Below are 72,089 nucleotides of genomic sequence, written 5' to 3'. Positions count from 1 at the left end.
AACTGTACTGTTACAAAGCAAGCGCTTCACTATAGGTTTAAATGTGGGCAAAGCCCAAAAGACAAACAACGGCGATCAAATTAGCATAAGGGTAGCCATGCGTGACACGTTCAGCGAACTCCAAAGTACTATCTACCAACTGGAGAGAAAATACTAAGAAGTTTTGGTCTTCTGTTAAGTCAGTAAATGCATCGAAACTGTCTGCCTAGACACTCTGTGACGTTAATTATATCGAAGAGGAGGACGAAATATGCTCCTTTTCCTAAAAGTATTTCACTGACGAACCACCGTACTAACGTAAGATTGACACATATTGAATTACAATTGACAACGAGATGGGATTCGTCTGATCTCGCTAAATAGCGAGAATGACCCTGGACCTGGTGGGATGCCTACAAGCCCTATATGATCCCTTTCTAGCAGAAGTGTACCATGGGCATCAGATACTTGCTGCTGAGTGTGTGGTCTTTCATTGTTATGCCGTGGAAGTATTCTTCGAATACTTAACACGATTGCAGGAAACTGTTTCGCACGCATGGACAGTTACGTTACATACCGCCATGTTGCATCCTGCAATTCGAGACCCTCTTGCGGCAGACGTTTGCAAATATGTAGACACGAAGAATGAAGGTGTAGAATGATAATAACACATGATTCCATTTCTAGCAGGAGAGTAGCGTAAGTCGCTGGAGTAGTGAAACGTTCCTACTCATTCAAAACAAGAGCTTTCGTAGAAGGGCAGTCGAACAAAGCCACAAAACTATAACATATATCACTGGTGTCAGTATCTTTCGGGATAATGTCGCGTATAACGATATTTCCGGTAACCGGAATCTGTTCCGCAGGAATCAATAGGGATTCAATAAATAACGACTGTGCAAAGCCCTGATCGTTGTGTTCGTCCACGAGACCGGCTGAGTACTAAATACAGGAGCCCAGGTTAATGCCGTGATCTGTCAGAGATCTGTACAGTTCCACAGTGCTGCCCAAGTAACCTGATACGAGCGGAAGGAACACCAAATCAGCTCATCGGACTGGAGTTCCCAGAAAACAGAACGCTGATTGTCAGCATTAACGAAGAGAGATCTTCAGACGTAGAAGTAACCTCGTTTAATCCAAGGATTTGTGATAAGACTGATACTTTTCACATTATCTGACAGTGACTTGGTGAATAACGTCGGAAATTTCAAGATTTGTTTCGTATATGGCGCTATATGTGGAGCAGTCTCAAGGCCAGAAAGTATTTTCTTAGCTAACTGTGGGAAGACCTGTAGGGGCTCGACGCTTGGTGCAGAGATATGTAGTTGGCTCTCAAAATAAACAAATGTATTCTGCTGAAATAGGCAGAAACAGCCGTTATTGCATGATTGCATGATTACGGAACAATCACTGAGGTCAGTGGCCTCCATTAAATATCTAGGCCTATGCGTATGGAACGATTCAAGGTGGAACGACAACATAAAACTAATGGCAGACAAGGCAAATTACAGGCTGTGATTCATTGGAAGAATCCTCAGGAACTATAGCTCATCCTCAAAGGAGTTAGATCAATACTTGGATACTGCTCGTCACTACCCGCTCCGTATGAGAGACGACTGATGAATAAAGAGAGGAAATCGATAGCAGGTTCGTTCATTTATTCGCAGGTTCGCAAAGTGATGGTAAAAGGGTCACGGAGATGCTCAGTGGTTCCAGTGGCAGACGCTTCGAGAAAGGAGTTGTGCCTCGTAGTGTGGTGTACTGTTGTGGGGTACTGTTAAAATTCTAAGCATTCATTCCTGGAAGAACCAACCAATATATTGCTTTGTCCTAAGTGTAACTCGTGGAAAGACAACGAAGGTAAAATCACAGTGGTTCCAGCTCACCCGGATGCTTACCAATAATCGTTCTTCCTGTGGTCCATTCGCGTCTGAAATTGGAGAGGAGGAAATGACGAGGGTACACAAAATACCCCCCACCACACATCATAAGAGCTGCAGAGTGCAGAACAAGATGAAGGAGGCATGTTGAAAAGTAGTGCCCCGTTTAAATAAAACAACGTTATTAACATTCTACATCGTTATTCTTCATGTTTACTTACTGTATTTATTCCCCTAAATGGTCACCGGGGCGACGAACGCATTTGTCCCAACGAGAGACCAGCTTGTTGACTTATTGATACCGTTCATATTCAAATGGCTCTGAGCACTATGGGACTTAACATCTGAGGTCATCACCCTTGTTGTTGTTGTGGTCTTCAGTCCTGAGACTGGTTTGATGCAGCTCTCCATGCTACTCTATCCTGTGCAAGCTTCTTCATCTCCCAGTACCTACTGCAACCTACATCCTTCTGAATCTGCTTAGTATATGCATCTCTTGGTCTCCCCCTATGATTTTTACCCTCCACGCTGCCTTCAAATACTAAATTGGTGATCCCTTGATGCCTCAGAACATGTCCTACCAACCGATCCCTTCTTCTGGTCAAGTTGTGCCACAAACGTCTCTTCTCCCCAATCCTATTCAATACTTCCTCATTAGTTATGTGATCTACCCATCTAATCTTCAGCACTCTTCTGTAGCACCACATTTCAAAAGCTTCTATTCTCTTCTTGTCCAAACTATCACCCTTACAATTACGTAAACGTAACTAACCTAAGGACACCACACACATCCACGCCCGAGGCAGGATTCGAACCTGTGACCGTAACAGCCGCGTGGATCCGGAATGAAGCGCCTAGAACCGCTCGGCCACACCGGCCGGCGTTGATACCGTCACCGAAGACTGACTGACTGGTGACGGAGCCACAACCTCATGTCTCCTTTCACCAATTCATTACTATCAAAGTGAAGTCTTCGAAGATGTTCTTTAAATGTTAATCGGATGGAGCCAAATCGGGGTTCATGATGGCTGATCTAGGAGATTGAATCCAAGGCTCTGGATTGTTGCAGTTGTCACAGTGCTCATGCGTGGTCTGGCACAATCATGCTGTGGACGAACTCGTCGAATTCCAAACTCGATTACAGCATGGTTTCCCACGTACCGACAATTACGTTACATACCGCCATGTTACACACTACAATTTGAAGCCTTCTAGTGGCAGGTGGTTGCAAATCTGTAGACATGAAGAATGAGGATGTGTTAATAATTTCTGTTTTGTTTATAAGTCTATAATTGTTTTCACATAAAAAAATTCGGAGCCATTCCTTTTCAACACTTCTCCGTAGTTGCAGTTGTCACTACTCTGACACTAAAACGGAGTTTCAATTCTTTTTAAAAGTACCGAGAAATTAACTGTTGTGAAAAACGAATACATGTAATGGTGCTGTCATTTTATTCAACTTCGCGTTGATGTGACTGTCGTGTCATCAGTACAGATTGTACTTTTATTTGCCGTTTATAAATCACTTTTACAAAATTGATCTCCATTGTGGATACACACTTTTCAGCCTAAATAACCTCCCTCGATTCATTGAATCAACTGTTACGCGTTTGACAGCCGGATCTTCCTACTCTAAAATGTTTTCAGTTTCTTACCAACTTGTTAGAGGGTGGAGCACCGGAAGAGCAAACTTGTCTTCGTGAATGTTGTCGCAGAACACTCCTAGTTTACTTAATACCAGTTCTTGAAAATTTTTAACGAGCGGAGAAGTTAGAACGTGTTTACAAGCATTGATCCAGTGCAGGTTTTTAAGTATCTCCGTGACACTAAGCCGTGATTCCAACAATCTGAGAACATTCTTGATGCTTTTCTTTCTATACGTTTGTCGCATTTGTACTGCGCCTCGAAGGCTTGGAACAAAATTGCAGCATTTGTACTATGAGAGTCTGCTACGCAAGCTCCTTCACAGACTGTTTCTAGTCTTAATGATTGACGGAAACCACCTCAGCTGTATTATTACAGATTAGCTGTGTTACGACTGGTTTCGTTCGTTGAACATCATCATTTTAATTGTCAATACGATTTTTTGTTATCGTTTTTATTTATTGCTCACGACCACTTTGTGTAACTACATTTACTGGTTTTGCTCTGTTATACGCAATTGCTTCACACTCGTATCCGTAATTAGTTACTCACTGTTTCACCTAATGCTGGCGCATCTTCGTATAAGGTTTGTTCTTTTATTGTACAGACACGGAGATAATGCAGCACTACTTACTTTTAGTTTGTTAGTAACATACAAGAACGACCCAGTTGTAATTTTTAACCCTTGTAGTGTACACCATAGAAATTGTAACAGTCCTCAATTATTTGTTGAAGAAACTGTATGAAAATAGAAATTTATGTAATAAAATTGTACTCATTTTATTTTACCTCTCCCGTTCTTTTCGAATCACTTTCAGTATGAATGTACGCAAAATTCGACAAATTAATTGAACATCAATGTTTCACAACTTCCTGTACTAGATCTCATTATATGATGAATTTATGTCGGTGCAAGCAAACTACGTATGTGCAGTGACGCATGCACATACTGACGCGGGAACTCCAGGGTGAGAGTGACCCCGGCGTACATTTCTAAGGTTAATTCTTTGCATGTTCCATGCCAATACGTTATTTGTTGTATTTATATTCTGCAGTCACGATCATTTTGTATGATCCAAATTACTGGCCCTGTTCTACACTGAAGCACCAAAGAAACTGGTATAGGCATGCGTATTCAAACACAGAGAACTAGAGACAGGCAGAACACGGCGCTGTGGTCGGCAACGACTATATAAGACAACAAGTGTATGGTGCAGTTGTTACATCGGTTACTAGACCAAGATTTAAATGAGTATGAACGTGGTGTTGTAGTCGGCGCATAAGTAGTGGGACACAGCATCTACGAGGTAGGGATGAAATGGAAATTTTCCCGTACGATTATTTCACGAGTGTACCGTTCTAATCTACCCCTTCCTTTCTTGTTGTTGCTACTGTCCACGATGGTGAAGTATTTTCTAAAGAATCGAGAGGAGTAAAATTTATAGTGAAATTTTTACTTTTCTCTCACAGTTGGGTAAAATTCTTCATGTCTAAGGGGCTGATTCTAAGCTGAAATTCTCTCATTTTAGTTTCTCATGGTTCAATTGATTTAAATAATTTTGAAGAATGTCTTTGCAGAATTTTTGATTCCACGATAATACATTGTCTCACATTTTACTATATCACACAGTCTTTTGAATTTAAACATCAACAAAGCAGAAATTACATTATTCGTCAGAAATACAAAAGTACGTCCGATCACATGAGAGGCGTGCTTACTACTCCTTCAATCTGCGGTAATAACAGTATTTCAAAGGTTTTATAATTCTTCTTCACAAATGAATTTCTGTTAGTTTAGATTTTTATTCCACAAGTTAATATAGAAATAATCGTAATAAACAGTACTAGATTGCGTGATTAATAATGGAAATTTTAAGCGTGCCAAATATTTTGTAATTTCAAAAATCTGTGAAGAAAACAATTTTAAATGGACATTTAGAGACAGTACATATTAATTGTAATAAAATTTATAAATTTTAGCTTGAAATATAACATATTGTGCATAAAATTATTTGAAATTTTTCAGAAGAAGAGCTGAGATAGCACTGACCTGCCCTAAATTTGAAAAATATTTCTCGTACCGACTACTATCGTTGAGGAAAAGTAATGGAAGATGAGGATGTCCCTTCATACCGTGAATATCAGGAATCCCGCAAAACATCAAATCTCCGACATCGCTGTGGCCGGAAAAAGATCCTGTAACAACGGAACCACCTAAGAGTCTAGAGAGAATCGTTAAAAGTGACAGAAGTGCAACCCTTTCGCGAATTGCTGCAGATTTCAATGCTGGGCCATCAAGAAGTGTCAGTCCGTCAACACCGACATTGGACTGTTGATGACTTGAAACATATTGCCTGGGCGGATGAGTCTCGTTTGAGATTATATCGTGCGGATGGACGTGTATGGGTATGGAGACAACCTCATGAAACCACGGACCCTGCGTGTCAGCAGAGACTGTTCAAGATGGTGTAGACTCTGTAATGGTGTGGGGCGTGTGCAGTTGAAGTAGTAACGGACCCTTGATACTTCTAGATACAATTCTGACAGGTGACACTTATGTAAGCATCGTGCCTGGTCACCTGCATTCATTCACGCTCATTGTTCATTCCGACGTACTTGCGCAATTCCAGCAGGACAATGCGACACCAAACACGTCCAGAATTGCTACAGAGTGGTTCCAAGAATACTCTTGTGAGTTTAAACAATTCCGCTAACCACGAAACTAAATGGCTCTGAGCACTATGGGACTTAATTTCTGAGGTCATCAGTCCCCTAGAACATAGAACTACTCAAACGTAACTAACCTAAGGACATCACACTCATCCATGCCCGAGGCAGGATTCGAACCTGCGACCGCAGCGGTCGCGCGGTTCGAAACGGAAGCGCCTAGAACCGCTCGGCCACTCCGGGTGGTTGACCACGAAACTCCCCAGACATTAATATAATAGATCAGATCTGGGATGCCTAGCAACGCTGCTGTTCAGAAGAGATTTATATCCCCTCGTACAGATTTATGGACATCCCTGCAGAACTCATGCTCTCAGCTCCCTCCAGGACTACTTCAGACATTAGTTAAGTGCACTTCTGCGTGCTCGCGGGGGCCCTACACGGTATTAGGCAGTTGTACTATTTTCTTTGGTTCTTCAGTGTATGTAATTATGCCATAATCGATTGTACACGTCATACGGGTCTGCTAGCAATACAGGATTCTGTAACCTCTGGCCTTTGTTCTATTCCACTGTAATTTCAGCTAGTATAACGCAGATTTGTTGCTTTATATCATTCATATTTTTAGAGACAATTCGTCTGCTGTAACTATGTTATACATGTGTTATTCTTTCTGTTAGATCGTAATTACTGTTCAAAATTATTTTACATAATTACTTCATAATTCTATCCTCTAAATATTTGTTGATCGTCATAAGTATCAAATGACGATGCAGTTCGATATAATCACTGCCACGTGTCCCCTGTCGTTATTCAGAGTTGTTCTGTACACCTTTCTTCGTATTTGTTTTTCCGTTGTTTGGTTTAACTTTGTAGTGTTTTTTTAATGCTGATTAGTTCTATACTTGTTCACAATGGTAGCAAGTTTAACAGAACTAGATTTTAATTGTCGATAGACAACCGGAATGATTCAGATAATTATTTTAGCATTCCACGTGTTCAGTGACAACACGTTTTGTAATCGCCTTTATTCATTTCTCCCGGTCAGTTTGTGTGAGCAAATATACGGATTTTACTATGTTATTTGCAGTTATCTCATAATTTGTGTAACTAATTACTCCCTATAACTACGGAGGATTCCGCATTCACAGCCACCTGACATAAAAGCTATCTGAGGGTCGTACCGCATCAAAATTTAAAAAAAGTTATATACTGGTGAAGCCAATATTCCACTAACGCTTACAGTTGCATCTTTCTAGGCATACTGGTAACCCAGAAGAAAGGTAATCGAAGCGCGACAGAAATATTGGTTTACATCACACTTTTAACTACCCACTATTTTATCCGTCTTTATGTAAGCTTTGGAATCTGTTTCCGTAATCTACAGGCATACAGTAAATTCAGCACAGATCGTTTTAGGTCTGTTAGCAATGCGCAACAACCACCCAGTTCAGTTATTTTCAGTTCTTTTGTACGTTTGATGACAAGACGTTGTTTGTTGTAGCTGCTTTTAATCTATAGGCACAATCACTGGTTATGAGCATAGTTGCGTGTTCTGCTGCATTACGTGCAATTACTTTACAGTTGATTGTGTAACAAGTGGTATGGCGTTATCAACAAAATGATCATACAGCTTTGTATAACCAAAGATGTATTTTATGTTCCACTGTGAATAATTTTGCTAATTTAACACACCTCCTTCGAAATTTTATTAACAGCGTAAGACAAACACCAGATAGGTGGCTTGAGCCATTTTACATTTTCAAAGACAATGTATCTCTTGTAACTACGTTATTAGTGACATGATCTTTCTGTAACACGAAAATTATGGTTCCTGACATATTTTAGAAAATCTCTTTCAGTTTTAATTACAGCTGTCAAATGATGATGTAACATAGTGTACGCACTTTCCCCAGTTCTGTTGTTATTGTGCTTATTTGTGTTATTAACATTTGTTAGATTCTATTTTTCAGTTGTTTGGAATAATTCTCCACTCTTCAATAACACTTATGCGCTTAATGTTTTGACATTGTTTGTAATGATTGTGATCCCCCAACTGACTATCGCACTCGACAGAAGGTAAATATTGTGTTTACAAGTCTACCTCTATTGTGGAGGCGCCTTGTCTGGTAGTTCGCTGCACGCAGCCTGCCATACTTCCGACAGGCGTTCGGCAGTATATTTATGATCAGCGTTTTTGGATTTGGTCTTTGATAATACATACCACAACCAGACCATTCGTGCCATGACTTAAGAACAACTAGCTGAGGATTTATTACAAGTGTGCTATCGCTGTGAGTTGCCTATTTTATCCATTAGCATGCTTAAGGTTTATCCGAGTTTCCTGTGTTGCTTATCTGCCGCGAACCCGATGGCGTTCAACAAACGAAACCAGTATTAACACAATAATGGTGTAATAATACTGCTGAAGTGGTTTCATGAAATTCATTCAAAATAATCGCGGAATCATTCTGACATTAAATGCATTATGTATGAAGATATTACCTGTCGGTGACATATGGAAATTGGTGTAACTCGATCCCGGATTTCCCCTTTTTTTTTAAAGCGGTCACCTTGACAACTTCGGCTACCTGTGAACCCTTCCAGGAAAACTGCAACATCGTCACCAGTGTCTGTTTCTTAAGTCACTTTTAATAACGAGGTATTTGTTATTAATCATTTACATTAGTGTCAAGTGTTGCATCCAACATGATCAAGATGGTTATAGTCTCCTAACAGTGATCCGAATACAGCCATTTGCCAACCCTACTCGATCATTTTCTTTGAATTTCTTACAAATTTTTAGAGCCAGGCATTTGTGTGAGTCAGTTGATTTCCAATCTATAGAACTACCAATGCCTATAACCAGCAGTGTTAAGTGAGGCTTGTGACTTTAGAACTATCTCATTTTCAAGCTAGCATCCTAGACCTTAATATTTCAGCATATCAAAGTGCATAACATGGAAAATGATTACCTGACATTGTCAGACACGTTGGAGGTGATCTCAGAATTTAAACACGGTTCTTCATCTTATTACAGAAGTTTATTATCTCAGATCGCATCAAAATAAGTTATCATTTCTAGTACAGCTGTACTGTACATAAAGTACAATTAGGAAAAATTCAAACTCTCTCAGAATTTAAACATGGTTCTTCTTCTTATTACAGAAGATTATTATCTCAGATCGCATCAAAATAAGTTATGGTTTCTAGTACAGCAGTACTGTACATAAAGGTACAATTAGGAAAAATTCAAACTCTAAGCCAACATAAAATGCATAGAGATTCGAAGTAAGCATACCTTACGGAGATGACATTCCATAGCCCCATCTGTCATGACAGAGTAAGGGAAAAACGATGCTAAGAGAGCCCAATAGTTAGGAATAAAATACGTAAGACGTTTATAAAATGATCTGTTGTGTCCTTCTTGATATTTGATAGGAAGCTGATATGACGTAATCAACAGAACAGTAAGTGTTTTGAGCACCACCAGATGGCAGCAATCGTTTACAGCATAAAATAATGTATTCGAAATACAATGCCAAGAACTTTATATTAGTTATTAATCTTTTCACATTCTTTATGTTTATATGTATATAAGTAAAAGCATTACATATCTAGTCTGCCAAATATACGCGTCAAAAATTACCACAAAAATATAATTACTCTATCTTATATCAGCGTTATGATCATTGTTACCAAATACATAAACAGGTCAACTGTTAACGTTCAATAATAAAGCCGTCTAACTATAATACATGCGAGCGTAGAGTCTCATATTATAACGTGTCTTCAAAGGTCGACTAAGGTGTGCTGAGTATCTTGAAGTCTAGGTAGTGGTCCTATGTATTCAGCCTATTATCCGGGTCTTGGTCTAGGTTAGTTACATATTGAAACACTATATAAAAGTCTCGGACCAGACTCCATCTTTAAAAATAAAAAGAGCGAGAAGGGCGGGCGGCAAGGTGGACCAATAAAATCACCCGAGAAGGCGTGTCGTTATTACCTACAAAAAACGCTGGTGAGCGTTTCTTAATCTCTTGCAGCACTTTCCACCGTAATATCACATATAACTATGTAAAATTATATAAAAACTATAAAATACATAAAAGTAATATATTTTTATGTATGTATGTATGTATATGAACTATAAAATATGAAACGTCCCCTTTGAACAATTATACAAGACTGTGCTTAAACTGACACACAATATTTTTAGCGCAACGCAGTCTGACTATCAAAAATCCCTACAAACGAATGGCCCTGACTAACATTAACCTATGCATTTCACAAATCGCTTACCTCACAAAAATCTTGGTTACTCGAACTACTGCAATACAGCAAACGCCACTACTGCCAGCTAAATAACAGATTCAAACTACGGAAGGCACTACCTACTAGTAGGCATAGTTAGCAAATGAAAGATTTTAATAGAGAGCAAACAACGTATTTACCTTAATAGTCATCAAAAGTCATAATATATACAGGAGTTCATGACATTCCTTTTTCCAAATATCAAAACTCCGCCATTTCTCTCCCCACGTCCACCACTGCTGGCGACTCACCTCCAACTGCGCAACGCTACGCGCTGTTCACGTCCAGCTGCCCAACACTACAATGGCAGACAACAATGCAAACTAGCCACAGACTGCACGCAGCACAGCCAGTGATTTTCATACAGAGAGCGCTACGTGGCGGCGGCGTTACCAATATAAGAACCTAAACAGCCTACATATAAGAACCTAAACAGCCTACTTACATAGCCCCCATGCTCCCCACAAAAAAATTTACAAATTGTTTTGGGCAGTGGCCAATAATGATTTGATAAAATTTTTCATAATTACAATAACAAAGAAATCAAAGGCACACACTTATTGATACAATGTTGGTCAAAAGCTAAAATTTTCTCACAGTCCATAAAGACAGTCCTGATCGTTCATCACAGTGAAATAGCAGTGTCTTTCTCAAAGTCTGAGCAGTAAAAGAAAATGCACACGGAAGTAGTGGATTTCCATGCAATCTTGAAGAAGTAGTGTTGTCCTTCCAACGGAAAGACAGTGCTGACTCTTGACATGGTGACAGGTAATGGGCCACAACAGAGCAAACCCACAGCAGAGTCAGTCGAAGTTTTGAAGAATATTGGTAGGTAGGTCATCACAGAGTAGACCCACTATAGTCCTGATAGAGATTACGGTATTGGTGGGCCACCAGAGGTGCAGACCCATTGCAGTCCTTGTAGAAGTAGTGGTACTGGTGAGTCAGCAAAGGTGTAGACTCACTGTAGTCCTTGTAGAAATAATGGTATTGGTGGGTCATCAAAGATGCAGACCCACTGTAGTCCTTGTAGAGATGGCCAGCAGCCATCTGCTGCGACTGTGCAGGTGCACAATCACCATCGAAGTGTCTTGCAGACAATATAGCAAGTCCATAACCACCATTGTGCACTCACAAAGTTTTTGGAATTGTTCTTAGAACCAGCAATGCTGTTATCCAGTCCCTTGCTGAATTATTAACACACGTGCAAACACTAACAGTCCCTACTTCTCACATATTGTCCATATACCATGACCAACAGAAATGTGTGCAGTGAAATGGAACTTACAAGTTAATAATATGATGAACTGGTGTCAATTACAAATTTATAACATAAGAATACAATTACAAAGGTACAAAATACATCATTAAAGAACATAACAATACAAATAACATTTGTAGTACAAGCTTTACAAAACAATCGAAATAAACATGCAGATCAGTGTTACAAAAATTATGACATAAGTACATACATAAAGATCAGAATAACTTTTGAAACATCAACTTCACATATGAACAACAAAACAGAACAGATAAATAATGTCTAAACATCTTTACAAAGTAAATAACATAGTACTAGAAAAATTCTACAAAATAACTCTCATCAGCTAAACACATAAAGACAGGAAAAACACAAATACACAAGTGTACACAAACACATAGCAGAATAACACAAGAGGAAAGGGCAGGATTTGTTTTCAGTGTAATATTTGGTACTGCAGTCCTCCTGAAAACTTCATTCCATAGATCTTTCGTCTTATTTCAACATTTGTTTTCACCAAAAAAATCCTATCCAAGCATCCTTTCTATATTTATATGTTCACATATTACTTACCTCATTATTTATTTTCCATTATCTTACCTCATCCTCTATTTCCAAGAAAATCCTACCTAAACCTGTTGTCCCTAAACCCTACTTTATTTGTTCATATCCTCTTTCAAAATACTTTTTTGGCCAAACCATTTTCTTATAGCATCTCAATGCATTTCTTCCAATTCATCACAACTTGTTCTCTTATATGGCCTACCCAATCTTAAGCTAACTTAAATCTACTGAGCTCAGATGCTAAACCAAGGGACGAGGCAATGCACCAGTACAAAACAATTAACACAGACAGCAATGACAAAATATTCAAATTGGCCAAGCAAGCAGCAATATTACAACTAATATTACGCAACAAGCAGCAAACAAGAAAAATAAATCAGTAGTAAAACTGGCTTAACAGAGTAACGTAAAGTGAAATTTAGTAGCACTATGCCTGGCAAACAACAGAAGCAAAAGCAATAAATTATATCTAAACATGACAACGCTCAAGCAGAAAAATATTACAGTAAAGACAACAATGCAGATAAGGGAAATGTATAATCACATCTTAATGTCTATGTAATTAAAGTGGTGCACCACAAGAAGTTATTCTACAAAAATAAATTACCAAGTAGTTGAAAAGAAAATTCCGTATGCAATTCCTGTGAAGGGAAATGTCTTTGTGCTCCCCCATTTTTGGGAAATGTATTACAAAATTAGTATTTTCTGGATCTGTAAACAGAAAATATTTATATTAGTACATCTACAAAATTCTATTTTAACCAATGCTGCAGTGCAGCTAGAAACTAGATATAAAAAAAAATGAAAATATGTACAAAGGAAGGCATGAAACATCATTCATTAGCCATATGGCATTTCATAAGGTAGTTAAAAATCTCTCAACTATAAAGACAGTAGTCATAATCAGGCGTATAGATATAAAATATTTCTCGTCATTTCATTAGGCATTTCAGTAAATCATAAATTAAGAGCTCCACAGTGTAATCATATGTTTTCAAGTTTGAGCGTGTCATATTTGGGATGCTTTCTACAAAGGAATGTCAATAGCGAGGAAAAGGGCCTCCCTTTTTTTTCTACCTGTGCCTCTGAAAACGCACACACTAATGGCTTTTTCTCCAGGCGTCTGACGCAGCTGGGTGCCCACGACGCATTACGTGCAGGTGATCACTTAACTTTCTTACGGAAAAATTTACGACAGCAGTTTCCGCTACAGTGACAGTCTCATATACAAAATTTCACGGGTCGAGAATTTGCGTTGCAAATGTGTAGAAACAAAATCTTATGAATATAACAGTGCCCAAAAAATTTTCGCCGGCATTGTGATACATTCACGCATTTACACACATTTCATAACTCTTAAAGAACGATTCTTGGTTTCCAACATCCTTTTTTACAAGTCAGAGTCCCTAACCACTATTCATTACTCCTTATCTTATTACACATATATATATTCGTCGACACGTCAATCTTGCGACGACACTTCAATATTTCATCATAATAAATACATAGCATAATCAAATTCCTCATATAGCATCAGCTTATTGATCATAAACATACCGCAACAGCATAATACACGTAGTCATCGTAATAATAACATCATAACACCTCAGTCAACTCTCAAAATCGCTGTAGCTTCCTCCAATAATTTCAAAACCTAAAAAAATTCTCTGCTCATGTCAAAAGTGTCATCTGCCTCAGACGTACTTTAAAAATCGTGATCCCATACCAAATATATCATTCAAAGCTCTCATAATATCACAATGGGTCCGAAAAATATGAACAGTTCATAAAGTACAGACAAAATACAATTTCCTAAGTGTGAAGTAATCCAGCTCTGTAATTGCGTAAACATGTGTCACTGACGTAGTAAAAAAGTTTGTATCTCTCAGTTAAATGATCAGATAGCTGTGTAATTATGTGTTAGAGAAATATGGTACCAATGTGTAAAGTTGTGTAAGTAAATACCATATTAGCTAGGGCTCCTTGTGCTTGCCAAACACATGATACACAAAGTAAGCGTGTACCCCCCTGAGGATTAATGTAATTATACCTTCAGGTGTTACAGATTACAACAATGGAATGAAATGTATTACGGAAAACCTTTGTATCATTATACTTCAAATATCTTTAAAAATAAAGGATTTAAGTACAAAGTTAATCACTCAAATACGTGTACTGTAGCGCTGAATGTACATCTTGCTGTAAGATAATCTCTGTGGAAATGTCATAGTTATCGTCCTCTGTAAGTAAAGTTCTGCTGAAGCCAATGTACTTACCTCGTGATACACCAAATTTCAAGTAAACCAAAATGTGGCATTAAAATCGCATTAGCAGTACTGGTAAATGTTCTAAGTATGTGAGCCTTATAGTCGTTACATAATCGTGCAACTAACAAGCAAGAATGTACAAATAACAACATTGTGTCATCTGTTCACTATAACAATGCATTCATAATTTCTGTTGAAATAAGTTCTCTTGGTTCTTCACTGGATATTTAACTTCAAACATTGTTGCATATTAACAGATTCTAAGTCTGACAAAGCCTACTAGCAATGTAAAGTGAAAAGTTATATGGCAAAGACAAAGTTAAAAAGATTATCTTTCAATAAACGGTTTTACATGTGAAGTGTGGTGCAATCCTTTACTCTTCATAGTACTCAGAGTTTGAACTTGAATGCAATTATCATGCGGTATACGTCGGTAAAGAATACTGGAATTTTTCTCAAGGTTAGCGTCTGTGTTATTTTTTCCTGAGCCAGCGGGCGCATGTGGCTGTCTGCGGTGCGAGTCATTGTCTGTCTCTTTGTTGGCGTGCGTCGTTATTAGGATTAGGAGACCTAACTTCTACAAATTCACCTTGCCGACAGGGCCCTGCCCTGTTTGAACCACGCCAATTTTGGTTAAATTCTGGTCTGTTGTTATGATTATATCGTCTGTCATTATGTCGGTAGATTCCATAATTTCTTTCTTGTTGGTCACGTGGTGGAGAATTTCTCCCTGAATCATAACTGCGCGCTGGACCGTTGTGTCTAAAGTTATTCTGTCTCCCGTAATAATAATTGTTTTGGTTCCCATATTGTCTGTTTCTCTGATTGTCTCTGTGATAGTCATTACTGCGGAGAGGTGATCTTTCCCTGTAATTATTACTACTCTGCCAATGGTTGTCATATGGGTGGTGTCTGTTTTGGTCAAGATTTGTGTTGTGTGAATAGCCTTGTCGCGTCCAGTTATTATTTCTGTCATCGCGGAATTGTGATGGATGTGACCTGTAATTGTTGTGCTCCTGTTTTCGTGTTCCATGATTGTCAGTGTCAATTTCCACTTCTTGTAAGAGCCCCTGAAAAGCTTCAATGTCGTCTTTGCAACGTCCTGACAAAATAATATGCCGTAAATGTTCAGATAATTTGATTAAGCAAATGCGGATGAGTTCTGAGGGGCTGTATGGGTTTGACAGGTACTGATTCTTGTGCAACATGTCTTCAAAATATTTCACAAGACTGGAAAATTAAGATTGTTCCAAATGTTTCATCATTATGATGCTGTGTTTTACTAGGTCTTGTGTAGCTTGAGACCAATATGCTGAGAGGAAGGCATGATAAAATTCTCCTTCACTGTGACAATCGTGAATGACCGATCACATTCTTACAGCTGGTTCATTCTCCAAGTAGCCACACATAAATTCTAACCAGTGCTCCAATGACCAGTTGGGAGGAAAACCATGAGAAAATTGATGAAGCCATGCTTGTGGATGAATGTCATCAGAATTCTTAAATGTTTTGAATTTACGTGTAGTAATGAACAGCTTATAGTCAAAATCATCATGTCGGCGAGTCGCATGTCGGTCATTGTTACGTCGTTTCGGCGGTTCCATCTCAAAATTCGGTGTACCTTGCCAATTTCTTTCATAATTTCCGAAGTGCCCTGTGTTATTATTTTGTGGCTGTTCAGTATTTCTACGTCCCTCTTCCCGTATTGGAGCGCAAGTGTCCTCTGAAATACGTAATTCTTGTATTACCTGTGTCAGCTGATCTTGTACTTCCCGGATTTCTCTTTGGTGTTGCGTATTAATTTGATTCAGATTTTGTTTCAGTTTCCTAATTTGTTCGCACTCTTCTGTGTCATTCAAGACTACCAGTTTTGTGTCATTCAGATTATCATCTAACTTCGTAGATAAATTATTTAGCTGATCCGAAAGTTCAACTTTCTCTGATAATGAACTAATTTCCTCCATGTGTCTTTGTGAACCAATTTTCAGAGTATCTACTGTGTCCTTTAACTTTTCTTGAGTTTTTGCAAGTTGCGTAACCGAATCGGTAGATCCAACTGAGTCAATTTTAGCTTGCAGGGTCTCATGATTTTGATGAACAATAGTTTGCAGTTCTTTTATGGCTGTTTCGTGATTCTGTAATGCATTTTCATGTCGCGAAAAAATAGGTTGAAAATGCTCACAAATTTGTGTTTTTACGTCATTACAGACTTTTTGACATTTCGATTCAATGTTACGTAACTCAGTAGTTAAATCTTCACGTGTTTGTTCAAGTGTGGTGTCTAACTTTTGAAGCTTTTCCTGTGTTTGTCTCTGATTTTGTTCCATTGTGTCTAACTTTTGAAGATTTTGTTCCATTGTGTCTAACTTTTGCTGTGTTTGTCTCTGATTTTGTTCCATTGTGTCTAACTTTTCATAAATTTTGTTCCATTGTGTCTAACTTTTGCTGTGTTTGTCTCTGATTTTGTTCCATTGTGTCTAACGTTTGAAGATTTTGTTCCATTGTGTCTAACTTTTGAAGATTTTGTTCCATTGTGTCTAACTATTGAAGCTTTTGCTGTGTGTGTCTCTGATTTTGTTCCATTGTGTCTAACTTTTGAAGCTTTTGTCCCATTTGTTGCATTAATTGCAATAACAATGCGCTGGTGTCTGAAACATGTTCCTCAGTGCTATTCGGCAATGCATTTGAACCGGCAATATTCGCAGTTTGAAAAGCAGAAAATGTGTCTTGACTTATTTGAGAAAAGGGTGAGGACGCAAAACCTGAATCTACAGTATTTGCAAGATTGTGTCCTGTCATTTCGGATTCCTGAGGTAAGCTGTTGCCGACCGATCGATCGATAATGCTTCCCTGTTCATTAATTGTTTCACTGTCTACACCATTGCTTGCAGCCCGCTCCATTTCCATATGTACAATTACCAAATTACTACTTTGAACATCAGTTAATTCATTACTCGGTGGCGATAACACACTGCTTTCGTCTTCACTGTCATTTCTCAGTTTACTTTGGAGCCTAGTATTACGTTTTTCACACGCCATTATTGTCACAATATTTCACACGATAACACAGAAAAACACAATTTGAAGAGCAACAATAAGAGAGCACATTAACATAGCACTGAAAATAATATCTCGTTAATTGCAAGCGCAGCTGCGAAGTACTTGGTGCAAATCTACATGCATGCCACAACTGTTTTACTGTACAACAATGAAATGCTGTAACTACAAAGGAGATTCTCTCTACAATTATGCGCTAGCAATAATCAAAATCTACACTAATTACACAAACTACAAGAAAAAATCAGAGGATTCCAGTGAGGTATCCTCGGCTATGGGTCGACATATGAAACGTCCCCTTTGAACAATTATACAAGACTGTGCTTAAACTGACACACAATATTTTTAGCGCAACGCAATCTGACTATTAATAATCCCTACAAAAGAATGGCCCTGACTAACATTAACCAATGCGTTTAACAAATCGCTTACCTCACAAAAATCTTGGTTACTCGAACTACTGCAATACTGCGAGCGCCACTACTGCCAGCTAAATAAAAGATTCAAACTACGGAAGGCACTAACTACTAGTAGGCATAGTTAGCAAATGAAAGATTTTAATAGAGAAAAACAATGTATTTACCTTAAAAGTCATCAAAAGTCATAATATATACAGCAGTTCATGACATTCATTTTTCCAAATTTCAAAACTCCGCCATTTCTCTCCCCACGTCCACCACTGCTGGCGGCTCACCTCCAACTGCGCAACGCTACGCGCTGTTCACGTCCAGCTGCCCGACACTACAATGGCAGACAACAATGCAAACTCGCCACAGACTGCACACAGCCAGCGATTTTTATACAGAGAGCGCTACGTGGCGCCGGCGTTACCAATATAAGAACCTAAACAGCCTACATATAAGAACCTAAACAGCCTGCTTACAACTATATATAAACTATCACTGCAGTACATAAAAACATTACAAAGTTTACAATTCCCAGATATCGAATAGCATTAATATCAATAAAAGTACCAACCTCACACAATATGCCAAGTAATAAAAGTTACAAGAGGTGTGCACTATTTGTACCTTAAACGACGTGGTAGCAATAAAGTAGCCACTGAATACAGCATAGCCTGCGGTCTAGGTTTTACATGTCAAAATAAGAACCTGTGGGAGTGAGTGTGTAGGTTCCACTATGGTTGTATGTAACAATTCTTAACGTAGGAACGATTACCACCAACGGCTTAACTTGATCTATCGTAGTCCACATTTGTATTATAACCACTAATATAGTAAAACTTAGAATTTTTTAGGAGGTATTACATTACAGAGGCATCTAGACTCCAAATGAGGGACGTCTTAAATTAATTCTCGGCCTTGCTGCATTATATCATGTTATATAATATTCAGCACAGTGGCTAAACTGAAGGTGCTAAAATGGTAAATGTCTATTAAAAAGTGTTTCCTTACAGAAAGAGTCTAATGTAAGAACATATGAATGATCTATTATCTCACATGTTGGTACTAAGGTAGCATACAAAGGTACTGTGAAATGTAGCCTGAAGTCTTGGCTGCACTTAGTGGTACACCGGGGAAGTGCAATACAAGCCCAATGTCTACCCTATGGTCCAATATAGAGAGTGTGTATCTGTAAGTAACGTATATTTGATGTATAAATTTTAACATGATTTAACGAAACACTAGTTGGGTGAGCATCCACGATTTACTAGGACAGTGTGTGACAATCCACAATCTGCACATTCAACGACAACAGTCTATGATATATGGTATTCGTCATCTAGTTGTACCATTCTTTTACAGCATGTATTTAGATAACCACAATCCTAGTGGTCCTGGATGGTCTTCGAGTTACAGTTTTGTTGTATCACGTAAAGACCTAGATCTCGAGCTATGCATTAGCTACAAAACACGCACTTCATGCATTGGACCATTACCTAGATCATGGGCTATGTACCACACTTTACTACTGTGCCACTGTGTACAACCTGTATTAGGATAAGCATTAGATTATTCTAGTATAGTACAAAAGAGATTTTACTGTTAATATGTTCTTACATTAAATTTCTTCAGTAAGAAAAAAATTCTTCATAAACATTTATGGTTATAGAAACTTCAACTTAGCCATTGTGCCGAATATTGTAAAACATGGTACTGTTCCACATTTTTTACGAAATTAGGTTGAAATTCGTCCAGACGCATCTTTGTTATACACCTACGTCACCAGTTACCTTCCCCAACTCCCCCCCACCATCTCCGGCCTGTTTTCTTCTTTTTTGACTCATCAACCTTCTGAATAATTTCATGTGGCCTGCCACGAATTCCCCTTCTGTGCCAACCTGTTCATTTCGTATTAGAATTTGCAGCCTACGTTCCCAGTTATTTGGTGAATATGTTCCAATCTTTATCTTCCTCTATAATTTTTACCATATACGTATCTCTCTTGTACCATGCAAGTTATTCTCCGATGTCTTAACTGACCTCCTATCATCCTGTCCCTTATTACCCTTTCCTCCTCTATTCTGCGGGAAACCTCCTTATTCGTTACCTTGTCAATCCACCCAATTTTCAACATTCTTCTATAGCACCACAAATCAAACTCTTCGAATATCTTCTATTCCGGTTTCCCTCCAGTCCACGTTTTACTGACATACAATGCTGTGCTCCAAACGTAAATTCTCAGAAATTTCTTGCTTAAATTAACGCCTATATTTGACACTAGTTGACATGTCTTGGCCAGGTATGTGCTTTTTGCCAATGCTAGTCTGCTTTTGATATCATCCTTGCTCTGTCCGTCATGGGCTATTTTGCTGCCTAGGTAGCACAACTCCTTATCTTAATGTACTTCGTGATCACTAATTATGATGTTTTTAGTTTTTCAGTGTTCTCATTTCTGCTACTTATCATTACTTTCGTTTTTCTTCTATTTACTCTCAATCCATATTCTGTACACATTTGACTTTTCATTCCATTCGACAGATCCAGTAATTCTTCTTCACTTCCATTGAGGATAGCAATTCCATCACCGGATCGTACCACTGACATCCATTCACGATAAATTTTAATTCCACTCATGAACCTTTCTTTTATTTCCGTCATTGATTCTTCGACGTATAGACTGAACAATAGGGGCGGAAGACCACATCTTCGTCCTACACGCTTTTTAATCCAAGCACTTTGTAATCGTTCTTCCACTCTTATAATTCCCGCTTGGTTCTTGCATATATTTCTCTATAGCATAACCTGGTTTTCTCAGAATTTCGGACATTTTGCACCATTTGAATTTTTCGAATGCTTTTTCCAGGTCGATAAATCCTATGAACCTGTTCTGATTTTCTTTAATCTTGCTTCCATTGTCAACGCAACATCAGAATTTCCTCTCTGATACCTTTACCTTTGCTAAAGCCAAACTGATCGTCGTCTAACACATCCTCAATTCGTTTTTCCGTCTTCTGTATATTATTCTTGTCAGCAACTTGGATGCATAAACTGTTAAAGTGATTGTGAGACAACTGTCGCACTTGTCAGCTTTTGGAATATTCGTAATTATGTGGATGATATTTTTCCGGATGTCAGAGGGGACTCATCCGTTCTACCCGCTACCGTGAGTAGTCCTTTTCGTCCCACTCCCCCAATGATTTTGGATATTCTGATGGAATGTTATCACTCTGTAATGCCTTATTCGGTCTTAAGATTTCCAAAGCTCTTTTAAAATCTGCTTCAAATACTGAAAAGCTACCTCTGATTTATTGAATCCTATTTCTTCTTTTATCAAATCAGACAAGTCTTCCGCCTCATAGAGGACTTCAATGTACTCTTTCCACGTATGCGCTTTCTTCAGTGAACTCTTAACGTTACAGGCCTTGCTTTTAGTTTCAGCGAAGGATATTTTGACTGTTCTGTATCCTTATGACAATCATCTCGCTTTCAATTTCTTCACATTTTTCATGCCGCCATTTTGCCTTAGCTTCTCTGCATTTCGAAATATTTTCATTACTAATTGACTTTTATTTCTGAACATTTTTGTGCTTCCTTCTGTCATCGATCAATTGAAGTATTTCTTCTGTTAGCCTTGGTTTCCCTCCAACTATTGTGACTGACCTTTTCAGAGATACCCACTCCTCTTCAAATGAACTGCGTACTGAACTACATCTTATCGTAGTATCAGTAGCCTTTGAGAGCTTCAAGCGCACTTCTTCATTCCATAGTACACCCATAGCCCACTGCTTTGCACACTGATTTTTCCTGACTAGTCTTTAAACTTCAGCCTACTCTCTATCACTACTAAATTGTGATCTGAGTCTATATATGTTCCTGGGTATGCCTTACGATGCAGTGTTTGATTTCGGAATATCTGCCTGACCATAATGTAATATAACTGACATCTTCCCGTATCTCTCGGCTTTTTTCCAAGTATAACTTGTCCTGCTGTGATACGTCAACAGAGCATTAGTTATTATATCTGAAATTTATTGCAGAACTCAATTAATCTTTCTCTGTCTCATTCCTACGATCAAGCCCATATTCTCCCATCATCCTCTCTTCTATTGCTTCTCCTACAACCACATACAATCTCCAATGACTATTAGATTTTCATCTCCCTTTCTGTGTTGAATTACGCGTTCTGTATCCTCAAATACGTTCTCTATCTCTTTGTCTTCGGCCTGCGACGTTGGCATGTATGTCTAAACTATCACTGTCGCTTTGCTGTCGATTCTGATGAGAACCACACTACACACTGTTACTGAACTGTTCACAGTAAATTACTCTCTGCCTTACCTTCCTATTCATAACGAGTTCCACTCCAGTTGTACTATTTTCTGTCGCTGCTGATATTGCCCTGTACTCATCTGACGGAAAATCCTTGTCTTATTTCCATTCCACTTCACTGAATTGAGCCTGAGCATTTTGTCATAAGAGCTATAATTAAATTAAGAGATTGTAGTGTAGACGCCCCTGTAACAAGCTATTGTAACTAAGATTTAGAACACTGATTGGTGATAATACAAATGTTGTCTACCATAACTCAAGTTAAGCCGTTAGTGGTAATCGTGCTTACATTAAGAAATGTTGCATATAGTCACCGTAAAACCATCGCACTCTCTTATCAGTGTCTTATTGTCTACATCTACCTATGCGTGGGTACTCGACAAGCTACCGTTCAGCGTGTGGCGGAGGGTACCTTGTGCCAGTATAGTCATTTCCTTTCCTGCTCCACTTGTAAATAGAGTGAGGGAGAAATTGTTATGATTCCCGTCGTCAGTTGTTATGATGACAGGAGGCCAAAGCTAAATAGAAACATATATTGCAGGTTTGGCAGTGAAGTAGGTAATGATCTGGCTGCATAGTCTGTATCTTCAACAACTGAAATGATTAGTAGTCGTTCGAAAAAAATAATATATATTGTAGTTAACTTGTGTTACAAGCTTCTTCACATGCTGCATACATATAATTACAAACAGATATCTAGAGAGGCATTACTTATGCCAAACTTGACTAAGCGCCTTGTTAGAGGTTGCTTCTTATCAGCTGAAGGCTATGCTAAATTCCTAGCTGACGTCCCGAGCAAGAGTGGACGAGAGTTCTCTAGATACATGTCCTAAGCCGCGGAGCGGCGCTAGTCGCGACTCGCGGGTCCATCGATATCTATTACGGACCGAGGTCGATATCTGTAACCCCTAACGAAAGTGCTTTCGAACGTTGATTCCACAGAAATGACTGTCTACATACTTCCTTACTAGCCCCAATTTCTTGTATCGTATCTTCGTGGTTGCTTACATTTAATGTACGTTGGCGGCAGTACAACCATTCGGCAGTCAGCTTCAAATGCCGGCTATCTAAATTTTATCAGTAATGTTCCTTGAGAAAAAAAAAAAAAACGTCACCTTCCCTCACCCGCATGAACATACATATTCCCACATTTAGAGCTACATGCCATTCATCACACCAACTGGAAACTTTTCCTAAGTCATCTTGTATCTTCCTACAGTCACTCAACATCGACGCTTCACCGTACACCACAGCCTCATCAGTAAACAACTGCAGATAGCTACCCATCCCATCCGCCAAATCATTTATGTACATAGAAAACAATAGCAATCTTATTAGACTTCCCTGGGTTACTCATGACGATATTCTTGCCTCTGATGAACACTCGCCGTCAAGGACAACATACTGTTTTCTATAACGTAACGAGTCTTCAAACCACTAACATATCTGGGAACCTATTTCGTATTCTCGTACCTTCGTTAACAGTCTGCAGTGGGGCACCGTGTCCAATGCTTTTCGGAAATCTAGAAGTACGGGACCTACTTGTTGCCCTTTGTTCACAGTTCGCAGTCTATCATGTGCCTGAACGCCAAGCTGTGTTTCGCAAGAACGATGCTTTCTAAAACCAGGGTGATTCGTGGACGTAAGCTTCTCAGTCACAAGAAAATTTATTATATTCGAACTGAGAATATGTTCTAGAATTCTGCAGCGAACAGAAGTTAGGGATATTTGTCTGTAATTTTTTCGGGTCTATTCTTTTACCTTTCATACATACTGGATTCACCTGCGATTTATTCCTGTCGCTTAGTATTTGTACTGGGCGAGAGATTCACGATAAGTGCAAGCTAAGCAAGGGACCACTTCTGTAGAGTACTCTTTGTAAAATCTAACTGGAATTCTAACCGGACCTTGTGATTTATTTATTTTTCAAATCTTTCAGTTGGGTCTCTGCGCCAGGTGTGCTTATGTCTGTCGTTCACTGTGAGTCTGTCCGATGGTCAGATTACGGAATGTTTTTACGGTCCTCCTGTGTCAACGATTTCTTGAACGTGAAATTTAAAACTTCGGCTTTCGTTTTGTTGTCTTCAGCTGATACAGCAGACAGGTCACCAACGGACTCAATAGAAGCCTTGAGTCCACTTAGCAATTTTAGATTGGACCAGAATTTTGTCGGGTTCTCTGCCAGATGTTTTGCTAAGGTATCACGATGGTAGTTGTACGCTTCTCGCATGGACCTTTTCACAGACGCAGCAATCTCTACTATCATTTGTATCTCGTCATTTGTGCGTTCTCTTTTCAAGCATGAGTGCAACAGCCTCTACTTCGTCAGCATCTTCCGAATTTCGTTATTAAACTACGGTGGGTCATTTCCATCCTTTATCCACCTAGTAGGCACATAAATCTCCAGTCTACTATTTACAATCTGCTGAAATTTTGCTCATAATCCATCAATTTCCATCTCAATGGAACTGTGTCACGCGAGTTGACGTCCCATGTGAGTTGCTAACAACTGCTTATCAGCTGTGTCTGACAGAAACGCTCTCCTAGTCTTCTTGACTGATTTATTAACTTTCCTAGCCATAGTTGCTATAATGACATCATGATCGCTAATGCGCGTTTGTGTACTGACTTTTCATATAAGACCTACCCTATTTGCAACTACAAGGATTTTCGTTCGTCTAGCTGCTGAGCTAGCTGCGCAAGACATTTTTCAGAAAACGTATTAAAAGGTATATCGAATCCAACATACTGTCTGTCTGTGTCCGACGCAGTGAATCCATAGACATCCCAGTCTACAGTAGATTAAAGTCACTTCCAATTGGGTATTTACGCGCTCGTAACTGTAGATATTCTTTCAATGACCCTACAAATGTCAGAGCGGAATCGGGTGGCCCGTAACAACATCCAGATATTAACTTTGTTTCACCTACGCTCCTGGAGGGCAGTAAATTCGGGAACATCGTTACGAATACTTCGACAGTTTAGTGATAAAATTCCAACAGTCGTAGTCCCTTCATTCTGAATCCGATATGACTTGCCTTGCTGCGTATCGACTGGTGAGTGTTTATCACAATACCTCAAACTACCATCTATCCTAAAAAGCCCTCATGGGTCCTTCAAAAGTACTTTGCTACTAGAGTAGCTGTTCCTTCATGTAGTGCGACCCTGACCTAAGGGATGTCCTACAAATCCTCACCCGACAACGTAAGGCAAGACCGTCACAGAGCGACGAAGCCTTTGATTGATACCTTCCATTTGGCTCCAAACCAAAGGTTCCCGATCAACTCGGAACCATGCTTCAGATTGCGAGCTCTGGTCGCACCTCGATCGTGAGGCCAGCAGTCTCCACCACTGCCGCTAGGAGCCTTTGTAAACTGAGGAGGGCCTTAGAACCCATGCGACATACACTGTTGGTCGCGACGTGAGAAAAACCTTGTAGACGACTGCATGTTCGGTAGCTGCAGGCAGGGCCGTCTCCACAGATGAGGCCATCCGGGAGACATACCGAATACACAATGGCTTTCTTTCCAGTCCTGAACGTCACTTGTCCAAGGGGCTCCATAACACTCCTAACGTTGAACCCGATAACTAGTAAACCCCTGCCTCCGTCTTCCTGCTCCGACCCTGCTAGAGCAGCGCCCACATGTCCACTAACACAATCACTGGGAGATTGGAAAAGGCTATACGGAAAGTCTCCACATTGGCTATCAGCCTCAAGCGGCGCGAACGCGTTACCGTCCGCCACAGACCTTGCAGTGAAGGCAGGCCCACCGCGTCGGGTACACTAGGATGTGCCTCGGCTACAGAGCCGGTGGGCAGAACTACAGACACCTGAGGTGCCCTACGAGAAGCACCAGATTCTGCGCCACCGCTACACTCCGAGACAGCAGCCTATTCGTCAACTGCAACCAGCTCCTTCTGTGTAATGTTAAGCCTAGACCTCAAGCTATGCTGTATTCAGTGGCCTACTTTATCGCTACTACGTCATATGATATAAGCACACTACATTGTGTGAAGTGATAACTGCTGTTATTTGTCATAATCTATGAAGTTGTGTCCTTTTTTTTACATTAATGCCGTCTGGTATCGGTTATTGTAAGCTTCGTAATGTTTTCTATGTAATGCATTGGTTGTATGTATGTATTTTTATCTGTTACCTAAAAACACGTGATATTACGCAGGAAAGTGCTACAGTAGTTATCACCAGAGCTCAACAGTGTGTTCTACAGATAACGGCAACGTGACGCGTCTGGTATTTTTATGGTTCCATCTTGCAGTACTTTTCTCTCCTCTTAAGTTCAAAGATGGAGCCTGGCCCAAAATTTTTATATAGTGAGTCAGTGTGTAACACTCATCGTAACCTAGACCATGACTCAGACAACAGATTTAATACAATGGACCATAACCCTAGACCTTGAGCCGGCCGCGGTGGTCTAGCGGTTTTAGGCGCTCAGTCCGGAACGGCGCGACTGCTACGGTCGCCGGTTCGAATCCTACCTCGGGCATGGATGTGCGTGATGTTCTTAGGTTAGTCAGGTTTAAGAAGTTCTGAGTTCTAGGGGACTGATGACCACAGATGTTAAGTCCCATAGTGCTCAGAAACATTTAAACCATTTGAAGTTAGACCTAGAGCTACTCAGCAGACATCAGCTAATCATTGAAGATACTCTACGCTCGAGTGTATTGAAGTCACACAGCATCAGTTGCATATTTTTAATCTTTTCATATTTTTAATCTGTACAGACCAAGAATTTGTTATTGTAACGTTAACAGTTCAGCACTTTATGTGTCCGGTAACAATGAGATAACACTGATGTAAGTTACAGTAAACAATAATTATATATATATATATATATATATATATATATATATATATATATATATATACTTGGGTTGGAACTTTAACAGTGGCAACTATTTATTTACAGCTCGTACAAAACAGATACGTGTTTCAAGGTTTTAATGACCTTCAAAGTAGTCACTAGCATTGTGTGTAACCCGCTGCCAGCGATACGGATATCGTACGATACTCTTAGCAGTGCCACTTGTGTTGACAGTTCGAGCGGCGCGGTCTATTGCCCGACGAATTTGTAGTAGTCCTGAAACAAATGCCGTGAAGTGTTTCCTTCAGTTTAGAAATCGAATTGAACTCACGAGGGCTTAAGTCAAGGGAGTGCAGTAGGTGGTATAGCACTTAGCAGCCCATTCAGTCAAACAAATCAGTAACAGCTTGCACTGTAAGAGCTTCAGCATTGTCCTGCAAAATGATGGTCAGGTCGTGCAAAAAGTGTCATCACTTCTGTTTCTGTGCTTTGAATTTTTGGAACACAACCTACGACCAGCTTAGAGACAGAAGTGATGACACTTTCTGCAGGACCTGACCATCATTTTGTAGGACAATGCTCAAGCACGTACAGTGCAAGCTGTTACTGATTTATTTACTATTAAAAACAGTCTTCATCACTATATATTTATCAAGGTCAGCGGTTTCGACCGCTACTGTGGTCATCTTCAGACCATTGAGTAGGAACCTCTTTCTGTTGGAGAATCCAACATAAAGAGGTTCCTACTCAATGGTCTGAAGATGATCACAGTAGTGGTTGAAACCGCTCACCTTGATAAATATATCGTGATCAAGACTGTTTTTAATAGTAAATATTTGTAACACATTGATCACTGCCTTTCCCGTAACGTATTCAAATGTTACTGATTTGTTTGACTGTTGGGGCTGCTAAGTGCTATACCACCGACTGCACTCCCCTGACTTAAGCCCTCGTGAACTCAAATCGATTTCTAAACTGAAGGAAACGCTTAACGGCATTCGCTTCAGAACTACTGCAAATTTGTCGGGCAACAGACCGCACCGCTCGAAATGTCAATACAACTTGCACTGCTAAGAGTATCCTACGACTTCCACATCGCTGGCAGTGGGTTACACTCAATGCTGGTACCTACTCTGAAGGTCAGTAAAACACTGAAACACGTATCTATTTTGTACGAGCTGGAAATAAATAGTTGCCACTACTAAAGTTCCAACCCTCTTATATATATATATTCTTTGTACTGTATCTCGAAGACATAATCTTACGTCGTAAAAAATTGATGACATCTGGTAGCGCCTGAAAACACTATGTAATAGGATGATGGCGTCATATCAGTTGTCTATTTGGAAATTTGTGGTAAGTTCCCATGGGACCAAACTGCTGAGGTCATCGGTCCCTAGGCTTACATACTGCTTAATTTAACTTAATCTAACTTACATCAAGGACGAACACACACATCCATGCCGAAGGAAGGTCTCGAATCTCCGACGGCTGGAGCCGCGCGAACCGTGGCAAGGCGCCTGAAGCCGCACGGCTACCCCGTCTGCAGCAGTTGTCCGTCAGATGTCAACAAGGATACAACATGAGAAACTTTTATAGATGTCTTATGCATTTTATTCGTAACTACAGTGGATTGTTCACACAGCTGTACTCTTATTATTCAAATGAAACAATTTTACGGAATTTCATCTACATAAAGTATGTTTACTTTTAATTTTCATACGCGTTATGTTGGTCTGACATTAGAATTTTCCACAATTGTTCATTACAGTTATGTCTAGTTAATGGAAGAGTCGCCGAAATGGATTTGGCACTTTAATTGTTTTTCTTTACAAATGATCTGAAGATGGCGATCTAATTTCGCTAAAATAGTAATCATTGTGTATTTTGTACGATCTATGTGAATATACTTCTCTATAATAGGAACAACGATGTATATAACATATAAATACGTGATATTTGTCGTAACTGTACAGCAAACGAACGTAAAATCTGAACCTGATTATCGTTCCTGATGTTTGTTTTAACAATAAAAATAATATATAAGCTACATTTTGATGACTGTGGGAATACGTGGTGGGACTTATTTCAAGATAAAGTAGAAAGCTAACCGCAACACTTAGAGTGCGGATTGGCATTTGGGTTCAGTTCGAGGGGCTCGTTACACCTGATGCTGTAACGATAATACTAGATATATCTGAAAAAAAAGGAAGATATCTACCTCGTTACGTACAGGTGAAAGCAACAAATGAGTCTCGCTATGAGTTTCAGTTATTTTCTAAGGGAGTGTTTGTGAATGCCCCACATGCTGTAGTCCACCCATGATACGCACTCGTTACGGCAGCGAAAAAATATTGCTCTGCTCAATTCGAGTTAATCAAAACGGTTTTATAACGTTCACGAATGTCCAAATTATGTAAGAGGTCTCTGCAGTTCAGACGCGATATTCCGAAATTTAGTGATGAGTTACGATGAATCATTCTGCTATATCCAAAATAACTTACCTGAAGGACTTTAGAAATTCAGTCAAAGGAGATGGTGACATCCATTAGTTGATTGGTCTGTTGCGGATTTACTATTTCTGCGTAATATAAATGTTTGTATTCCGAGGAAAACATCAAAACACTCATTGCAGGAGCGTCATTCCAGTAGAAAGGGATTTCTTTGTGGTGGTGCGCAGGAGCACGTTCTGTGCGCGAGTTACATCATTTCAAACTGTCGTTGGAAGCTGAAAACCTTTTTGTCCTCTTTTTTATACAGAATACGCCAAAATGAGCCCATAGAACATCCCAAGTTCAGATGGACGGGACATCGTACGGTAACCTGGAGAGCTCATTGTTTATAATGAAAGAATATTTTGAATGAGACAAATAATAGCACAGGGAGAACTTCGTAGAAGTGTTTCTGTTTCTGAGCAGTGTAACATCCAGCTACAAAAGTAAGCCGAACTAATACTTGGAATCAATGGTTCCAGCTAAAGTATTGTTAGTAATATGTGTGTCAAAAGTCAAAACAATTACAGATAATGAGAAAGCAAAGCCAATATTATGAACGCAAGAAAAAATCTGGAAAGCTGCGGGAGCGGTTGGATATTTGTACAGAGTGCATTGAGGGTTTCTTTGAAGCTAAGATGTTAGGAGATAGGTGTTGATTAAGGGGATATATGAGCTACTGCATTGGAGTAAGAGATTAGTAAGTTAATGAAGTTTTGCACTCAGACAACTCGGAACAGTTGGACAACATTCCCATTAAATATCTAAAATCATTTAGAGAGGGGTAATTAATTTATAATTTAAGCTAATGTTAAGAAACACGTTAGACTGGAGACATATAACCAGTATACAACGGCTATACAGTTCAATCTATGTAACTTCAGTGGGAAGAAAGAGATATACGATAATTTCACAGTGCAGGGATATCATCATATTGCTGAAAATTCCAGGACTGATGCCGCTTCTCGCATCCCGTATTCAACTTTCTCCAATCATGCCACTTCCCTTCCTCTAGTCTTCTGCCGTCCACGAAGTCGCGGACATCTCGACACCCAGTTCGTCCCAGGTCGCCTAAGCTTTCTTCTTTCCACTGAGGCCCACTGCCGCCCGTCCCACTTCCTTTCGCCGTTCATGCATTTGGTCTCTGTGGTGTCTACTATTGAATTATCGCCACTCATAGCCCTTCTTAGGTTAGTATCTCGTGCACGGTCCTGCTTGGAGATGACACAAATCCACATCCTAGTGCAAGGAAATGTATGCAACTCATGTTTCTGCTCCGCACATAGCGATGTTTTCAACAACTAAAGGATATAGCACATGCTTGATACTTCTTGTTATTTTGTCATTCCGAAGGACCAAGTTAGCTGTCGTACCGCTCTCTTACCGTTCGGTATGTTAATATTTATGTAAGCTTAACTTTTCCTTTTAATTATTTCACAACCTCCACACACCTAAGGATTTACATCCCCTGAACTTACTTACTACAAACTCCAGATCCTCTACCACACTGTCGCCAACCTTGAGACGTTTGAAGCTAGCTGTGAGGCCCATATCCCGTATTCGTCTTTTAGCTTCCAAATCGTGAAGTCAACATCGTCCTGGTCTCCTGCTACTATGACCTAGTCATCAGCGGGGTTACATCCCCAGACAAGGACTACCATGCCATCATATTTCCTTCTCCAGGCTTTAAGTGCTTCCTCCTAATAGGTTTTAGATAGCTTCGGTTAAATGGTACACCGTTTTGTAACAGGAAAATCCGGCGATGCTGCATTTTGTATTTTGACTTACAGAACTGTTTAAATACTGTTACGTAAGTAGATGACACGGCAATATTCTTCATACTTGGCCACGGGGTATTTGTGGTACCGTAACTTATGATACAGTTTGAAACATGGAGGTCACTCAGCAGTCGTATGCAAGTCTCGACATAGGAATCACACAACCAACCGGTTGTGAGTAGCAGTTTGGTACACTGACCTAGGTTTCAGCATGTCTACGGATGTCTTCAGCAGAAAGAAATTTTTAAAAAAACGTTAAGGTTACGTTGCGAGAAGGCAATGGTCAAAGTTTCGAGCACATATGCTCAAGTCAAAAATTAAAATTAAACACTTTCAGTCTGATGTTGCTCCTAGCAGGGGATACGGGCCAAAGGCTGGAACGTGTTTAACTTTAATTTTTGGCTTGAGCATACCTGCTCAAAACTTTTATCATTACCCTCTCGCAATCTAACCTTACGGTTTCTTAAAATTTCATTATGATGAAAACAACCTTAAAGGTGTCGAAAGCAGGTCAGCGTACCAAGCAATTATTCATATCGTATGTCCTCTGCAAATCCACGAAGAGTTTGGGTCTCTATGTCTCTTGCAATATCATCTCTGCCGGATTCCGCAATGCGATTACTGCATAAACATACGAGCAGCTTTATCTAAACCCATCCTGTAATTCAAATCTCTTCTTTCTCTTAAGATTCTCCTTTACAGTCGTGATAGTGATAGGATCTCACTTAATGAATTCGTAATTTACATAGTAGTGCCTATTTCCCTTCTCATAATTTCAAGAATTTCCATTCCCTGGGTACCCCGTCGTCTACCAAACTATCACGCACAACCTGAGGATCTATTTTTTAATGCTATGTTTAGTCTCCCAGAGTTGGTGCTTTCCCGTTTCCCATGTTTCTGATAGTTTTACGCATTTATTGTAAGGTTGAATTTCATGTACGTCTGTTCTATCAGATTTATCATGCATTGTATAAATTCCTTTAACTTCTCCGTGAGCAAGGCTTCATAACACTTAACCCACACCTCCATGTATTAGAGTTATCCCAGCACTACCCTCGTTTCCCACGCTCTGTAGTGGTTGACTAGACGTAATCCCCTACGAGAGATTTCCGATCTTGTTTCCGTCGGCTCGTGCAGGATTGAGCAGCGGTTAGCGTTTTCGCACGTCCGCTGGAGCCTCCGGCCTCTCGTTAAGCGTAGCTGCTCATATGGTTGCCCCCATAAAACGTAATACTCTATGACGGTTGTCTTGATTGTGAGAAAGTGGAGGTCGCCATAGTGACACAGAGGAAAGCCTGAGGGGCGGTCCCAGCTTGCAGCTGGTTGGAAAGTACACAAACTGACAAGGAGCGGCAGCCATGCAACCTACTTAAAATCGAACATCTTACAGTTTGACAGATTAGTTGTTCATGCAGGGAAGATCTGAGTGGCCCTCTTCTTCAGTCAGTCACCAATGGTAGGTCTGGAGCTCGCAGAGTCTGCAGGTCGCTTGTCCCTCACAGCCATTACACTATTCGCTTGTAGAATTAGACTCAAGACTGGCACCTGGTAGGAACACTACGTCGTGTATCACCAGGTCATCGTGCAACTAACGGAGCTCACCTTCCATCAGTATTGGTGACACAGATAGAATGACCAAACAAAGAGCCCAGAGTGGAAGGATGGGGAGGGCTACATAGCGGTAGATGATGTGATTCAGCCATGTGGGCTACTGAATGTGCTCCAGTTTTACGAACCAGTCAGCATTCTCTTCTGGAGTACTGTTTAGTTTCAGAGTTTCATAGCGTTCCTTCATGCAGATTCCGCAGCCTGAAAAGCATTGTTGCATAGTCATTAGGTGTAGTTACTGACTTATTAGCAGAATATGGTTTCACTTCCTTCGCAGTGATGTCATGGTGCTGAATTACTGATGCTCTCTTTCGCCCCATCTGTGGTAACATGCTCGTTGTTTGTCTGTGTTCCAGCGTCCCTAGTGTTGAAACTCGCTACACAACCAGTGCGTACTGGGTGGATGTGCTATACCTGGACGTCGTTACATACAGCTCAAAAAAATTTATTCTTCACTCTAAAACTTTTGACTGTGAAACATTCCCCCTTACTTTGTAAAATTCGTCCCTAATTTTTACCACTCAGATATTCCCTATTACAAACTAATATACGTTTTCAAATCTTCATTATTAATTCGCCATAGTTGGGAGTCTTTTTCCCTCTACTTAGAGCTAATACCACAAAGCTTTATTCCTTCCATGTAATTTCTTAATATATTACACTAACTCCCGAACAACGATTTGCGCTTCATTTTCTGACGCATGGAACTATGATTTTTACCGCATTATTCAGTATTACTTCCAGTAGCATTATTAAGTCAGGCAAGAGGTGATGCACAGGTAATTCCGGAAATCGTTCACTGTTTCGCTTGCAAAAGAAACAAATTACACAATTGGCAACCATGATCCCTACACTACTGATAACTGAAATGATTATGTTGGTAACATGGTGACGCTGCTTCTTCGGGTACAGATGGATGGGCTGCAACATCCTTTCTGTAGATATCTGCCCCTTTTATGATACTATGAATTTATCTAACGAGTGAAAGGTAACCGGCTTTAAGGTGTCTTTCAAAACGGACAAGTTCTAAACTTATAGTTTCTCTATCGGCTTCTCTGGCCGAAACAGCAAAAGATGTATCAATCCAGTCATCGTAGTAGCCGTAATCGTGGATGGAATGCAGAAGGTTGTCCCGGTTACGTCACACACTGTATCATTTATTAGGAGGCCACTGTTTCTGAGTTCATTTCTGTAAATATGGGTATGGGTTAGCAGTTCCATTCGACACACTACTAGTTCAGATTTAACCAGTAACAACTGCACCTCACATGCCTGTGTGTCAGTCTGGATCACACTGGATGAACAGTCTGTAATAGTCTCTTGCTGGCAATCCCGTACTTTTCCAAGAATACTGGAGCATTAGTATACCTGTTTACCGAGACGATTAGCACTTCGCTGGATTGTACAAATACCAACTTTCCTGCCGTGCCCCACTTCACGGATAATGGTGTACAAAAAAACAATGATACTAGGCATTGAAGGCTGCTACTGGAAAATTTACCAACACGTGCAATTTTGCACCATCTGTATTGGCTTCGACTTCTCTGATGTGGTAAAACAACGTCAAACTGCCTTCAATTTGTTTTATTACGTGTAAGAGGTCTGTTACAAAGTCCTCTTGTTCTCTCGGGCTAGCAACTGCTGCAGCGGAAATAATGTAAAACTCAGCAGCCCGTCTATGGCATGGAAAACAACTCCCTGCAACACACACACTTCTAATTTTGCACAATTTACAATGTATGTCAAAATCAGTGACAACGTGGCTACAGCTAGTCGCCCTTCTAGCTCATTCAATTGGTTCTGTAGCCTTTCAAGGTCACAATTTATTGTCTGTTGATGCTTTGTGCATATTGTGTCAACTCCGTAGTTAACTCTAGTACGAACTTCGTATTACTCAGTATTGGATGGTCCATGTTTACCAGTTGGATGGTGTGCCATTCTAAGTTAGCCTTATTAGTTTTTTCTACCGCTTGCACCTGCCCCATCATGTTATTACGAGTCGTTGTCTGCTGTCCCAAAGATTGTTTGCGACAGTTTCCCATCTACACTTACCAATCGTCTCTTCCTCCAAACTGGTGCTCACAGCACTAGATCAGTCTCATGGTTCAACTACTCTCGTGGTTTCTACCTGAACCTCCGGCATATTTCCCTTTTTCTGCGCCTCTTCCTGCATTTCCACAAATGTCTTCCAACAGGCGCAGCCCGCTTCTCATTTTCCACACACTGAATATCTAATTGCCCCTCGGTGATATTTTAACGAGATTTCTGCTTGTCTTGAGAACACCACTCCACTTTTAAGAGACTGGTTTTGCAAGCCTCCCATTACTCCCCTCTGGATGAGGTGTAGGATCACAAGAGTACCAAATTCTTCCTAGCTGCCCATGCTGTCAGGTCACCTAAGAGAACGGAATTTCTCATCACTACCCCTCCCCCATCGACAAATGTGTGTGCAGAACAAAAAACAATCGCCTAAAATACAAAAATACAATCAAGACAAATATTCATATGGAGACAAAAGAAACTAAAGACTCTTTACCACTCAACAGTCTTAGTGCATGTGGAGTGATGCGTGTATCCCGATCACTTTTAAGCACCGACTTCTTTACCTAACAGACTCTTTATTTTGTATCACCTACGGTGGTGGAATCTGTAGCAAAGCGTCTACTGTTTCACTGAAGTGTCGAACTCGGCTAGTAACAGATTTCTTCGTTAGAACTTGTACCTTCGCATTAAGCGGTGATGTCATCTATGTCACTCGCTACGGACCCTGACGCTTACTAAAAAACTTCTTTCTTCTGCCCGTTGAAGTAAAAGAATTTGTCATTAAAATACTCTGGCCTACTAGATATAGTGGCTGTTCTCCAGCACGTTACCCTATTCCTTACTGACAGCTGAGTGCCATCGTTTTCTTCCATTTTATCCTCTGAACTTCATCACCAATTCCTCATTAGCACCTAATTTATGTTTCACAATCTCAAAAGGAGATGGCTTTTTTCTAGCATAAGCCACATGATTGGTGAAAGACATCTACCCGCTTGTACTTTAGAATTATGCATACAGATGAAGTTACAGGTCCCAGTTATCATTCTGATTATTCACATACTTACTCAATATTCTATAAATTGTGTAGTTAATCCTCCTGGTAAGTGCATATGCTGTGGATAGGAAAAACTAGTGCAAAGTTTTTTGGTATGAAGCAGGCGACAACTGCTTCAATAAGTCTGACACAAAATTTCCTACTTGATCTGTAATTAAGGTATCAGGAATGTTAAATGTTAATACCCAACTGCAAATCATCGCTTTGGCCGCTGTGCCTGCTCACTGGTCCAGAATCGCTACCATTGTTACGCACTGGGAAAAGTGGGCTATTATTGTCAGATTATATCTATTTCCAGCTGCTGTCCTATCAGGTAGTCCAAGGACATCCAAACCAAGCATTCTAAAAGGTTTTGAACTTCTGGAAATCTTTGCACTGAAATACACCAATGACTAATAGGTAATCTTTGTGCACATGGCATACAGTCTTTCAAATACTGTTGAACATACTGTTTTCTGGTTCTACGCCAAAACTTCTCACCTACACGCCTATTAGCTGTTCTAGATCCACCACAACCCTTTATCAGATGGTCATGTGTCTGTCATAGTACCTCATTTCATATGATGTGGGAACTACCATGGACGGCCATCATTTGACTCTTATGCATGGTAAGCTGTCACGTTTCTCCCTGGCTGTGACTTAAATGCCTGACAGTCTACTTCTGCTGCGTCTGCCTTCTGCTTCTCTGACAAGCTTTTCCGTACTGTCTGACAGGCCCAAACTTCTTTCTTATTGTGTCCACGTTTGTGTGCCTTTTCCCAGATCTATGCATCAAGTCACAAACTCTCAAACCTTCAATACCTGTTGTGTCAACCTACTAAAAGGATCTTTTAATCCCAAGAGCCACTTGAGGGAACCATGAATCGCAACTACCTTATTAGTTTTCCATATACATGACTCCGAAAGCAGTTAATACTATAAATGACAGCTAGCATTATTTTTCTCTGTTGTTATCTGATTACATTACGCCTTGTTCAACTGCTTCAGTACATAATTGACTGGATATTTCCTGTTATGCATAGTTTGTGTCAAAGTACGACAAATTGCCACCGTGACCAAGTCACATAACTGGATGAACTCTTGCACAAAGTTAGGAAATACCAATAAAATGAAATATCAGTGTCTGTTTCAATTTCTCAAATGTAGCTTGACACCCTGCTGTCCATTCTGATATCACACGTTTCCTCGATAAACAGTTCAAGGACTGAGAAGTATCAGCAAAATACCTCACAGATTTTCTATAATAAATATAGAGGCCTGTTTCATAGTCTGCGGTGGAACAAGGGCATGAGCCACTGATATTACCTGTGGATAAATTTTTACTGCTTTCTGACTCATACATCATGAAATAGTTTACTTCCGTCCAAAAAAGTGACACTTATCGGCACTGAGTGATAGATGCGCTACCTGCAGTCTTATAAAAACCTTTTTGAGTCATCTCATGCGTTCTTCAAAATGCTTTAAAAATGCGATAATGTTTTCAATGTAGACCAAAATAGTTTTACGTTTCAATCCCCAAAGCACTTCATCCCAGCATCTCTGTAATTTAATGGGTGAATTCATCATTCTAGACGTCTGTAAACCCAGCCTTCAGTGGTTCTACTGGAACTACTTGGAGCTGGTGGTAGCCATACAAGTCAGTCGTTGAGAAGAACCTACATTGACCCAAACTGTCGAGTGTTTCCGTAATATTAGCTAAAACATTGTCACCACTACCCGCCGCGACATTGAATGCCACCTGATAGCATCGCGGACACGTGACATGGGGTAACAGAAGTACGTAAGTGGAAGAGATACGGACGGGGGATGACTCTAGCGAAGATATGGGCTACAAACGGGGAAATCCATTGAGATAAGCGACTCTGACAAAGGGCAGATTATTATTACGCAGAGCCCGTAAGCGAGTAGCTCGAAAACGGCGAAACTGGTCGAATGTTCACGTGCTAGTGTCGTGAGCACCTACGGAAAGAGGTAGGAGGACAGTGAAACAACCTCTATGCCTTAACTTGTTGGACGATCATTACTCTCCACAAAACGTGGGGTTCGGAGGCTTTTCTTCCCTGTAAAGAACGATGGATGGTGGCCTGCTGCGTCTCTGCCGAAATAACACAATGCCGGCGCACACACAAGTGTTTCGGAACATAACGTTCATCGTACATTCTAGAACATAGAGCCATGAAGCAAACCACCCCTATGAGTTCACATTTTGACCCAAGGACATCGTCAATTACGACTGCAATAGTCACAGAACCATCAGGATTCGACCCCCGATCAATGGAAACTGTCGGGTCTTCCGATGAATAACATTTTTGCTACACTGAGTCAATGGCCGTCTCCACAAACGACGTCGTCAAGGTGAACGAGGGCTCGGAATGTGCAGCGCGCCACGGACGCATGCTAGTAGGAGCAGTATCATCCAGTGGAAGACATTCCCCTACGCATGCTTGTGACCTGTGGTAGTAATCAATGCCAAGATGACAGCTGCGAACCACTTGCATCCCTTCATGCTTGATATCTTCCCCAACGGGGATGTCATCTTTCAGTTTAATTTCAGCAGTATAATTGTCCATGTTTCGGAGCCAGAACCATCCTACAGTGGTTTGAGGACCGTTGTAGTGAACTCACGCTGATGTCTCTGGGACCAAATTTATATCCATCCTATGGAATTTATCTGGGTCGCCATAGGGGGCCATCACCACTTACGCAAGTCAAAGGCCCGTTATTTACACGAATTACGTGACACGCGCGTGTACATCTAGTACCTCATACGAAACCTGTGAACAAACTGTCGGATCCCTGAACGCAGAATCAGTGAAGTATTTTTGTTCCAAAGACGAACAAACAAGGTATTAAAAGTGTGGTCATAATGTTTTGGTTCATCAGTGTAGATGCGACAGAGAAGGTCCTTGTGTCGAGGCAGCGATAAGTCGCTACAAAACATACGTTTCTTGGTACCATGCGATAATTTCTTTCGGACATGATGACAATGCTCGCACCGAGGGGTCTGTCATTATATTCAATGTCTCCATCAGCTACCTGTTGGTTAGTGAATTCCTCCATCAATCGTTGTAAAGCTTTGGAAGTCTACATGGGTTTCTGCACAATGGAGTATTGCTTTCTGTCTGAATGCTACGTTGTATTGCAGGTATTACTGGTAAAGGATCCATAAGATTTAACAAATATGTGAACCTAAGCAATGAAGCTTCCATGTCTTTCCTATCATTCCATTGGAAGTGTTTAACTTTCTCACGTAGATCAGAATTGGTAAAGTATGCTTGTGGATGTAGTCATGGTTCAAATGGTTCAAATGGCTCTGAGCACTATGGGACTTAACATCTGTGGTCATCAGTCCCCTAGAACTTAGAACTACTTAAACCTAACTAACCTAAGGACATCACACACATCCATGCCCGAGGCAGGATTCGAACCTGCGACCGTAGCAGTCGCGCGGTTCCGGACTGCGCGCCTAGAACCGCTAGACCACCGCGGCCGGCGGATGTAGTCATCATTGGACCTATCATGTCTTCCTCCAAGACATCAAAAGTGGCAACATTAGGCTCTTTGATAGACTAATTTCATCCACGTCAAAACTGTCCTAAGTCACCGTAGTTATTAGTTCTCTAGCTGTGTCAGTAATTCCTACCACACTCCTGCACAGCATATAGTCTGAGTTATGAGATTCCTCGTAGTATTCCAATGGTTCTCTCATGCACAACAATCCCTCTGTAAGTCCGTACCTACACCGACCCAGACCAATTTTCCTGTACCTGCTGCTAAGTTACGCAGCTAATTAATATTTAGTGTACTTGTACACAGTTCAGCTATCAACACCTTTGAGACAGGAGCACCTTACAACATAATTCTCCACCACGTTCGTTAATACATTTCGCAACACCAATTATATTTGTCCTGAAAATCAAGTCCGAGAATTGCTCAATAGCCTTCACCAACGTGCGTCTACAATTCCATATGCGCCTTAAGACTCGTAGCAAGAATGCTCAAGGTGAGCAGTGTTGTTCTCAATGATTCCACCTCCCTGGTGCCCAGACCACGTAACCTATACCATTGGAACTGAAGCCTCTCCCAAACCTAGAGGTACAACGGGCACATGTGTACCCCTGTCTACGAAAAATTTTGCTTCCTCATTATTTACCGTGCCAAGTAGGCACCAGACCGTCTCGGCACACGTCCTTGTAGTGTTACTTTTTATTGGGAAAGTCCTCCGATAGTTAAGGCACTGCCATTTGCATCTGACGAACGCTTCCTTTCATTCCCTTTTTCTTGCTTCCCTACTCTTGCAGTCATGTATCCTATACCCAACTTCACCACACTGAAAACACTGCCACAGCCGGCATTGGCTCCTTTCGTGGCCCATTTTTCCACATCTATAACATTTAACAGTCAACCAGTTTCTGAGTAACAAAAATGATCTTCTCCACTTGTGTGGCATCTTGGTGCCACGGGGAAAATCACTAGCATTTTTCATCGGTACACACCGCAAAACATCCGCCGAAATACCCCTTACGAATGTGTTTTAGGCCTTATTCTCAGTTTCGTACAAGAGAACTCTATTTCCATCCGAAATCTGTGTCAGTTCGTAAGTCTACTAATTTACTTAATGGATACCATCAGAGAATGCCTCTACCGGCTCATTGCTATTCTGCGTTAATCCTATGAGTTTTTTTCCTGGTACACCTGGCACCATCCTGCTTACAATACTGATGGATAAGTCCTTCAGCCAAATTTCTGTGCTATACTAAGGGTTTCATGGTACATGGCATACGTTTTTGTGTCACCCACTAACCGTAACTTACGAAGTACACATATCTTACCTCAGACCAGTACCCTAACTTAGCTGTTGCTAACACAACACCAAGAACGATTGAGCCGTGTTGCAGCTCGCGTGGGTGCCGTTTGTAGGTTTCCGTCCTCTCTTAGAGGCCAGACCGTATCGTTTCGTTGACATGCACCGTCTGTGACTGGCCTTTGTGTTTTATTATTGTATTTGCTGTTGTATTGTATGTTTCTAAATATTTCATATAACTGCCATTTTTGGCATTATAGCAATTTTAAATGGTTGTGCTACCAGGTCTGTCATCATTTTGTCTCACCCGTTTGGTGATCATTTGCCTGTCTTTTTAAATTAATCTTTGCTATTGCATTGCTGTTTTACAGTATGTTTGTTAAAATTTTTTATAATTGCCATTCTTGGCGTTGAAGGCCTTCAACCATGACTGTGCTTTCTTGCCTTAAAATTCTAATTGGGATCACATTGGCTTGTTATTTTCTATGTCTGTATTTTATGCTCATTTGGTAAATTATAACGCAGTGAAAGCACTATTAATTACACAGTTGTTTATTCGTTGATTAATAACGTGTGATATCTTATTTATTGCTGAGTTTGGAATTACCGTTTTAAAATTAATGTGTGTAATTGCAAAAGCGAACCAATAGTAACCGATTACGGCTCCGTCCATAATCGTAACCGAATCCAGCCTTCCTTGACTTCCAGGTTACTACTGGTAGCAGAGCGTGGTTACTATTGTAATATCGCCATTTCAGTCACTTTTGGTTGATTTGGTAAACTCTGTTACTGTTGCTCGATTTCGGCCTTTGGTGGTTTGTTGTGTTTTATTTGATCAACTCTGTAATGGCGGTCAGGCTGTGCCCCGGGAACGGCCTATTTAGGAAGGACCACCTCATTTATGAGTTGACGCCAGCCTACTGAGGGTAGTGTTGCAGACTTAGCAGCCCGCTTGCGTGCTACAGTTCTTCAGCTGGTTGACGTCACTCCGAATGTTGTGTGTGAGACAAGGGCGGCCATTGAGTTTTCCTTTAAAGCTGTTAGGAGTCTTGAGGACAATATCGGCTTTTTAGAGGGTACTGAACCTGGTAGCAGTCAGTTAATTAGGGTGTGGGCACAGTTCATACATTTAGCTAACCGGGTATTTGACTTAGGAGGATTAAAATCAGAGGATCGTAATAAGGAATCAACCACTGAATTCGGGCCCTTGGTTAACAAATTGCAGTTTAAGGTCACAAGTTTAGAGATTGATGGGAAGAGGACCTGGGAGAAGGATTTGTTACCTTCCGGGCAGTGCACTAGCAAGCCCGGGAATAACACCCTTATGTCCTCCGAGGGGTTGGTTTGGTCGTTTGCTAAATTGCCTAATCCTCTGATACATCTGTTTCGAGGCATCACAGAATTAGCTATAGACCTACTCGACAATATTGAAAGGTTATTATGGTTGTTGGTTCGCCTTGAGCAACACGCTGATGCGTTTGGTGTTTCGCATCAGGTAATTTTGTCCCTATTGTATCCGTTAACTAGAGGCGAATTGAGGACCTTGGTATCCAGATCTAAGGCAGAAGAGTTTTCATTGCAGCAGTTGAGGGAGCTTATGATCAGCGAAAGATTGACCACAGGAGTTCGTAAACAGCTCGAGTGTCGTTAATTTGGTAGATGCAGCAAGACATGGAGTAGTTGCATCGATACGTGAGAAGGGTTAAGACGGCCTGTTTGTCCTTGTTAAGTCGACTTGTCAGAACGGGAGATGGTTTCAGTTCTCCTGAGGGGAATGCGAGCGGTGGATAAGTTACGTTTTGTTTTTCTTGGTCGTCTCTCCACTTGGGAAGAGCTGCGTGCCGACGTTGTAGCGATATCCGCAGCGCCGCTCTCGGACGATAGACACCATGAGGATAAGGTTCAGCCCGTGGGCGTCACAGAGGGGAACTCCATATTACCAACATCAGCTGAGTGTGCTAAAGGGGAACCGTAGCGTTGTTTCAGGTGCGGTCTAACAGGGCATTTAGTTCATACTGGCGCTCAGCCGCGGACACCCACAGTTAGTAAATGACGCCCGGCTGGGCATCGTCCCCGGGGTCGAGCCTTTAAACCATGGTGTGCGAGTGTCTCTGCTAGATCATCACCCCCACTGATTTATTCCTGAGTAGGTGGTGAACCTATTTGAGCCCTTTTGGATTTTGGTAGCTCCTTTTCATTGTTGAGCTTGGAATAGTTTCTTGAATTTGGTCATCTTGCGAGACTTAGGCTGTTCCCTTCTTCGGTGCAGAGATGTCGGGTTGCCAACGGGCAGGTGTTGGCTCTGCAGGGTTTGGTCCTAGGGAGTATCTCTGTTGGGGATTTCTCGTGGCCCTTGTCTTTGTCCATGGTTAAGGAGCTGCCGATCGGTTTGATTTTGGGATGTGATTTTATCGGTGAAACTGATCTTGTCTTGGATTATTCAGGGTACACCGGTTTCTTTAAGTTTGCTTCTGATTAAAAATTTGGGTTCTGTGAGTGTACTAAACGTAAGGTGCATCGAGATGCGGGAGTGCTGGCTATTGATGCTAAGGTTATTGAGTTTCATTTCACCCCTCTTTCTTCCCAGCAGGCCGCTGGACTAGGGAGTTTGTTGGAAAGGTTCCCAGACCTTCACTGGGAAAGACTAGGGGCTACTAATATTCTTCACTACCGTATTCGTCTGCCTGATCATATTCGCGTCGGGCGGTCCCCATATCGCTTCTCACCGCATAAGATGAAGATACTTAGGGGAAAGATCTCCAAATGCTTGAACAGGGAGTTATTAGGCCTCCTACATCCGCTTGTGCCTCCCTTATATTCCTCGTCCCTAAGGATCGGGCAAGGGACTTTCGGCCTGTTCTTGACTACTGTCGCCTAAATAAGAAAGTTATCCTCTACCTGATCTCCATAACTATTTTACTTGGTTTGTAGGGGCTAATTGGTTTACAGTGCTCGAACTGAATCAAGCCTATTGTCAGATTCCCTTAGCCGAAGAACGTAAACAAGTTACAGCGTTTTGTACTGATTGGAATTTGTTTGAATTCAATAGAGTCCCCTTTGGTTTGGCTACTGGTGCAGCCGTTCTTACTCGTTTGCTGGAAAATATTCTTGGAGACTTGAAATTAGTTTCTGTTTACAACTACCTGCACGATTTGGTAATTTATAGTCGTTCGTTCAAAGGGCATTTGGAACATATCCAGCAAGTTTTCGCTATGTTGCAGGGGGCCGGTTTGACTGTTAAACCCAATAAGGTGACATCAGCCAGGCAGCAGGCATACTTCTTAGGTCACCTAGTATCAGGCGAGAGGATTCGCATCGATAAGGAGCGGAGTAAGGCCTTGAGAGCCCTTCCGCCGCCCACTGATAAGCAAGGGATTGCCAAGTTCATAGGGATGGCGAATTATTTTAAGTGTTTTGTCCCAAATTTTGCTGAGCTGGTGGCTCCTCTAAATAAACTGCTCCGAAAAGGGGTGCATTTTGAGTGGGGCCATGCTGAAGAGGCCGTGTTTGAGCACATTATGGTGGCTGTAGCCAGTCCTCCCGTTTTCGGTGTGCCTGATTTTAATAAGAAATTTATTGTCCAAACCGACACATCTAATGCGGAAATTTCGGCAGTCCTCCTCCAGGTGTTCGAAGGTCAAACGCAGCCATTAGCATACGCCTCTCGTCAGTTAACCAGCGCCGAGCTTAAATATGCTGTTTACGAATGTGAGGCTTTAGCCGTCTTGTTCTAGCTGGATAAGTACCGGTTCTATCTCGAACATAGAGTATTTCATCCAGAGAATGACAATCAAGCCTTAAGCTGGGTGCTAGCCAGGCCGCGTAAAACTGACCGTATCGCGAGGCGGGCGGTACGCATTTCGGCGTTTCAAAAATGGCTCTGAGCACTATGGGACTTAACATCTGAGGTCATCAGTCCCCTAGAACCTAGAACAACTTAAACCTAACTAACCTAAGAACATCACACACATCCATGCCCGAGGCAGGATTCGAGCCTGCGACCGTAGTGGTCGCGCGGTTCCAGACTGAAGCGCCTAGAACCGCTCGGCCACACCGGCCGGCTCGGCGTTTCAATTCGAGGTTAAGCACATTAGAGGCACTGAGAAGGCGCTCGCGGACGCCCTCAGACACATGTTTACTGAACAACCATCTAGTGAGGGCGCCCAAGAAGCTGCAGGAAACAATCTTAACTGTATCGTGTTAGGGGGTATTCCTCATTGATTTAATAACACTGCCGACCATCAGGATCAGGACCCCACATAGGGACCTGTTAAGAAACGGCTTTTGGAGGGCGAGCATTTGGATAAATACATTATCAGGGGAGGAATTTTGCGTAAAAGGGTGGGTCGTACCAAGGAGGTTAAGATCTGCCTACCAAGCACCCTAATGAACCCGGTTTTCCATTATTTCCACGACATGTTAATTGGCGGGCATTTAGGAAACTGTGAGACCTTGTAGAAGATTAAGGAGCATCTTACTTGGCCGTCTATTGACTGAGAAGCTAGAGAAATGATTTCTAGATATCAGTTGTAACGTGTGGCCAAACCGAATAACGCTGTTCAACAGCGGTTCCTTAGTTTTGTGTGTGAATCTCGTTCCATGGACAAACTCTATATCGATTATGTGGGCCCCTTACCTCGCACCGAAAGAAGCTATCGGTATGTTTTAGTTATTGTTGACGCGTTTTCGAGGTTTACCTGACTTCTTCCGAGTCGTAATGTGACTGCTGCCACCACCACTGCGCATTTAACTAACGTATTTAGTGTTTCTGGACCTCCTAAGCAAATCGTTAGTGATAATGCACCGGCCTTTCTTTCGGCTCCCTTCAAGGCCTTTTGTTTTCAAAACGGTGATAAGCATGTAACTACCACTCCATATTATTTGCAGGGGTCCTTTGCGGAAAGGGTCAATGGTAACCTTAAATCCGCACTATCTTTAATCAGAAGTCTCCCAGTTAGTTGGATTCTAGTCTCCCTTGGCTTAGTTTTGCCGTCAATATCGCCTGCCATGAGGCTTTGAAGGCTACTCCGGTTTCCTTTATGTTTGCCTGGTAACTCCCTCCCCCTAATTCCTGCAGATATCATCCCTCAGGTCGTCAAGGAAAACCGGAATCGAGCGAGGCGCAATATTCTCAGGGCCCACAACAAAAAATCTGGTCGTTATAACCGTAATGGGCGAGCCTTCAGAGGTAAGCCGGGAGATCAGGTGTATGCCCATAATTTTTCTGCGAGGGAGGTGCGTGTTGGCAACCTTCGTAAGTTTGCTTCCCGTTTTCTGGGTCCGCTTACGATTATGCGGATTTTAGGCCCAGTTAATCTTCTGGGTAAGGACAACCGTACTGGTAAGCAATACTGGGTCCACCTTATTGAAATTGAGTTTGGTTAGGCCGCTAGTTGGGTCTCCAACGCCCCCCCCCCCCCCCCCACCCTCCAGGGTTGGGGATTCTCCTTTAGAGGGGGAAGTTTAGCCGTTCTGCGACTCACGTTGGTGCTGTTTGTAGGTTTCCGTCGTCTGTTGGAGGCCAGACCGTATCGTTTAGTTGACATGGTTGTGATCGCTTATCTCCTTCTCGTGTCGACTGGCGACACTTGGTTTTGCAAGCGTTGCCTGTCCGCTAGTGGCAGCAGTGGCGGTTATCGATATGTAGTAACTATGATCCTATCTTTGGGGTGACGCCATTGTTCTTTCTTCTGGGTCGTGCCAGTGTGCAGGAGGAGCGAGGTTTTCGCGCAGTGCATGAACATGCCAGGACTCCTGGCGGCGTGCACGGACTGCCAGATCGAAGGCCTGTGGTCATGAGGGCGCACGGCCTCGTCGTAAACCGGATCCTGCAATCTTAAAGTTGGGTGCTTTCGGATTCAAGTAGAGAAACGTCAAGCATTGTGAGATCTTGCGATTCTCCAGTGACTTGGGCTCGTGCTGCTGCTTGTAGTATTACCAAGGTGAAGAGCAGCGAGTGGAGTCCTTGGGGAAGGCGGATCTGGATAGCTTTCCTGGACTTCTTATTACTATTTATTGCATTCAGTTTGTTACTATTTGTTAAGTTCAACCAGCAGTATTTTTCCTGTCTCGTGGTCGTTAACGTCAGCCGGCCGGAGTGCCCGTGCGGTTCTAGTCGCTACAGTCTGGAGCCGAGCGACCGCTACGGTCGCAGGTTCGAATCCTGCCTAGGGCATGGATGTGTGTGATGTCCTTAGGTTAGTTAGGATTAAGTAGTTCTAAGTTCTAGGCGACTGATGACCTCAGAAGTTAAGTCGCATAGTGCTCAGAGCCGTTAACGTCCCAGTTACCTGCCCAAGTTGTATAGGGTAACAATTGAATATACGACTTATTTTAAGAGAGGGCGTGACGGAATAATTTTTCATTCTTTTCCCCATAAAAGTAAATTCTTAGGGTATGGCTGGTTGGGAGTCCTTCAGGAGCGATGATCAGCCACATTTTTGCAAGTTATTTCGACGCCATTTTGTCCACATCCGTGCCCTTGACGTACCCCATTGATCCTACCGGAGAAAGAAGACACACAGTTTATCGTGGAATCCGAACCACGCGTCGTCCCAGCATATCTACACATCACTGAGAGGTGAAGGCTTGCATAAAGGCGGACTTAAAAATTCCGTCGACTGACTGGAGTAAGAATCGTGAATGTATGGCCTCCAGGCACGTACTTCACCAACACACCACAAAGCGCGACTTTCCCGATAAATATGTAATTCAGGCTGTCCGTTAACTATTGTCACAAAACGTATAATTGTCACGACTTAATATCTACTATATTACTTTCATATTTCGAGACGTTGTGTGTTTATCCTTCAGCAATGTATACAGGAAAATATTTGTTTGTGCGAATTTTGGATAACGGTCTTGCCGAACACCACAGGTTTCGTCAGAAGATGGAAGTAAAGATCTATCAGGCTGGGCTAACAATTGGATGGGTGACCGTTCGAGTCTGCAGAGCGCTGTTGGCAATCGGGGTGCACTCATCCCTTGTGAAGTCAATTGAGGAACTAAGTGACTTAGAAGTAGCCTTTCTGCTCACGAAAACTGACGGCCGGTGGGAGATTGGTGTGCTGACCACATACCACTACAAGTCCGCATCCTATGACTCCTATCGACTGAGGATAACACGGCGGTCGGTTGGTATCGTTCGGCCTTCCGAGGCCTGATCGGATAGAGAGAAAGAGAGAGAGAGAAAGAATTTGGTGCGGGCTTTACTTATCGTGTGGGTCATTACAGGATCCGATTTATTCTCGTGAATTTCATTTCTGTAATTTCCCTCCATAATGGTACCATATTGTGTTTTGTATGTGTACTCAGTGGAGAGGTGAAACCACTCTACAGAGGCGAGCATGTCTCTCGGAATCCTTGCTGTCAGGTATCCTAAAGATAAAGAAGCAAGTCTTGTGATGGCGTGTAAAAACTTGAGAAGAGCGCCACATCGGCCACCCAGCTGACGCCGCAAGTTTCATCACAGCCCAGTCTCTCACACTCTGGTGGGAGGTCTCATGAATATTAAGCTCGCCGCTCCTCTGGCGTCTGCCGTAGTTCTGGCACAGAGCAGCGGCTGATGCGGCGAACCGTGAGAGATGAGACGCCGAACAGCGCCGTGGACACACACACACACACACACACACACAGGCTGGCAGGGCCTGCTCCGTGGCACCTGTTGCTCGTGCCGCTCCCCACACACTCCATATCCCGTCAGCGAATGCGCATACGGCCCAGAGATCGATATCGCCCTCGATGTGTGACTTGACATAAAATACGTCACTCTTGCTGAAGTGTGGTAATTTACATCACTGTTTCCAGCCCCCACCCCGCCCCCAAACCCGAGCTAGGTGGCGCAGTGGTTAGCTTGCTGGGCTGATATCGAAAATATGGAGACTAAGACCTTCGTCCCTTTTGGTTTGAATTTACAATGGTAGCTTAAATTATCAAGGGGAATGCCAGAGTGGTTCTTTTCAAAAAACCTGATAGAACAGTCACCATCCTTGCACTATAGGAACGAACTTGTCGTCGATGGAATTCTAGTCAATTATGCTTATTACTCTTCTATCATTATGTAATATACGCAGGAATCAAGGACAAGTTGAGAGCTTGCCACATCTATTGCGGCCAAGCTTTTTGGCAAACGGACATTCACTGGACACTGCAAAGAGGATAATGTGGTCTCAGAAAGGAGTTAGCATTCGTTTACATATTATAAGTGGGTCTCTGGATCCATGTGGAGGTAGGCAAAATTTTCAGGCACCGCAGTACGCGTGATTTGAATGAATATACAAACGTGAAGGTAGATGATACCTAAGTAACGAACAGATGATAACAGGAAGAACAAAATTTAGTAATAAAGAGGAAAGAAGTTGTTTGCGATGTGTTATTCACATTTAAGGTGGGCTCTAGTGGTTAAAGTCTACAATAGCTTCTCGGCGATAAGAAACATTAGCAGTCCTATACGATGTCTCATTCAAATTTTTCATGAGTTTCAAGGGGATTATTACAGAAAGTCACTGACAAGACTGAAAAACGTATATTTACAACGTGAAGAGTGAAAATGCGAGTGAAAACGAGAACTGATAGAGAGGTTGTGTAATAGTAGCAATGTTTACATGGCGAATTTGTCTGAATTATCATTTCATATTATAAATTGTCTGTCTGTATGTGAAGCCTATTCTCGGATACTGCTGTAGGGGTTTTATTATGTCTTTCGCTAGCAGACAGAATAATTCACGAGGAAAGTTTCCGTATATAATTTACAGTTGTGTCACGCAGATTAGCTGAACAATGATAAGGCGTGCCGCCAAGAAACATTCCTGACGTACGCTGCTTGAAGTGTTCAAGATACATTAGAATTTGAAATTAATATTTAATTAGTTTTATCAAGACTCTGTGCGGTGGGCTATAAATACAATTACTATAACGCCAGACGAGTCACCTGCCTGTAGATGCTTACTGCTTCCAGTTCAAGGGGCAGATCGAAGTTGAACTGAAGTGAATAATAATCAAGCTTAGTTTAAATTGTTGCGAGACGTAGGATCGGTACTAGGCAAATTGTGTGACCTCCTAAACTTCCGAATTACTTGTATATGAGGTCTTCTCCTCCAAATAAATAACACCCGATTGCCTTTAATTCAATTTGTGATCGATAATATCCATAAAACAAAGGACGGTCAGAAGATAGAAACTTTGAAGTACAGGACAAACATCACAGGTACTCGGATGTAATTAGTGTTTAAATGGGTGTGCCTCTAGCGGCGAGGTGAGGTTTCCGTTGCAATGTCAATGTAATTATGTGAATATATTTAGGAGGTAAATCAGACAACATTGTTTAAAAAGACAGAGTTACATGAAATTATTCTGTTGAGTTCTTTTTGGCAAGGATACAGCAGCCTTTGAGTCATTTCTCAACATAAACACCTCTAGAATTGCAACATCGAATTGCGGAATGTGGGTACCCATTGTCATGGCTTAACTCAATATCTGCAGTGAGCACTGCACGGCTTATGTTTTGAATTGCGATTTCGGCAGCGTTTCAAAGTACGGCCAGCGTTCACTGTCGCTCTTCTTCGCAGGGAGTTAATCTGCAAAGTGCTTTTCCTGTCCCGCGCGGGTGCCTTTCTACACCGTCGCTGATTTTAACTTCGGCTTCAGAGCAAAACTTCTGCTGTAAATACTTACTAAATATATTGATATTTCCATACAAATATACTTAAACACGTCGTTACCACCCACTCGTGTGTAATTTGGTTAGTATATAGCCTGTTTGAGATCAAACTAAACTGACGCCGTTACACATAGTGTCATTCAATACAGAGTTTTCTCATATCAGATATTAATATTGGAACCAAACAACGTTGCGAACAGTTAACCCAAATTAGAATATAGGATTTGGAGGCATCCATGTTTGAAATAACCGTTATTTGATATTAATCTAGTGGCAAGGCTAAATGTGTTTCTCTCCTATGGAAGAAAATATTGAAAGTACTGAACTTATGAGAATACAAACGACGTCCTAGAACCACAAGCGCTCATGACAACACTACTCTATGAAGAACAAATCTGTTCAACGAGTGTGAAAGTATGACGTATGTTCCTCTTCGGGCTAGTGTATGCTTGTACATGTATCATCGATATTATACAAACTGCAGGTTGTTTTGCAGCTGGTAGATGGAATAAAATAATGTGGATATAAAAGTAAATGACATCTCGAGGTTACTAAATGAATACCCTTCATTTCCATCCATGACATATCAACCTTAAATTGTAGTTTCCTCGGCAGGGACTGGCACTGACGATTGTTACCACATGCCATATTATAAATTCATTGCTGCGACGTACATTTGTTCGTTTCATTCTGTGATAGTCATTGTGCGAGGGAGATGTGGACAGTTGAAAGTTATGTAAATGTGTGGAACGCTCTCAGGTTAGCTACCAGGGTGGAAATAAGTCTGAAGCAATTCTAAGCTGTTAGTATAAGTTTAATTACATTAAAATCTTCCTGACAGATTAAAATTATGTGCCAAACTGAGAATCGAAATGATCACCTTTACCTGTTGGTGGAGGGAAGCGCTGTACCGACTACTGAGCTACCAGGTACGTTTCTGGATCCCTCCTCACAGCTGTACTTCCAGCAGTATCTCCTCTCCTGCCTTCCAAACTTCACAGAAGCTCTCCTGCGAACCTTCCAAGACTAACACTCCTGGAAGAAAGGATATTGTGGAGACACGGATTAGCCACAGCCTGGGGGATGTTTCAGAATGAAATTTTAACCCTACAGCGGAGCCCATGTTGATATGAAACTTCCTGACAGATTAAAAACTGTGTGCTAGACCGAGGCTCGAACTCGGGAAGCCTGCTTTTCGCAAGCAATTGCTCTATTGAATTTATTTTATTTAATTTTTTAATTATTTTTTATTTGTTAGGGCCCCCTTCTCTCCACAGAGCCCTTCATACGCTCACCTTGTTTTTCCTTCGTCGGCTAGCTCCTATGGTGTAATCCTTTTCTATTATTATTGTTAAGAGAGTCCATCGGTCTACCAAAGTTTTTTACTTTTTTTATTTTTTGTAGTTTTTGAAGCCAAGCCTCATTTTTCTTACATTTTTTTTTTTGCTAGTGCTCGGCCACCTCTTTTTTCCTCTGGCCGGCTTCCTATTTTTTCTGTAATCCAGGCGCATTAACCACTTTTGCTAACATAAAGGAGATAAATATTTCTTCTTAATATTAATTAAAGGAAATTAATTTTCCTTTTCATAATGGAAAGACAAGTATATTAAAATAAACTGAATGTGAAGTCTCTCATCTGCATAAGGGAAACATAAAATCTTGTATCCCCTTGAAGTTATAACTTTTCTCTGCAACATAAAACTTCTCTGCTTATGACATAAGGTAATCAAAAAAATAAAGTAAATAAATTTTTTTGTCTAATTTCTTCATGAGGATTCAGTCCTGCGCTTCTTGCCACGGACTTGATTTCTTTTCTGTAATGTCTCGTGAAAGGATCGAAGACATTTTGGTACCAGTTATCTGTAATCGTGCAAGGCTGACATCTCTGAATTCCGTACCAACCTTAATCTATTATTGTTCTCTTTAGCATCTTATTCCATGATTCAATTTAGGAAGCATGCGTAATTTTTTGTAGTCTTTTGCCCGCATGAGATGATGGTGCTGAGTCGTTAGGTACACCCAGTAATCTTCTTCGCTTTTATTTTCTCCCTTCAATACATAGTGTGCACTTTTAGCCAGTTAACAGCGTTTCATTTCGTATTAGGATATGGAACTGCGTCTGGAGTCAGAAAATCTGCGACGGTGAAGATGATTGGAGATGTTCTGTCGACGCTCGCAAATTTCTGCTTAAATATATGCCAAATTTCTCTTACTCTTTCACACACGAATCGGTGTTCTTCAGTATCAAGAAGGTTGCATTACGCGCACATGGGCGAATTTGTGAGATGTATATCAAGCAGTTTGGAATTAGTTGATATTTTCCTGTTGACTGCATTACCCAAGTTGCTTTCACCTCGGAGGATGAAGTTACGTTCTCGGTTTTTTTCCAAATCGCAGACCACTCGTTGTTAGGGTAATTTCTTTCAACGCTATTTCGTTCCTTAGCTTCCATCAAATATGTATAGATGTCCTTTACTTTCGTCAACTGCTGTTCTGAAAGCCTCAGTGAGACATAACTGTATTCAATGAGAAAAGCCTTTAGGTGACAAAGATCAGCTGGTATATGCTGCACATCTAATGGCGGCCGCATGCTTGCAGGAGCAATTAAATTTAGCAAGTTGGCCGTAAAGCTGTCCGGCAATTGTTTCCATTGTTTGTACATTCGGCACACGTATAACGCTCGTGACTTTTAACTGACATCAACGAGGTTGAAACCTTCTTTCCTTGTGGGGAGTGTTAGTGTATCGAACTTCACTCTGAAAATGTTGCCGTGGCTTACAAGGCTTCCTGTCGCGGACATAATTCTTCTGGCTGTTTCTAACCTTATCGGCAAAGCTTGTACAAAATAGTTAAGTTTGGATGATATATATACATTTACTAAAGTGGTTTTCTGTATCTCGTCCAGTTGCCTCATACTGTTTCCTTGTACGGATGCTCGTATGCTTGCAAGTAGTTTATTATAATTAACGGCAGTGGTGTGTTGGATGTTGCCCCTAAATTCAAGATCCAAACATTTCAATGCGGATACTTCCGACAACTGTCCACTATTTTACATGCGTATTCCTCTGCCTAGGTTCATCATGCCTGACTTCCTTTTATTTAGTTTGGCACCAAAAGCTAGTTCATACGTGTGTACAATTTGAAGAGCTTTCGAGACGTCATCTTCATTTATAACCAGGACGCCCACATCATCTAGGCACTCGTCGCTCACTATTTTCTTTCCGTTTATATGCAATCCTTGCAGGTGATGCGTGAGTGTCGTGAGGAGAGTTTCTAATGATATTGCGAAAAGGGCCATTGACATTGGGCAATCTTGTCGTGCGGATCTAGTCATCTCAATCTCTTTTCTCAGTTGACCGTTTATCATTATTCATACTACACTGTTTGTCAATATTTGTTGAATAATCCTCACGAATCGTGGTGGGAATCCAATTACTTCCATGATTCCGAGGAGATACTTATGATCTACCCTGTCAAACGCCTTCTTGAGATATAATGACACTAACGGACATTTTATTCGGCAGACATTTGCGGTTGATATTATATCCCTATATTCGCATATACTCTGAAAGATATTTATTTATAGGATTCTGTGCTATGGCGACTTTCAATTCTTCCTGTTCTATTTCAGCAATGAGTTTTTCTACTTGCTCTGTACTAATTCATCCTGATACGTTTCTAACAAGATCTCGCCGCGCCTCGTCGTCGGTAGGTTTGTCGGACATCATATCTGATATATATTTATGAACCGTGCCATGAATTTCACTATGTTTTGTGAGAATGGTCCCATCAGGTAACTTAACTTCCGTCAGTATTTTTCTGCTTCTTCCCCTTCTACAATGTTTTGTATTCGCGCTCAGACTTTAAAACCTTCTGACTATCGCCGCTTCAGTGCTTAAATTTTTGCTTTAATTTATAGTCCTCTATTAATCGTGTGTCCGGGGTGGAAAGGTCTCTAAGGCAGCTAAAATAAAACTCAGTCGTCGTTTTAATCCATAATCTTTCCTGTCGTGAGTAATCGATCATCATTCTTCTTACTCTAGGCTTAGCACATTGTAACCACCAAGCTACAGCAGATTTGTATAGCATTTGTATGCATTTTTTCCATACATTAGTAAATGCCATACGATGTTCTTCATCTTGTAGATGTGTAATGTTGTGTTTCCATATGCCCCTCGCTCAGTACGTCTCTTGCTTGTTTCTAAATTTATTGTGGTGATGTACGCGGCGTGGTCAGAAAAGATAGTGGGCCAGACCCCGGACGTGTACACGGTTCCTGTCTAGCATGCTTGCTGTGTGACTGGTAAAATATGTGAAACCGGTCTCTGCGCCATGGGTATGTTCCCAGGTGTCGGTTAACTGCAATTGGCGGACTATTCTTTCCAGTTCTAAGGATTTGTTGAAATTCGGTGTCTGGTATTACGGGCTAAGGACAGAATTAAAATCGCCGGCTAGGATGGTTCAAATGGCTCTGAGCACTATGGGACTTAACTGTTGTGGCCATCAGTCCCCTAGAAACATAGAACTACTTAAACCTAACTAACCTAAGGACATCACACACATCCATGCCCGAGGCAGGATTCGAACCTGCGATCGTAGCGGTCGCGCGGGTCCAGACTGTAGCGCATAGATCCACTCGGCCACTCCGGCCGCCGCCGGCTAGGATTATATAATCTTGACGTGTACCGAAAAGATGAACGATTTCACTTTTTAAAAAATCCGCTTATCCCACCTGCCGGCCGCGGTGGTCTAGCGGTTCTAGGCGCTCAGTCCGGAACCGCGCGACTGCTACGGTTGCAGGTTCGAATCCTGCCTCGGGCATGGATGTGTGTGATGTCCTTAGGTTAGTTAGGTTTAAGTAGTTCTAAGTTCTAGGGGACTGATGACCACAGATGTTAAGTCCCATAGTGCTCAGAGCCATTTCAACCAATTTTTTTTATCCCACCTAACATTGTAAACGTAAACGTTGACGATGCGGGCGTTATTAACAGGCACTGCAATTCCTCTACCGTTTTCAAGTTTTTTTGTTTGTATAACACGGAATCCTTCTTTTGAGACAATTACGGTTCCCAGCTCTACACCGATACCAGAGTCAGTTATGGCGTTGTACCCACGTATCTTTTGCAATTGAATATCTGTTACATCCTATAACAGTAGTAAATCAACGTCAGCTGCGTACAGAAATTCTTGTAGATGTTGTAAATGCAGGGAGGAGCGTATCTTATTAATCTTGAACAAGGCGATTTTTTAGGCTTGTGCTGCGCTCATATTGTCTTATTCTTTACCGAAGTGAATTTTCGTCATTCGAAGTGTTGTCGGTCGAATACCCTTTTTCACATATATATTCCGGCAATGATGTGTCCATCGTGTCCAGATGATCTCGTGGGGCAGCAATCTGTCCCGTTCCTCCAGTTTCATTCAGTTCGTTATCTTGGTTCATTTCGTCCGAATCATCAGCCCAGTTTTTGTGTTGATTAGCTCTCGATGTGTCTTTTTCTGCATTTCTAGTCACAGGGAGAGCCTTTTCTGTATCGAAATTGGCTATCAGCTTCAATCTTTCGTGTGACGAATGGTCCGTTGACATGAGGCAAGGTGGACTTGATTTGGGTTGCAATGGGTCAGATGCCTGCATACTCAGAACCGGATTATTATGTTGTTGTTAATGCAGTATGTTGCTAATCTGCTTTGCATTTTCTCGCAAAGGCGGTGTCAGTTGTTCAGCGTCCATCAGAGCTAGTCTCCTCTTATGTTTCCTTGCAGGACTGTCTCTTGGGGAAGTTTCAACGTTTTCCATTACCTCTTCTGTTTCTTGCGCTAGGTCCTGTTCGCTGGCAACTGCTGGCTCGGTTTCCTTGTTCCTTTCTGGAATCTGCTCCTTCCAATCGGTTCTGGGGTTTGTTCTTGTTGGACAGAGATATTACTTTCTTTTTATTGACTTTTGGTTGTGTTGTCACCTTCGAAACCTCGAACGTGGTACACTCAGTTCATCAACATGTTTTCAGCCACATACTGTACGTTGTGTATAGAACACACACAGATAATTGGGATTCGTACTGGACAGAATACATTTGTAGTGCCGCAGCTACAGATTACAGGAAGAAACACGTAGTTTTGCTCCTCGTTATCAGTTCAATAAAAATTGTTGCTAAACCATGGTAGTTAACAGTGTGAAGAAATTTTGGACTTGATAGGAGTAGGACAACAGTGAGAGAACGAGCGCAGGTGAACATTGAGCGACTCATCACTGTACTGAAATGGTAACATGGTAATTGATAAGCAGAAGCAATCAGTAGGCATTCTAGACAGAGTACGCATCAGGTTGCACTTCTGCGGTCAGGTTTAAGACCTCGGCACTACTGGCGATTGATCAAGAACATCCAAGGGACATCCATCGCGGCGGCGTAGCATCGACTTAACGTTGCAGACAGTGCGTCATCATCGCCTTGCGTCATATCGACTTTATGATGCCCTTAGTCAGTGACATTGGAGCATATGTCCAAAAGTATCCGCATTATTTATCATTATTCAGCTAGCACTACATTACTAGTGGGTGTGACTCACCGTGTATGTGTAACAATGAACAAATTCCCCAACTCCACCCCACCCTTCTGCCATTGGTGGAAACAATGACTTCATGACACATTAATGTCGCAAAATCTACAAGCATTGCATTTATCCGATTTCCAAGCATAGATACTTTATGTATAATAAATTCCACACAGTAAAAGGTTAACCCTTGCCAAGTCAGATCTACGTTACTAGGTTGTATTATGTCATAGTTTATGTGTTGAAATGAGCGATCTTCCAGAAATAATAATGATGTCACAGAAAAATTCTGAGCTTTACCGTTTTTCAAATGAAAATACGTTGTGTGTGTGTGTGTATAGCAACTTGCACAACGCCACAAAAAATACTCACCTAGAGAGAGCTGAACAATTCCTACAATCCCCTCCCCACAAGTGAAAATAATGCCGCCTGCTTCTTCTTGTCAGTCCCACGCTTCCTCACCGATTCTCCAGAGAATCTCCTCTTTCCTTACCTTACCAACGCACCCAACTTTCAACATGCTTCTTTAGAGCCACATGTCAACAGCTTCGATTCTCTTTTGTTTCAGTTTTCGTACAGTTCACATTTCATTACTATGCGATACTTTACTATAAAGATACACTCTCCGAATTCAAATTAAGGCCTCGTTATTCAGCTGAACAACATAGGCTTCAACAAAGAGGCAGTCTATAATATGACAGCTACTATCACTGTTTGTGTAGTCAATTTCCACTTTTAGTAATTAAAACTACAGAAACACAGTGTATTGAATTATAAGTCATTATAGGTCCTGATTTACTGGAATGTAAGTACTTGCTCGCACTGTATTTGCTTGAATTTTCTGTTTTAGGTCCCGTGTGAGTCAGTCTTAGTATATGTAAATGTGTGCGATGAACACCAGAAAACGCTTTAGCATGGCAATGTAATCAGAATGACCACCAACATTAAATGTATTATACTGATGCAGATTATTCATACCAGTAGTAAACCCTTCAGGGTCATGACGACAATATCGATTACATTACCTTCTGGTCATACTGACTGGACTTTCAGTACATTACACTATTTTGTGTGTCCTGTGGCATGGATACACCAGGGCCATGGGTGAGCGTGGTTCCAGTGACGAAGTGTAAGAAGCTTGTGTTTGGTTTGTATACATAATTCTACTCCGCACACGAGAAAACGTATATTTAGCACCGAATAGTCATTGAATTATCAGCCCCATCGTCTATAAAATGTGCGAGATGCTACTCCCAAGTGAACAGCATAGACGAAACCCAACAATCGCATGGAAGAACACGATAATGCTGTGCTGACGTGAAGAGTCGTTAATGTATGACTGACTCTGATATCACTTTTCGTAGAACTAAGTTGTGTGTTTTGCTCAAATAACATTAGGCACATTCTAAACTTGATTTATTCCAATATACCAACAGGAAAACATTGTTAAATTGATATAATAAAAATTATGGACAGATAAATAATATTTTGCATTACACACCCACACGTTAAACAAAGTTTAGTGGATTCTGTTCCAGTGTTTGTCAAACAGATTTACAAATACTAAGGAATACTGCCGTGGGATCTCAACCGGTATCTTCCAGAGAATTAAAGTGGATACTGTTGACTTGTCTGAATGTAGATACATTTAAGTTAGTCAGAACCAATAATTAGTTATAAAACCATACACTATAGGTGTACAGTTTTAATTTTTTAACCTTAAAATCGATCACACGCACTACCAAACAGCTAAGCTTATACATCTACTGTGGAGTATACCTTGGTCGTATTCCGTGTTGTATATCTGAAAGATTGTCTATTTGTCGTATGAAAACCACTTTTCAAAATCAATGCGGAATAAGTGTCTTCCAAAACGTTTTTTTTTGTTTTAGTGTTAAGAATACGGAGAACTCTAGTGACAGTAAATCTGAGAATGCAACTAACAGCTATACATCTATAGAGGCCTGACTATCTTGCTGTCAAAGATGCAGAACAAATTATACCTTTCTGATGCGTAAACGAAGCAATGTGTTGAGCACACTTAAACCATTGAAGATTTCATGTATGTAGCCCTAATACGGTTCTGTAATATGCCTGCTGGAAAGTATCATAAGCTTATACGCTGGTCACATGCTCATGATATTCTTCTGGTTAGGATTTCTTCTGGTTCGGAATCCTACAATTACAATGTCTACTATATCTCACCTGGATGTGTAAATGTTGTGGAAGACTGTAGCTTTAATGGAATACTCGGTAATGGCAGGGTGTACTACCATACTTCGATACTCTACTTAAAAAGGCAGTCAGAATATATAATGGATTATACAACTAGGCACACTATGTCTATCGTTTCTATTATATAATGTGGAAATTGATTAACAAACAGTGATGTTCGCAGTCATATCATGGACTATGTCTTGGAGAGTACTATGTTGTTCTGCGTCATGACTGTCTGTCGTAAGCAGATTCGTATTGCATGCTTATGCATTAGAAGATTGCTGTTGTAATGGCACATTTGTTGGCGGAAGTAATAGGCTGCCTGTCTGTTAGCCACGTTATTGGAGTCAGACACATACTACTGGATGAAGTCTTTGAGGTGTGTTTTATTATTTACACTTAGTATGACCATCAAACGCATCACCTTCCCCAGGAATTTTTTGTTGGGTATTACGAATATGAAAAACTCTAGCGACAGTAATTCTGATAACGTGAAGAAGATTCATGGCTTGCTGGTAATGATATAGCACTAATTAGACTGTCGTGAAACTTAAAGAAGGCAATGTCTCGAACACACTGTTATCTAATGTTTCAAGTATGTAATGCTAAAGTCGTCCTGCAGTTTGTCTACTGGGTATTTATATGAGATTGTATGTTGCTCAAGTGATCAAGTGTTATAACTTATAAAATCCGAACACATGTGTTAAATTTTAGCTGGATATGTACACGCTGTGCAAGACTATAGTTTTAACGAAGGGTTGGTTGGGTTGTTTTGGGGGAAGAGATCAAAAAGCGAGGTCATCGGTCCCATCGAATTAGGAAAGGATGGGGAAGGAAGTCGGCCGTGCCCTTTCAAAGGAACCATCCCGGCAATTGCCTTGAGCGATTTAGGGATATCATGGAAAACCTAAATCATAATGGCCGGACGTGGGATTGAATCGTCGTCCTCCCAAATGCGAGTCCAGTGTGCTAACCACTCGCCAACTCGCTCGGTTAGATTTAACGGAATATTCGATAGTGGCAGGATTGCAACACTATAGTTCGATATTCCACTTAAGGAAGACAATCAGGATCGATAATCGATTATAGAACAATGCACAGATGCCTATAGTTTTAATTATATAACGTAGAAAAAAATTACAGAAACATTGTTAATGAAAGTTTATTTGTAGATTTTCTGTTGGTGGAATTCAGAACCAGACGACAGAGACCCATTCCAAGACATATTATTGGCGCTCGATACCTGCTATTGAACCAGAACAGGGAAACATGCTTAATTATATGGACACATCTATGGCTGATAATAACTTAAATATCCTATTGTGCTAGTGTTGGCACTGCAACATATATCTGTATATGTGAAAACGTGGTACGATTCCCCTATACAGTTCTACCGTGAGTATGGTGTTCTATGTGAATAAATACAATTACCCACTGAATCTATTTTTATTTCTACATGCATAACACGTTTAGGATTTTAGCATTGCGTTGTAACAAAATACTTTATTTATTCATTAATATGAGACATATACCAGGTTGTATTAAGAGATGCTACATTTAAAGTCAGATGTACAGCTATAAAGAGAACTATGCTACACCTCACCCGTAGAAGCCTATTTTGCTGCAATTTTAGTGATTATATAAGTGTGTTTCAGAACAGCTCTTTACTGCTCATAATGGGATCACACAATCATGACGTCTATTCTGTTCCTAAAACTTTTTAGAACACTCACATACACACAAACACACACACACACACACACACACACAACACAACACAGGGTATGGTACCTTGTGCCACTCGCCAAAACAGAAAGTAGAGAGGAAAACGACTATCTGTTTAAGTCTCAATGTACGTTGGCTGTGAATGTAAGTTCTCAACAGTGTTTTCACGAAAAGGGCATTGTTCAGTTTCAGCCCAAATAATACAGGCGTATTGATCTAACATACCAGTAATAAGCCCCATACCACGTTATTGGTTTTGGGAAAAGTTATTCTAATATGTTAGTGAGGAATGTATTACAGCGTTTCCACATGCAACAGAAGTCGCTGCTTCAGTACAGTGTGCACCCAGCGATATTATAAACGACATTATAGGATATGCTCGTCAGTCTGATACCCATACCAGGTTCGATTCATACATCTGTGATATAATTATTGAGCAAACTGCCATAATTGTATGTTAGTTGAAACAAATTACTCAGCAGAATGCTAACTATAAGGGGAAATCATCACATGCTACAATTATGGGCATTTTCCGAATGATTTGTCACATTTACCATCTTAGAGAGAGGACAAAAATATTTAGTATTAACCCACACACAGACTCCTCCTCTCAACGGCATCAGACCCGTAACAAGACTCCCATGTTTGCTGACTGGAGATTCGTTTCCAACAGCAACGTCGTAGATTGGATTTTGTTGAAGTTTTAACAATATCTGAACATCAGGAAAGAGGAGGATTATGGTAAAACCTTAGCGCCCAACACCTTACACCTTACCATTTTTTATATTGAGTAAGAGTAGGAATGCATTTGGTACTAAATAACCCTTTTTTAACACAGAATGTTGGAGTATCCTTGTTAATAAGACTATATGGGTAAATCTGGCAGCTCTCCCATGTGACAGAAACATACATGACCCGTGTATTAAAAACAATTTGGGAACGTTGTTAATGTTGCCTTCATACAGTGTTTGATGACTAATTCAGAAGAGCACACAAGTTTATCTGTATCACAATAAGGTCTCCTTTAAGGAATTGTCTTAAGAAGCAGTGTGCATTATCTGGTGAAGGCGGGTGCGATGGTTTGTGAGACTCCCAAAGGAATTTATTGATCACTACCATTAGAAACGTACCCAAGGTGTAGATTCACTGCCGCGTAGTGTATTTTATCGCTGTACTCGCCAGGGATAAACCTTTCATTTACACGAGTAGCGCTGATGCAGGTAGCTGGGCAGCGCGGCTAGGATTCCCAGAGCAGCCCAGAGCTTTTCAGTGCCGATGTCGACGTGCAGGCGATGTCTTCGGAGGTGTCTACTGTAGCTCCTCCTAACAGAAACTCAGCTCCTTGTCCGTAAATATTCGGAGACTTATCGACGTATGATTCATGAGCTCTGCAGTTCACTACAGCCGCATTTTATCGTATACGGGCAGAGGTGCTAAGACGTCTCTGAGTTGGTGATCTGGTAAGTGGAAGTAATTTATTATTTTGCTGCACGTCGCCACAGCTCCGTCTCATTTTTGTTGTGGGGCCATTTGTCAGTATTTATTTACGAGTCTTATAGTGACATCGCACACTAATATTACAACCGTTTATTTCGTGTTACATGTCTTTTCAGTCTTTCTAGGAGCAGTGCATGGTCTCGCCCATCGTCAGGGTAATTGCAATATCGCGTTTATCGCTAAAAGTTTCCTAATATCCCCAATGTGGTTCACGTCTAGGGGGGAATATAGCAACTTCGTTTCACTCCGCTATTTGTGTCCATGTTTTCATGAAACTAAAGACTAGTCTTACCAATATGTTGGACGCAGAAGGACTGGTAGCTCTCCTATCCAAATTTCTGATGTGTGTTCTATCAATGTCACAGACATTCTAATAGTAAAGCAGTATTTTCTCTTGTTACATGGCTTTTTATTCTCTCTGGGAGGTCTGGCTCAGCCGAGACTAATGTTGCCCATGCGTAGCACTAGCTATGAATTCTGGATCCCATATGGGTTCAAATGGCTCTAAGCACTATGGGGCTTAACATCTGAGGTCATCTGTCCACTAGACGTAGAACTACTTAAACCTAACTAACTTAAGGACATCACACACATCCATGCACGAGGCAGGCTTCGAACCTGCGACCGTAGCAGCAGCGCGGTTGCGTACTCGGGCACCTAGAACCCCTCGGCCACGTCGGCTTGCTTCCATATGGCCCAGAGAGAGAAAGGAGGGAGGCGATGACGCTTATATGCGATGCATTCCAAATATTTTCATCGGCGTGTTGCGAACTATTTGCCATCATTACTATGGGCGAGAGTCCTATCGCTAATGTTTGATACAGCGGTAGTATCTTTTACTTCAATAAACAGGTCAGAGAAAATTACACTTAGCCAGCCGCGGTGGCTAAGTGGTTCCAGGTGCTTCAGTCGGGAACAGCGCGACTGCTGCGGTCGCAGGTTCAAATCCTACCTCGGGCATGTATGTGTGTGATGTCCTTAGGCTGGTTAGGTTTAAGTAGTTCAAAAATGCTTCAAATGGCTCTGAGCACTACGGGACTTAACATCTATGGTCATCAGTCCCCTAGAACTTAGAACTACTTAAACCTAACTAACCTAAGGACATCACACACATCCATGCCCGAGGCAGGATTCGAACCTGCGACCGTAGCAGTTGCGCGGCTCCGGACTGAGCGCCTAGAACCGCTAGACCACCGCGGCTGGCGTTTAAGTAGTTCTGAGTTCTAGGGGACTAATGAGCTCAGATGTTAAGTCCTATAGTGCTCAGAGCCATTTGAACCAATTACACTTAAAATCTCAGTCATTGCTAGACTGGGGTTCGCTGCTGCGGCTATATTCCACAAATCAACATTAGAGTACTGCTCTGTCCAGCTGGCAACATAATTTTACTTCACGAGGTTACAGATACCAGTCATCTCATTCTATCTATGTAGGTTTTGTAATGCTATGCTAATCCTTGGATACACACATAACATCTTTGATTGGAAATCGGTAAAACTCAGAATTTTGCAATGATTATTATTTCTAACAATGTGCTGGTTTTAAAACATTAACTATGAAATCACGCTGCCTAGTAATGTAGATCTATCGTGGTGTGCTACTTGTCCATATAGTACCTTTAATTGAATATTGGTATTACTGCACTGCTTACAGGTTTTTCTATGAAGTAATAAATATGTCATGGTGTGACACACAAGGTTGGCGCCGGTGGTGACACCTACAACGTGCTCAAATGAGCAAAGATTTCAATCGATTTCTCATACACAAACAGCAGTTGACCGGCGTTGCCTGGTGAAACGTTGCTGTGATGCCTCGTGTAAGGAGAAGAAATGCGTACCATCACGTTTCCGACTTTGATAAAGGTCGGATTTTAGCCCATCACGATTGCGGTTTATCGTATCGCGACATTGCTGCTCCCGTTGGTCGAGATCCAATGACTGTTAGCAGAATATGGAATAGGTGGGTTCAGGAGGGTGATACGGAACGCCGTGCTGGACCCCAACGGCCTCGTATCACTAGCAGTCGAGATGACAGGCATCTTATCCGCATGGCTGTAACGGATCGTGCAGCCACGTCTCGATCCCTGAGTCAACAGATGGGGACGTTTGCAAGACAACAACCATCTGCACGATCAGTTCTGCGATGTCTGCAGCAGCATGGACTAAAAGCTTGGAGACCATGGCTGCGGTTACCCTTGACGCTGCATCACAGACAAGAGCGCCGGCGATGGTGTAATCAACGACGAACCTGGGTGCACGAATGGAAAAACGTCATTTTTTCGGACGAATCCAAGTTCTGTTTACAGCATCATTATGGTCGCATCCGTGTTTGGGGACATCGCGGTGAACGCACATTGGAAGGGTGTATTCGTCATCGCCATACTGGCGTATCACCCGGCGTGATGGTATGGGGTGCCATTGGTTACACGTCTCGGTAACCTCTTGTTCGCACTGACTGCACTTTCAACAGTGGACGTTACATTTCAGATGTGTTACTACCCGTGGCTCTACCCTTCATTCGATCCCTGCGAAACCCTACATTTCAGCAGGATAATGCACGACCGCATGTTGCAGGTCCTGTACGGGCCTTTCCGGATACAGAAAATGTTCGACTGCTGCCCTGGCCAGCACATTCTCCAGATCTCTCAACATTTGAAAACGTCTGGCCAATGGTGTCCAAGCAACTGGCTCGTCACAATACGCCAGTCACTACCCTTGATGAACTGTGGTATCGTGTTGAAGCTGCATAGGTAGCTGTACTTGTACACGTCATCCAAGCTCTGTGTGACTCAATGCCCAGGCGTATCAAGGCCGTTATTACGGCCAGAGCTGGTTGTTCTGGGTACTGATTTCTCAGGATCTATCCACCCAAACTGCGTGAAAATGTAATCACATGTCAGTTCTAGTATAATATATGTGTCCAATGAATACCCGTTTATCATCTGCATTTCTTCTTGGTTTAGCAATTTTAATGGCCAGTAGTGTAGTTGTGGCTATCCAATAATGTATAATTCAGATACTTTTGGGCACATGTTGCGATGTGATTGGCTGAGAGCATGATGACATTGATCTGACGTCATCCATTGACATAATGTCGCTGCTGTGTAACGTGACGTTGATGTTATGTCAAAATGCGAAGTGATGCGACGTGCGTCTACGCGACGTTCTGCGCCATGCTATTGGGACGTGACATTTAGAGTAGTGCGACGGAAAATTGTGCAAAATAGGAAAATATGAAAAAATACCACATATAAGATTGTGGAAAATGAGAGTACTTACTTTCCGCTTGAGTGTGGTCTCTGCCGACGAAAATCACGTAATATTAAATGTAATTTGTATTATCAAACAGACCCTTGTAATGTGACGTAATATTACTACAATTACCTTAATTTGTTATTAACAAATAGATATATCCCGTATCTTTCCATATACTGCACAGCTTCAGAAATAAGACAACCACTCAAGTGCCCCAGTTAAAAAAGACGATAATATTAATAATGTTGTACCAATGCGGAGGGGGAGGGGAAGAGGAGGGGATCAGCAGGTGCTCCCCAGGGGAGGGGAGTGTTACTGACCTTAAATATAACTAACTCAAGTGTGTAACATAATATGGGAAGTAGGATCTTATACCTCCATATCAGCAATGCTAGCTCTATCTGGAACCCCCACTGATACCCTAGAGCTTATCAGATATGGTGCGATCATATCACCAAAAATTATATGTCACTTGCATATCCGTGCTCTTTTTCTCACAGATATCAAAGTGATACGTATACGACTGAGCAAAAACAAGTTTATTTCTTGTTGTTTTATTTTCTCCTCTCCATAAAAGTATGGGACATTCTCGCATAATTCGCAGCTCTGTAGTCGCTTACAGTACAGGACCTAACATGAAACAATAGCGGCTGATATAATCAGCTAATGATATCATCAGCTCTGTTATGCTCAATGTCACTGCTAAAAATTATAAATCAGCTGCAGCAATTGCAACTGTTACATTTTATTGGCTTGTATCCTTCAACGATTTTCTCCCTTATGTACAGTTTTATTGACTACTAGCCTTCAGCGAGTTTCTCCTTTGTATTTCTCCCTAGTGTATTTCGTTCCGAAGTCGGACAAACAAGCTCCTAAACAGGTGGTCATAATGTTTTGGATCATCAGTGTATAGATTGTTATAAATACCCAATACATATCAAAATGGATTATTGCAGATTCCGATTGTGGAATACTTTGGATGGAATTAGCAGAACAAGGTTGATAAGGCAAGGTAATACACTCCTGGAAATTGAAATAAGAACACCGTGAATTCATTGTCCCAGGAAGGGGAAACTTTATTGACACATTCCTGGGGTCAGATACATCACATGATCACACTGACAGAACCACAGGCACATAGACACAGGCAACAGAGCATGCACAATGTCGGCACTAGTACAGTGTATATCCACCTTTCGCAGCAATGCAGGCTGCTATTCTCCCATGGAGACGATCGTAGAGAGGATGGATGAAGTCCTGTGGAACGGCTTGCCATGCCATTTCCACCTGGCGCCTCAGTTGGACCAGCGTTCGTGCTGGACGTGCAGACCGCGTGAGACGACGCTTCATCCAGTCCCAAACATGCTCAATGGGGGACAGATCCGGAGATCTTGCTGGCCAGGGTAGTTGACTTACACCTTCTAGAGCACGTTGGATGGCACGGGATACATGCGGACGTGCATTGTCCTGTTGGAACAGCAAGTTCCCTTGCCGGTCTAGGAATGGTAGAACGATGGGTTCGATGACGGTTTAGATGTAACGTGCACTATTCAGTGTCCCCTCGACGATCACCAGTGGTGTACGGCCAGTGTAGGAGATCGCTCCCCACACCATGATGCCGGTTGTTGGCCCTGTGTGCCTCGGTCGTATGCAGTCCTGATTGTGGCGCTCACCTGCACGGCACCAAACACGCATACGACCATCATTGGCACCAAGGCAGAAGCGACTCTCATCGCTGAAGCCGACACGTCTCCATTCGTCCCTCCATTCACGCCTGTCGCGACACCACTGGAGGCGGGCTGCACAATGTTGGGGCGTGAGCGGAAGACGGCCTAACGGTGTGCGGGACCGTAGCCCAGCTTCATGGAGAGGGTTGCGAATGGTCTTCGCCGATACCCCAGGAGCAACAGTGTCCCTAATTTGCTGGGAAGTGGCGGTGCGGTCCCCTACGGCACTGCGTAGGATCCTACGGTCTTGGCGTGCATCCGTGCGTCGCTGCGGTCCGGTCCCAGGTCGACGGGCACGTGCACCTTCCGCCGACCACTGGCGACAACATCGATGTACTGTGGAGACCTCACGCCCCACGTGTTGAGCAATTCGGCGGTACGTCCACCCGGCCTCCCGCATGCCCACTACACGCCCTCGCTCAAAGTCCGTCAACTGCACATACGGTTCACGTCCACGCTGTCGCGGCATGCTACCAGTGTTAAAGACTGCGATGGAGCTCCGTATGCCACGGCAAACTGGCTGACACTGACGGCGGCGGTGCACAAATGCTGCGCAGCTAGCGCCATTCGACGGCCAACACCGCGGTTCCTGGTGTGTCCGCTGTGCCGTGCGTGTGATCATTGCTTGTACAGCCCTCTCGCAGTGTCCGGAGCAAGTATGGTGGTTCTGACACACCGGTGTCAATGTCTTCTTTTTTCCATTTCCAGCAGTGTATATTTAGCATGTGAGATCCCCAAACAGCTATATTGCCAGAAAGTATTTGAATGGAAAACTCAGTCATAAAAGTTATCTGATGCCTTCTCAGTGGCATTTTGACTTTGGAATATTTTTTCATTGTTATATTATATAGAACAAAATTCAGAAAATCTTGTGCGTAGTCTTTTCTGTCACGTAGACATCACAATGAAAGTCCTTACATAAACACCGAAACTGTGACATAGATACCTTCATTGGTGAAGTAAACAAGCAGTACAAAATAAGTTTTTCATTCATTTTACTGCCTGGGATTTCGCCAAGAATAGCCATTGCAGCTGTTCTGCTTTCTTTGTTCATGTTACCATAATGGGAGAGGCTTTGCATCACCACCTCTATGCTGTGAAAATCGTGAGATCAGAACAGGTACGAACAACAGTGATACATCAGCCACTATTTTGATTGTCTTGTTTGCAAACACGTTGAGTTGTTAAAGGTGGCGTGCGGGTATGCTACTGACAAACAGACCCGAACTTGAGGAATCAGTTTTTAGCTTGAATGCTACATCTATCCGCATGTATGTCTCGTATCCACATGCTTAAGCTGCTGTAACTTCGTGACCAAGAAGGGAAGGGAGATTCTCAGCTCCAGAAGTAATAGCTGAACAGGGAGCTTGGGAGAAGTGTTGTGCTGGAGGGTCGAAAGAGAGCACTGAATCCTTGTTATATTCTGCGGCAAGACGAGTAACACTGAGTGTTGATATTTATTGTTTAAATTTTTTGTATACTTTTATAAAAGTACTGAAGACAAATAGCAAATTAAAATTTCAGTTATACAAAATTTACTTCGGAATATTAATTAAAGAATCAGATTAGTGTTAAAAGCGGTTGACAGATTTAACGGATCAGTCGCGAAAGATCCATGTGTGGACAGACACGAAATACTTGGACTTGCCCAACAGCAGTCTACAACTTTTCAAATGGTTCAAATGGCTCTGAGCACTATTTAACTCAACTGCTGAGGTCATTAGTCCCCTAGAACTTAGAACTAGTTAAACCTAACTAACCTAAGGACATCACAAACATCCATGCCCGAGGCAGGATTCGAACCTGCGACCGTAGCGGTCTTGCGGTTCCAGACTGCAGCGCCTTTAACCGCACGGCCACTTCGGCCGGCTACAACTTTTCATCTCGCATGCTAAATGTGTGATGTACAAGTGGCTGTTTTGTCATATAAATGTGAGCTAAAGTTTAACTATGCCTTAGGGATCTTTAATGTGCAGTACTACAATACGACTAGTTTTCATGAAGGAAAAACGTATGTTGTGCAACCGGTTATTTCATTTAATTAAAAATGAGTTAATGTTTAACTCTGCCTTGGCATGAGTTTATATCATGTAGACTCGAAGTACCATTGACAATGTGTGGAATCGGATCTTATATACTGGATAGTGAATATCCGGGCTTTCAAAAAGTCATAGTTAATAACCGCATTCGCTACTACAAAATGCTTTCAAACACGTTCTCAGAGAGGATAGACTGAGAAATCACGTTATCCTCATTTTGGTTGTAATTAATAAACACAGTTCTATCCCATATTTTAACTTTCTTTTAGCATCATAGTAGTATTCCCAAAAGCCACTCCTAAATTCCCTGGTGGTTCTATGTTAGTAGCTGCGTGAACCACAGAAGAAATATAATAGGACATGGAGACAGCTTTAGAAGAAAAGAGTTCAGCAGTCCTCCTCCTGAGGGTCTGGAGAACAATCGGATGAAAACTACTACAGCTTTCCCTCGTGGATTGTTACACACATGCAAACTTCTGGAAACTACTACTTCCGCGATTAGCGTGTCCTACGTGGTAATATGTCACGGTAGGGACATACTTCTAATTTTCGACAAATTTAGGACGGATACCGCTACTAGTGAACGAAAAATAGGAAGCCAGTGACCTTGGCGGTGTTATAGCTGCTGCTAGTACAGGTACTGAAATAACGTTCGGAAAGACTGAAAAATATGCATAAAACAGGATATGTTGTTGTTGGAAGTAGTTAATGTAAGGATTTGGATTCTGAGATTGGCCAGGTGAGAGATGTGGAAATGTTCAAGTACCTGGGTTCACCAATCGATAAGACACGCCAGTGTGAAGTGGACACATCACAGAGGGTAATTAAAATGAGGTGCTGTTGTTGAAAGCATTCTGACGTGTGGCTCAGAGTGTTTCTCAGTTAACGAGAGTCAAAAGAAAATTTAGCATTTCGAGATGGATGGGATAAGTTCAAGCAAGAGACTGCTTGGATCAACTAAGAAATGAGTGTGCTAGTATAATTGGTATGCATGCGGCCTGACATTCACTGGCAGGACTGAAGCACTGAGCTGGTATGGACACATTAGAAAGATGAAAGAGCAATGATGACCGCCGTGTTTGCTCAACTGGTCTCAGCCAAGGAGGAGGTGCTGAAGGAGGCGAAGAGCAACGAGGAAGAGACCTGTAGCTAAGGCCATGGGAAGGAGAGGTCTACAGGAAGAAGAGTTGCAGGACCGATTTTAGTGACATCTGTGAACAGCCAACTGCTGAATAAGGGAAATGTCTGCTAAAATAAGTAAGAAATAAAATGTATTTGCTTGACAAACGTGAAAAGAGACAGGCCGAATATTACCTGAACAGTTGACGTCGGATAATCATGAGAGATGATGAAAATGTGGAGCATCTAGCAGTACAACAAAAAAATATGGTGCATTACGCTTCAGACGTGTATGTGCTGAAGACCTACGTGAAGAATGAAAAAAAACCGACGCTGCTTGAATGAGCATATTGCAGTATATTACAAAGTTAACACAGACTCAAATCGAACTAAAAGGAGTCAAGGTTCTTGGACAATGGAAAACTGAACGAAGGAAAATATGAATATCCTAAGACGTTTGGTTTACGTATTCCTAACGGCAATAACCAGATGAAAGCTATCAGTCCAAATGTCCTATTAGCAGCGAAATGGACAGAGACAAACTGAAGGCCATAATAATTACATTGTTTTACTGGCGATTGTAATGCAACATATATGGACTTGGGTGTTGTCTGTGTTAAATAATGTAGCGTTCGTGAGAATGTGGGAGATAGGTGTTAAGTGACAGTGTTATGAACCAGATCCATAATTCTTTTCTTTAAAAAAAATGTCATCTGGTTTCTCTGCGGCTAAGGATCAAGGTAGGGAAGTAACGGAGGTACATTTTAATTCAATGTATTAATCAAAAACTGAAGTATAAATCGAATAATAGTTGGGGGTTGGATCTTAACAACTTATTCAGTTTTACGTGTTGAATTTTGTGTTGTATTTATATAATACTGAATAGTCTGCCTTAAAAACTTCCCATCTAAACTGTCATATAATGTGTTGTAAAAATTAAGCGAATATCCTAAACAAGTGCTGACTGCAACCATCTCGGTGAAGAGCTAAACTATTTTCATCCCACAGTCATCTGTATTCATGATGAGTCACCGTGTACGCAGTGCAGGCTCGTTGCGGTATCGATAGTTCTGTAACTGCCCTATAGGTTTAGAAATAACTTGATAAGATAGCTCTTAAGATTTATCGTCACATGTTATACTGTAGTGAGCACCGATTGATTCGCTAATTATTGATTAATAAACAGAACAAAAAACTTTCTCGATTACGTCGCTACCATGATTATTAGTCATATAGAAACAAAGATCTCTAATACCAAATAATGTCTAGGACCGCCGAGTGGTCAATTTGACCACTTTTTATATTTTAACATGTTATTATTCGGTCAATATCTAATCAA

This window comes from Schistocerca serialis, chromosome 4 (genome assembly GCF_023864345.2).
Source record: "Schistocerca serialis cubense isolate TAMUIC-IGC-003099 chromosome 4, iqSchSeri2.2, whole genome shotgun sequence".
In the NCBI taxonomy this organism is placed as follows: domain Eukaryota; kingdom Metazoa; phylum Arthropoda; class Insecta; order Orthoptera; family Acrididae; genus Schistocerca; species Schistocerca serialis.
This window is presented reverse-complemented; position numbering follows the sequence as displayed.